The sequence below is a fragment of the Dioscorea cayenensis genome, chromosome 15 (genome assembly GCF_009730915.1).
Source record: "Dioscorea cayenensis subsp. rotundata cultivar TDr96_F1 chromosome 15, TDr96_F1_v2_PseudoChromosome.rev07_lg8_w22 25.fasta, whole genome shotgun sequence".
Lineage (NCBI taxonomy): Eukaryota > Viridiplantae > Streptophyta > Magnoliopsida > Dioscoreales > Dioscoreaceae > Dioscorea > Dioscorea cayenensis.
Genome location: NC_052485.1, coordinates 20,211,231 through 20,283,319, shown reverse-complemented (window position 1 = coordinate 20,283,319; position 72,089 = coordinate 20,211,231). Strand labels below are relative to the sequence as shown.

Sequence of the window (72,089 nt, the reverse complement as noted above, 5' to 3'; positions counted from 1 at the left end):
TATTTTTTTTTTTACTTGTTTTATTGATTATATAAGAAATGTATTGTTTATGATCCTACCACATTTATTGCAATTGACAATGAGAGGGATATGTTTGATGAGTAAATGTTGTCCGCACATTTACCATACTTGACACTAAGACATAGTTTTGATAAGTGGATGTTGTCCGTCAAATTTATTATATTTGATGATAAGATGAATAGTGATAAATGGATGTGATTTTTTTATTTTTATTTTTATTTTATTAACTATGTACAATATTTTTAAAAAATTATTACTATATATGTACTGAATTTTTTATACAAAATTGTATATGTCTATCACACTTATCCGAGAATATTATTTCTTCGCGTCTATGCCATTATTGCTGCTTATTTAATATCTAGTTTTGTTGGTGATAAATGTGGATAATTTGTGCATAAATGTCTTCATGGTTGTATATGCATATATAGTTCTAGGCCAAATTAATGTGATTGCCAGACTCCAGAGCTAGAACCAATCTCCTACATATAAATGTATTTTGTATGAGATCAATACGAAAAACTATGTTCATCCATCTAAAAGTTTTTTTTTTAACTTTTTTTATTTTCTTATGTTATTATGGCAATGTTCCAACATTTCTATTTGTGTTTATCTAAAAGTCTCTTCATTGTTTATCTCTTGATCAGTCTATCAGATTAATTCAACCTAGAAATATGCATAAACAACTATGAAATCCCAGAGTTGCATTTATACACAAATTATTAACATTTATCACCAGCTAAATTAGATAATAAATAAGCATCAATAATGGCATAGATACAAAGAATTAATATTCTTCTCTAAGTGTGATAGGCATATATGATTATGAATAAAAATTAAGTAGAATTAATGCCTTAAAAATATTGTACATTATATATAGTCAATAAAAACGTAAAAACAAATATATCAACTCATCAAAACTATCCATTTCTTTGTCAGATACATTAAATGTGAAGGAACCATAACTGGTATGTTCAATATATAGTCGATAAAAAAATAAAATAAAAAATTATTATCCGGCTCATTGTCAGATACGAGAAATAAATATGACGGGACCATAAGCTATGGTAAATAAGATGAGACCATAAGCTATGGTAAATATGATGCGATAAAATTACTATACTACTTCTAGTGCTTCATATGTTTGTTTGTTATGTTTTTATATCTATACAAGTTTTTATTTTGTTCCTATTTATTAAAAGTGGAAATTGCCAAAAACACCCTCTAAATTTGCAATATGTACAAATTGTCCCTCTAAATTTGATTATCCATAAAAAACCCCTCCTTTTGAATGCAATGAATTTGAAACCCCTAAAGCATTCAATGGAGTTAGTTTTAAATTTTTTGGACGAAATTATCCCTTGCATGGGAAGTTGTGGCAAGTGAGGCCTGGTTTGACCATAAAGCCCTTTGCTGTAATAATTTTTCCTCTTTAAGAGGAAGTAGTTTTTTTTCTTGGTTAATCCCCAAAGAACACCATTATTGACACTGTTTTCCTTTTTCTCTCTTCATCTCTTCAGCTTATCCTTTTCAAAAGTTATCGTTGCCTGGACATCTTCTATAGGATTGGATCATTGCCTCGAAGGAAAACTCTAGCTTAACTCTTCGGCATTTCATTAGTTTGCGCTCCAAGGTATTGAGGCGAGGTGGACGCCGTTGAAGATGTTGTATTGTTTACCTTTTGTTTTGATATTCTGTGGGTTTATTTCTGATTTAATTTGTAAAGTATTCTTTGCAAGAACTACCATTATGTCCGCACTCGTGGTAGTGAACTGAGTTTTTTAAATGGTTAGCGGCTACAAAACATTGTCCGACATTCAATGATAAAACTTTAAATTGATCTAACGAGTAAGGAAGGCCTACTAAACCTTCAGGTGGCCTTGAGGTGGAACGGATACGCTCGTAGAATCCAAATATCTACTAAAACCATTTCTGTTTAAACAGAAACTGGATAAATTTAAACAGAGACATAACATTTTAAACAGAAACTTAATAAATTTAAACGGAAACATTTTTGTTTAAACAAAAAAATGTATAATTTTAAAAGAAAACATGGGCATGATAAGGATAGCTGAGAAAAAACATAAGTTTTAAACGGAATTTGGGATAATTAATCAATAATTAACTTGTACAACTATGTTTCTATTTAAATATCATCGTTTCATTTAACTTTGTGTTTATTTATGGAAACGATTTTCACAAATAACAAGCAAAATGTACAATAATATGCGATAGTTTGTGGCAAACGTATGTAACGAATATAAGTTATCCTCTATGCTTAGTTGGCGATAATTTCTTTGCAAGATCTACCATTAAGTCCGCACTCGTGGTAGTGAAGTTAGTTTTTTAAATGGTTAGCGGCTACAAAACATTGTCCGACATTCAATGATAAAACTTTAAATTGATCTAACGAGTAAGGAAGGCCTACTAAACCTTCAGGTGGCCTTGAGGTGGAACGGATACGCTCGTAGAATCCGAATATCTACTAAATTCATTTCTGTTTAAACAGAAACTGGATAAATTTAAAGCAGAGACATAACATTTTAAAGCGAAACTTGATAAATTTAAACGGAAACATTTCGTTTAAAACAAAAAAACTAGTATAATTTTAAAAAGAAAACATGGACATGATAAGGATAGTGAGAAAAAAACATAAGTTTTTAAGCGGAATTTGGTATAATTAATCAATAATTAACTTGTACAACTATGTTTCTATTTAAATATCATCGTTTCATTTAAATTTGCGTTTATTTATGGAAACGATTTTCACGAATAACGAGCTAAATGTACAATAATATGCGATAGTTTGTGGCAAACGTATGTAACGAATATAAGTTGTCCTCTATGCTTAGTTGGCGATAATTTCTTTGCAAGATCTACTATTATGTCCGCACTCGTGGTAATGAAGTGAGTTTTTTAAATGGTTAACGCCTACAAAACGTTGTCCGACATGCAATGATAAAACTTTAAATTTGTCTAACGAGTAAGGAAGGCCTACTAAACCTTCAGGTGGCCTTGAGGTGGAACGGATACGCTCGTAGAATCCGAATATCTACTAAATTCATTTCTGTTTAAACAGAAACTGGATAAATTTAAACAGAGACATAATATTTTAAATAGAAACTTGATAAATTTAAACGGAAACATTTCTGTTTAAACAAAAAACTGTATAATTTTAAACGGAAACATGGACATGACATGGTGAAAAGTCTTCCAAAGTTTGTTTTAAAAAAAAATGTATAAATGTTAGACTTGATGTGATTGGACGGTTTTTTCCCACCATTTTTAAGGGCAATGATGGAATTGCACAACTCAGAATATAAATTTAAAAATTACTATCATGTCAACGTCATCTATTACATACATTAGCATCAAACAAATCATAATCAAAAGATAATTTTCAATCTCAATCAAATTAATACCAATAAATTTAACATTGAACAAATCTTAATCATACTCAAGGTAAATATATCAAATATATTATTTTTTTAATAATATATTTTTATTTGAGATAAATTTTTAATTTTTAAAAATAGATAAATATAAATTTTTTAAATTTAAATCTCCAGAACTCACTCTCCAACCCCTCTTAATGTTATAATCCCTCATAATGTTTTATCTTTATCAACAAATCTCCCCACTATACTAATAATATAAAATAATTAGTCTAAAAAGATATATATATATATATATATATTACATGTTTAAACTTTAGGGTTTTATTTAATTATTTTCTCTAGTCAGTAGTAATATTTATTTAATTATTAATAATTTGATAATTAAATAAGTATAGGGCATTTTTTAAAAATTTTATTTGGAAATTTGTATTTTATAACATTATATATATACATTCCAAGTGTCACACCCCGAACTCAGCTTGGTTGAATCGGTGCGTGGACAAACGGCCGCAAACCCACAAGGCAATAGCTTGGCAAACCTGCAAAGCCTCACCTAACATAAAGTGGAGAAAGAAATAAATTGACAGAAATACAAAATATGAGTACAACTTAAGGGTTACAACAAGGTTCAAATATAGAGTAAAAGCTGTTAGTGCAAATGTACTTTAATTGGCATGATTTGACACCAAGACAAGATAACGTGCCAACCTTTGTGACGTGGCATAATTTATGGCATGCCAAGGCATGGTGGGATGGCAAGAAGTATTGGCTTAGAAGCAAATATCTTGGGAGATCTTGGTAGAGATATTTTTGGTATGTGTTACAACTTGAACGCAAGATTTTATCATGACCATTTTTAGGAGATTTGATTAGAGACTAAATATGGATGGAGCATAATTGAAGAAATACCCATCAATAGTATGATTGAAGGCTATTGAAAGTATGATTTGAAGAACCTTAATAGGTATGATTGAAGACTGTTAAGGGTATCATTGAAGACATACCTATTGTTGGTATGATTGGCATGATTGATTGAAGATCTTTCTTAGGAAGATTTGAAAACCAAACTTGGGTGAATTGAAAATCAAGTTTGGAAAGTTTTGTGAAGACGCACAAAGACGTGCCCCTTGCGAGGGAACTGCGTGGTGAGAAACTGAGAAGGTAGGCTAGTTGCCTGTAGTCAGGATTAGAAGATCGGGCTGCACTGACTCGGACAAAGCATGACCGAGAGGTTGATGGGTCTTGAGGTTGTTCGCAACGTAACTAGAACTCAGTCAAGTCAGCAGTCAAGGTCATGTTGCAAGTTGTGATACAATAGGAGTTGCAACAGCTAATTTTGGAAGGTTCTAAAAGCCACGGAGATTCTAAAAGAGATATGAACTATATTTGGGACGTTGAGGCATCTATATAAGCTACCTTGCTATGAGATTGGGTATAACACCGGAGTGTGAGAAATTATGGGGACTAAACAATCTAGAGAAGGTAGTGATCTTTATTTGTGAGAGTGAGTGACAAAGTGTTTGTACTCAATTATTTTCACCTCTTTTAGTGGGTTATTTATCTCCGGGCTTGGCCCCCCAGACATAAGCTAGTGGGCACCGAACTGGGTTACCAATTTCATGTGTCTCCTTTTGTTTGGTTTGTGCAAGTTCTCAATGAGTATTTGAGTGTTCTCTAAATTACAAACCACACCGGCGGAACTAACAAAAGAAATACAAAATGACCCATAAGAGGTTCTTAAACAACCATACAACCGATAATAAAGCCATAAGACACAACTTAAAAGGAAAACATCTACTGGATGCTTGCTAAGGTCCCTAGGGTTGGGTTTACTGTTCTTGTTCTGAAAAGGATTTAAAACAAGTCCATGAGCTCACTAGCGCAGTAAGTAATTCCAAAGAAACTGAAAACAAAAGTTCGGATCTGAAACATACACAAAAATCAATAACACATAAATAGTGTAATTGAAGAATAAATCAAAGTCAAAAGGGCAAAACAGAATGTAACACATTCCAAAATATGTCTCCAAATTCACTAAAGATGCTAGAGGTCATTTGTTTACCCTTAGTGATCCAAGCCAAAAATACCAGATGATCGTTTAGTGTTTCTTCGATAGAACACGGTGCCAGATAATAGTTAAATTTTTCACCAAACGGACATAGTACGAAATTGTAGTCTCATTTTTCCAGAATTTCTTGTCGACAAGGTCAATGATTAACCCCCAATGACAAAGTTACGTTTAGCTCATTTGGAGACCAAAACATTCAGGCAAATCTCACAACAACAAAAAAAAACAGAATATTCACAATTATTTTCCCAAATATTAAAGTGATAAATAATAAAGTAAAATAAATAAATAAATATAAACAAATATGCTAATCTTCAAGCCTTAGCCTGATTCCCATGTTAAAGAAATAATAATAATAATAAATATAAAACAAACATATCCCATGATTGGATGGAGAAAAAGAAAAAGAAATAATAATCCATAAATCAATTTTAATAAGCGCTTAAAAAGAAGAAGGAATGGTTGGCTGAAAATGAGTATCAGTATCCAAAATTAATTGATAATGGAAAGATAAACATATATAAATATTTGTAAGGTAATAGCACCATGATTACAATGAGTTTGGCTTCATTTTACTGGTGGCCACAAATATTTTTTTGTAACTGGATGGCCACATAACTTTTCTCCGGTAGCACCCGTGGCCATAAAGGCATATTTGGAGGCTATTTCCGGTGACTTGGCTGATGTGGAGGGGTTAATTCTGGCGACTTGGCTGACGTGGAACCCCTCCACATCAGTCAAGTCACCAGAAACAACCTCCAAACATGCCTTTATGGCCACGGGTGCTACCGGAGAAAAGTTATGTGGCTATCTGGTTACAAGAAAAATATTTGTGGCCACAACGACATAAGTTACAAACATATGTTGCCACCAGTGAAATGAACCCCAACGAGTTTAGAAAATATTATCTAAAAGAACAAATAAAAAATATATGATGATACTCCCAAAAATATAATTAAGTGAATAACCTAGAATAAATTTCTAGAATTTTATAAAAATAAAATGAAAAATAAATACAAGGGTACAAGGGATTACTTACTTGAGGATCGCCTAATCCCAATTGAAATCCAAGGTTATCTCTCAAGATGGTCCTATAACCCAAGCGAAGAACCAACCAAAATATGAATACTTAAGCATGGAAGAATTCATGCATTAACTCAAGATGAGTTTAGCCCAAAAGCCTAAGAATGTACTAAAAACAAAAAAGAAGCCAATCCTTATGATTATGAGGAGTTGCATAAGAGATACATGCACAAAGGCTAAAGATGAGCTAGCCTAAATACCAACAATTCTACAAACAAAGCATGGGCCTTTTTATCAACAATTTAGAAACTCCTAGCTTCAAAAGAAGCAACAATATATATATATACACAAACCAATGTCTAACTAGAGTAGTAGCTTAACTATGCTAATACATATACATATATATTCACATGATCACAACAAGGGATACATGCCCATTTAATAAATATTCTAATATACACATGCACACATATACTACACGTGAAACCCTATACATAATTGCATGGTTCTTGCAGGCTAACTTTCATGCATATAAATATATGGTTTCATGCATATATGTATATATGTATATATGTATATGTGTGTGTGTGTGTGTGTGTGTCCACGAGGCCAAGAGATATATATAACCATGAGGCAGGAGCTTGGGTTTCATGCAAAGATACGGCCATACAATCATTCAAAAAGGGGCAACTCTTCATGCAAACATAAGCATAGATATGCACACATATATGAGTATATACATAACACATAGATAGCTAAAAAGAAAAGGCTTTGCAACTAAGCTCACCACCAACTAAACAACATGCAAACTAAATCAAAATGACAAAAAAAAAGGCTTCAAGTTCCACTAGCTTTCAAGTATTAACATGGAGTGGAAAAAGATGTTAACATGCACTTAGGATCAAAAGATCCCATGAGTATACGAGTACATGTAACTATAAGCCTCCAAACATGCAACTCATCCTGGATTTAACATACAAACATGCTCTAAATTTCACATTCAAACAAGCTTCTCACACAACTCATGCAACAAGCTCTACCACCATCAAGAGACCAAGAGGACCTATGTCACGCCCCGTTCCTAGCCGGGCACATGGCAATCGCCACGACAACAAGGAGTGGACCCTACAGCGTCCCATCTCCTAGTCATCGTAAGGCTCAAAATAAACTGCAAACTAAAGAAGGAACAGTACACATCAGAACCAGTCAGGCTCAAAAGTCAACTCATTAAAGAAGGAGACAATATCCACATCAGAACCAGTCAGGGTTTCAAATATAACGAGAAAGTACAAATACAGAAATAGTACACAAAAGTCAAGTCTAGTAGATCTATAAAGTTTACACGCACACTGCAAACTAACCTAGACAAGGACAAAAGGTAGGTTGGTATACTGTCTGCCCAGCACAACCCAGTCTAACGTCGCAGTCTGAGAAAAAAAAGAAGAGTGGTGAGTAACAGATGTTACGTAGTGAATGGTGACAACATAGATATAACAGAGTAATAAAGCATTTTAAATAGTAATTACCACAATAATAATATATAAAAAGTAGCTAGAAGTATTCAACAGATTAACTGGTTAACACAATGATTTATAAATAGTATTAGTAAGTAACATTTTCCAACACATTGAGCACAACTCAAAATATAGGTTGCCTCAAATAATTCCCGAGCTAATCGTGCCCATTACTAGCTGTGGGACCACCAAGGTGCTTTTTAAAACTAAAAAAAATGATGTATTCCTTGGTGTTGACCACTAAGATTCCCGTGTGGTGACCCCGGATTTCTCATATAAAAAAATCCTCTGTCAATGGCTCCGCGCACCTCTTGACTAGGGTAAACTCAGGGTTGACCACGCCGCCTCCCATTAGGCTTGATCGTGGGACCCCCACTGAAGTGTCGGACTAAAGTCCGTAGTCACCATCAAAACCAAATGCCACATTGTAATTTTTTCCAATTTCCAACTCAAGGAATCCACCATATGATGTTTGAATATGAAAATGCACATCAAACCATATTCCATTTACATGTAAATACATATACATATAAACATGCTTCTTTCAAAATGAATATGTATAAGTATTCTAGGTTTAACCATTTCAAATAAATTCATGCTCAAAATATACATATATCAATGGAATCTGATTTATCATCAAATTTATGTTATAAATACATAAAGAAATACTATAATACTCTTATTAAATCTACGCAATTATGAATGGAACCACTCACAGAACCAGTCGTCTCGTCTTGAGACGTGCTCACTGGTCGGCAATTTCCTTCCCCTTGGAGGATGCTTCACAACCTAGAATCAATCAGGGAATCCAAGAACCAATGAACACAAGAATGAAAAGCTAAAATGCGTGCGAATGCAATGTTACATGTCAAACATGTAACTCTAGGGTTTGAGTTCAAAACAATGTCGTTTTAGACCCAAACGACCTCACACTGGAATAAACCTAGTTCTAATGAATTCCAAGTAAGAAGGGCTTCAATTTGAACCAAAGAAATAGAAGAAAAAGGCAAAAAGTTTTGGTGCTACAATAAACTCGGGATTGCTACAGTAACCAAGAAATTGCTACAGTAAACCCGTCCCTTAAACAATGTTCCTTGACGATTTACATCACGAAATTTCTTTATAGACATTCACACAAATGAATAACAACCAAATCCATGGGGTATTTTTAGGTTTTCCAAGATTTTCAAAAACTATTAAATACGAGAAAAATATGAAAGAAAAACTTTGGATCAAAGCCTTACCAAGCTCAAGAGGATGAGAGGAAGAGAGTAGAAGCTGTGATTCACCGGAAAAGCTCGTCGAAGAATTTTTTTTAATAAATGGGATGATCGGCCGAAGAAGGAAAGCATGAAAACAAAAGAAGAAAGAAAGAAATAAAAGAAAGAGAGGCAGCCACGTTGCTTTATCCTTTCTATTTTTTTTAAAGAAATAAGAAAAATGACCAAAATGCCCTTCTAATGGAAAATAGAAAGAAAAGGGTCCAAAAGACTGAATTACCCTTGGTTTTCGGTTGGTTTTCACACACAACCTACTATGCAATCATGCAAGGATGCTACTAGTGCTAAATGACCATTTTACCCCTAATGCATGCACAAGAATCTAAAAAAGCCCGAGGTCGAAAACCAAAACAGGGTGCAACAACCCACATAGACTTCATGGAAGCATCGACGATTAGCTGCTCCTTTTAGCCTCATTTCAGAAGTCAAGAACTCCAGTAGAAGCTCGAACTCCGGTGATGGTACGCACTCCTCCTCAACCTTTCCAAGAGAGCAAGATGGATTGGGAGAATGGAAAAAGAAGAAGGGAGAAGAAAGAATGGAGAAGAAGGAAGAAGGATGACCATAGGGGGTAAATGCTTGGTCAAGTGGAAGACAAGGATGTGATGGAGCCAGAATTTCCTCCGGGAATCCATCATCCTAGTTAAACACAAGGAGACAAAGAGATGGGGTGAAGTGCAAAATGCCAGCTTAGCATCCTAAGCATGCTTTAAGAGTTAGGTGGGGTCCACATCAAGGACGAAGCAATAGGGTATTCCCCGTCCCAGTCCTTGGGCCCGACCCCAATGGGGAATCAACCCCCACCCTGACCCCCGCCTCGGCCTCCAAAAAGTATTCCCGTTCCCAGCCCCGTTGGGGATGGGAATCGAGTTCCCAATTGGGGCCAAGGCTAATTGACAAGCCTACTCCGGTGGTTTAAACACCACTTTCACAATAAGAGCCTAATTGGTTTCTTGTAAATAGTTATAAGTAGTCGTAATGTAAGTGGTTTTATATATAACTATTTGCTTGGTTTGATGTAAAAGCTCCACTTACATGCATGTGAACTCACATCTTACCCACTTTTACATCATTTCAATTTACAACAAATTTTGCTGTAAGTTGATATGCAATAAAATAAGTGGTATCCACCCACTACCATGTACATCTCATATTTAATTATTAAAAAATATTTAATATTTTTAAATAATAAAATTAAAGAATTATTAAATATTTTTATAATTAATATTTATATGACTAATTATTTTTATGATAAAAATATTTAAAAATTGAAAATATTATATTGTTTTGAAAAACTAATTATAAAACTATTTTAAAGTTATAAAATTAAATAAATATTAAATATTTTTATAATTTAATATTTATATAATTAAATATTCTTATGATAAAAATATTTTTATAATTGAAAATATTATAAAAATAATTAATAGAGTAAGTATTTTTAAATTTAATTATAAATTATTTTCAAGTAATAAAATTAAGAAATATTAAATATTTTAAATTTAATATATAATTTATTAAATTTAGTAATTATTTTTTCTTAAATTACTTTTCATTAAGTATTAAATAAATAATAATAATAATAATAATAATAATAATAATAATAATAGAGGCAGTCTCATCATTCAACTTATATGATAATTATACATTTAAACTTATATCAAACCAAACAAATAAAAAAAATATAGCATTTCGAGTTACAACAAACCAAACAGTAATAATTTAATTAAGTTGAAATATATTATTTTCACTTTCACTATAGTTTCACTTACTAACAACCAACCAACCCTTAAAAGGGAAATCAAATGCTCCCACATTTAGAGTAAACAAAATATATATATTAAAATATTGATATTCTTATTAAATAATAGAAGAAAATTTAAATAATATATTTTGTTAATAATCATAAAAAGGCATATAGAAAATCAAACGCTATACCAAGCCATTATTTCGATGTAGTAATAATATATAAACACCTATGTTATTTATAAAAAATATTTAGTTTGCTCCAATGTCACTGAACGGGAAAGTTGTATATTAAGTGCTTAAGTAAAAATAATAAACATTTAAGTATTATACCAAAAAAGTACTAATAATCTAAATTAAATGGAAAACAAAAATTATACATGCATAATTCCACATTATAATAAGTAGTGAACTTGTTCATCTTATAGTATGAACATCGTCAGAGTTGCTAGTTGAACCTTATCCAACTAAGAAAAACCAAAGGGTTGCTTCTTGTTGAAGATGAAATTGTTTAGCATGGTAGTCGTCCTTTCTTCTTTCTTGGCATCTTCTTTTGGGTTGCATTAATTATCTATGTTAGGTGGTTTGTCAATCTGCTCATTATCTAAACTAGCAATCCCACTTGTATTATTAATAGAAAATAGTTTCTTGTGTTTCAGATTTGTCAAGGACTCTATTGTACTTCCAACATTCACTATACATCTTTATATAATATAGTGAACTTTAATGGAGTTAGAATAGTCTTCTTTTCTTTAGTAGGGAAGGAAGAGTGGAGGGAAACAGGTCCTAAAACCTACATGCTTCTATTGCCCGTATAGCTAATATATCTAGTTTGTCATAATTACTTTCCTCACTGGTCTTTTTCTTTAGGGCCAACTTTTGCACCAATTTACTTGCAAGTTTCTTAAAACTCTTCTATGGAGGGCGAGGAGATTTCTTGAGGGAAGTTTCAACCTCAAACCTATTCTTTGCATGTAGTGCACTCTCCATCTATCAAATGATTCCAATCTTGAATGAAGAATTCTAGCCTCTATTATAAGAGATTTTACCAAGTTAAGTATGCATCTTAGCTTGCCATCTTCCCCACTCCTCTATCAAGACTCTCAGAAAAGTAAAATTGCCAAGTTCTCTTTTAGGAACTCCTAGATGAGGAACACTGACAAATCTTTTTTTCTTTATCAGCTCCTTCTCCCCTACTTGCCATGGCAGGTGGGGTCACCCACGTGGGGTGGAGGATTTCATGTTGTTTTTGGGGTAACTACAAATCAACCCTCTTCTCGCTCTAAATTATGGGTGAATATTGTTGGAAAACCAACTGAGGATCGGAATGAAATATCTAACCTTGAAGAGATGATGATGGTCTTGGAGAAAATAAAGACTTTGGTTTCTGTTGATTATGAATTCGAGGAGGATTTTCACCACAGAGTTGTCCTTAACTTTCAAACTTCACTCCTTGGGAAATTTTTGGGTAGGGTATTGCCACTAGATCAAATCATAGAATCACTCACCAAACTTTGGAGTTAGATCGGATCTTTTACCATATCAGATATGGCAAATGGGTTTTATTTTATCAGATGTAGCTTTGGAGAGATGTATGATAAGCTTTTTTGGAAGGGCCCATGGACAGTGGCGGGGATGGTCTTACAGTTAACCCCATGGAGACCAAACTTCCACCCAATATTGGAAAAGCCTAAGACATGGCTATCTGGGTTCAATTACATCATTTACCTTTAAAATATCATAGGGAGGAGGAGTTAGACAATATCGGTGCGCTCTTTAGCAACCTTTTGAAGATGGACGAACTCATCCTGATTTTCACCAGAACAAGACTCACTCGAATTTGTATAGAAATAGATCTCTCAAAACCCTTGAGGAGAGGTTTCTGAATAGGCGTAATGGGAGTCGATCAACACGTGGAGGTCAAGTGCATATTGGCAATTGGATGACTAGAGTGGATCTAAACAATCTAAGTGAAGTTCCCAAGGTATTTCAATACAGGGAATTTTCTTCTGAACTGTGTTTATATATAAATAATATAACACATGTCCTAAAAAAACCCAATGTCCTAATGGAAACCAAATCTCAATTTAATTTAAATTCTAATATATCCTAATCATAGATATATTTAGAATTAAAATTTAAATATCCTAATCTTAATCTTAATTAATTATTTGGTTGTCTTAAACTAGAATACAAATCCCGAGGCAATAAAAAAATGATGAAAATTACAAAATTACCATTGAGGACATATTTCAAGGCAAAATGCAAATTACAAAATTGCCCTTGAGAATTTATCTCAAGATATAAATGCAAATTACAAGATTACCCTTGAGAACACATATCTCGAACCAATCTCAAATCTTAGGATGGCCAAGTACACATCTCGAGGTGATCCTAAATTTTATACAGCCTGAGAACAAATCTCGAGGCAAATTGAGAAATGTGAATCCCGAGGCACCCAAATACATATCTTGAGGCAAATTGGGTTAATTGAATTTAAAAAAATAAAAAATTTTAAAAAAATAATGATAATAAATAAATAAATTTTTAAAAATTATTATTAAAAAAAATAAAAAAAATAATTCAAAATTTTAATTTTTAAATTATTTAAATAATAATAAATAATAAATAAATTTAAAATTGATCTTATCTTCTTCTTCTGACTCAGTCCGTGGAAGGTTGTGATTCTAGGAGGGGTTTGGATGTTGAAGATAAGAATCAGAAGATTCTTTAAAAAGGGGAGAGACCGAGAAAAAAAAAAGGAAAAAGACAAGAGAAAAAGAAAGGAGAAAGCTTGGGGGGATGGGAGGCTAGAAAAAATTAAAAACAAAAAGAAGAGAAGAGAAGATTTAAAGAAAAAAAAGAAAAAAAATCGTAGTCATGGTTGAGTGGCTGAGATAATGCCGCCAATCATGCCGGACGCTGTTGTCGCCCGCCGACACCGTCGCCGCTGCTAATGACTGTTGTCGCCGCTGTCATTGTTGCTGCTTGAGTGGCTGAGATAATGCCGCCAAGCTAGCTTAATTCTTTCGCTGAGGTTGTTGCCGTCGCCGCTATTGCCGTCGTCATCGCCAAAACCTTGTCGCTGTCGCCGTAGGAAATGGCAGTAATAACTTTTCTCCATCAAAGAAAAAAAGAAGAAAAGAAGAAAAAAGCAAAGGAAGGACCGGCCAAAGAGAAAAAAAAAAAGGAGATTTAAAAAAAAGAATAAGGAAGAAAAAAAAGGAAAAAAATTAGGGGAAAAGAATTTAAAAAATCAGAAAAGAAGAGAGAAAAAAAAACAAGAAAAAAAAGGAAGACCAGAAGAAGGGACGGGTCAGAGAAAAAAAGAAGATTTAAAAAAAAAGCAGAAAAAAGTTTTCTCCTCTCTTATACACATAGTTTACATAATATATGTATATATATAATTGCCGACTGTGTCCGTGATCGGCTCTGCCGCACTCTCAACTCCTCGGATGTTGATCTTGTTAAGTTTATTAGCTACTAAGATGGTTTGTTCCAACATGGTCGCCATTTTCCTTGAGCAAGCTCAGCCCTGTCCGTCTTCGATTGCATCGTCATTGGCTTCTCCACCATAGACGCTTTTGCTGGATGTGGAGCACTTGTTGTTCACTCCCAATGAGGATGCCATCATCATCGGGGCTCATGCTCTGTTCGACAACCGATAGGCAATGATCACGTGGGATGTTCTCTGGCCTTGAGAATTAATGAAACTCCACGCTGAAGCAGATGAATGGTAGTGAAGTTCCCAACAGTCCGTTCGAGTCGAAGCTCAGCGTTTCAGATAACAAGATGAACAAGACGGATGGATCTGAGATCTATCACCTAGTGGTGCTGCCAGAACCCGTCGTTTCTTCATCGTTGGATGATGATCCAGAGATTTCTTTCACTCCTTCTTCGCCGGGTGCAGACTAATCCGATCCCTTTGATAAATATCAGAAGTCTGAGGTCGTTAATGATAAAAACAATGTAGTATTTTTATAAAGTCTTTGCGATGATGCAAGAGGTCATGCGTAAAGAAGTGAATGATTATATGCATTGTGGCGCCGACAACGGTGCTAGTGAGATGATGATGGGCATGTCTTTACTGCCACCAAAGACAACGTCGCCGGAATAATATGAAAGCAAAGGGATGATCAAGTGTGATGAGTGAGAATGATATGTATGAAAGCAAAAGGATGCAGATAACCATTGCTTGTGAGTTATTAGCATGAAGAAAGCCGATGATTTCTATATATATTGTCACGTCCCAGCCCCACAACCGGGCCCGCGGATAGATCGGCCGCATCCAATGGGACTGGGCCCCACTGGGTGCAAGGCCTCAGTCTTGACCTGGTCAGAGTCAACCCTAACAAGCAGATATAAACAGTAAATGGGCTTGAGCTCGAGACAAAGCTGCGGCTACTAGCTCAAGTGCTAGTGAAACTCGCTTTATAGGGGGGCTCGTAAAGCCTTTATAAGCCAAATACAGTCAATAGGATACTGGAAATTGAAACACTACAAGTACAGGCTTTAGCAGCCCTACAGAATACAAATACAGCCAGAATACAAGCCTTACACTCACAAAAAAGGAAAATACAGAGATACTGATAGCGCAGACAATACGACTCCCTGACACCCCCAAATCTAAACTTGATCCTCTCCTGCGAGAACAGAATTCACAAAGTGTATGAGCCACAAGGGCCCAGTAGGATCGCAGGAATAAATACAGAATAATACAGATATAGCAGAATAATTAATAATTCAGACAGAATACAAAAATAATCAGGAAAAAAAAATACAGAAAAATACGCAGAAAAACAGATATGTACATCTCCCTGACTGATAACAGAAATCAACAGCACGAGGCTGGATCATCGACTGTGAAGTCGGAACAGAACAGAATATCAACAGCCGGAGCTGGATCTTCGACCGTAGTCAGAACGGACACGCATGTCCGGTAGCGCTACTACAGAAAACATGTGCACATGACTAGGACTTGCTCCTCCTAGTTGGGTGAGCCAGGAATGGAGATGTACAAAAACCGCAGAAATACAGGATACAAATAACAGAAATACCGAATAAATAATGCAATAATAAAATAAATAAATAAATGAAAATATTAAACAATGCAATAATTAAATAATGATTATTGCCAGAAATACGGAATTATACAGTGCGAGAGCCTACCTGGCTCCGAGCTACAGAGTTGGGTTCACCAAATCCCACGCACTAAGATTCTCTACCGAAATCTAACCCAACAAAATAAGCTAGCTTAGATTTACAAGACTAAGACTGGGTTTATACTTGCAAATAACAGGATAATTCCAAGAGGAAGAACAAGCATTAAAAATAATAATGATCATTTTAATTTCTAACTAACCACACACCTGCAGAACCCACTAACCCAACAAAAATCAAAACATGTTATCAGGTTACTATGCAAGCTATATAACATTCTCCATGAATGCTATCAAAATAACAACCATCACAAAGCTTCCACTAACCCAAGATTTAAAATGAATAAATTTAAATCTATAAGCATACACACACATTAGCTAAATAAATCAATTCAAGAAACATGCTTTGCAGGCTTATAATTCCAACACAACATGATTTAAAGAAATCAGAAATGCAAAAATATATATATATATATACACACACACCTATATATATATATATATATACACACACACACACACACCAAACCCTATATGATAGCAATTAAAAGAAAACCAACTAATCCTTGGCCTTAATATAAAGCCTGCAGTAAGGTTCACAAGAATTCAAGGTGAATTAAACTAACAGAATCAAGGGAGATTAGTAAATTCCATGACAAGAATCACCAGAAAGTAAAAAAAATCTGAAATGTATGCATGCTTTCATATATATGTATATACATATAACATCAACTAAAAACCCTATTAAAGCTTTAACCATCATAAGATTCAAGCAACCAAGATACTACATGCAGCACAATCACACATGCAAAAAAAATAAGATTCAGTTACAAGCTATAATATAACCAATAATAACCAGCCAAGAGAAACATAATAAGGATGAAAACCTTGAATCTTGGAGAAGAAATAAGTCCGGTAAAACTCCGATTCTCTAGTAGCCTAAGAGTTCAAGGTGATGCAACAAATCCCCTCTTCACAATAAACTCCTTAGCCAAGAAAACCAAGGTTTGGTTGATGCACAAGATGAAAAAGAAGGAGTTTATTGAAGAAGCACACACTCACTGCCAGCTTAACAACTCAATGATTGAGCATACAGTAACCCCGACCAGATCCGCTAATCAAGGGATTAAGAAAAGTTATGGGCTCCCAAACAAACTCAGTCAAAGTCAAGGTGGTCAACTTGGTCAGCAGCTCCATTGTAAAAGATATTACAATCTTCCCCCCTTAAATGGAGTTTAGTCCTCTAAACTCGCATCAAAAGTCGGGAAACAACTCGGGATAGCGATCCCTCAAGTCGGCTTCTCGCTCCCAGGTGGCTTCATCACTGGAGTGGTAACTCCATCTGACCTTGATCAATGGAATCACTCGGTTCCCTCGTTGTTGCTCTTTGTAGGCCAGAAATTCCGCTGGTTGCTCTTCATAAGACAGATTCTTCTGAAGCTCCACTGGTTCATGTTGAATGATGTGCGATGGATCTGACAGATACTTTCTCAGCATAGAGACATGAAAGACACTGTAGACCTGAGCTAGATCTGGTGGTAGGGCCAAGCGATAAGCGACAGCTCCAACTCGCTCCACAATCTCAAAAGGTCCAATATAACGCGGGTTAAGCTTCCCACGCTTTCCAAATCTCACAACGCCTTTCATTGGAGATATCCTCAAGAAGACTGAATCACCAACCTGGAACTCTAGGTCTGAGCGACGCTTATCTGCATAACTCTTCTGTCGGCTCTGAGCAGTCTTCAATCGTTCCCTGATCAGTTTCATATTCTCTTCTGCAATCTGCAACATCTCAGGACCCAACAGCTTCCGCTCTCCCACATCACTCCAACACACAGGAGATCGACACTTCCGCCCGTAAAGAGCCTCATACGATGCTATCTGAATACTCGCCTGGAAGCTGTTGTTGTAAGCAAACTCCGCTAAAGATAGATAACGGTCCCACGAATCAGAAAAATCGAGAACACATGCCCGAAGCATGTCCTCCAGAATCTGAATGGTCCTCTCAGACTGACCATCTGTCTGTGGATGAAATGCTGTAGTAAAAGTCAATCTGGTACCCAAAGCTGACTGTAGTCTCCTCAAGAATCTTGAGATGAATCTCGAATCACGGTCAGATGTGATTAACACAGGAATGCCATGCAATCGAACAATCTCTCCAATGTACAATTCTGCTAGCTTCTCAAGACCCAAACCAGGTTTCAAAGGTAGAAAGTGTGCTGACTTAGTTAGGCGATCCACAATCACCCACACAGACTCATGCTTCCGCCGAGTACGGGACAAACCAGTCACAAAGTCCATCGTAATGTGTTCCCACTTCCACTCTGGTATCGGTAACGACTGGAGAAAACCTGCCGGTCTCTGATGCTCTGATTTAACCTGCTGGTAAGTCAGACAGTGGGTGACGAAAGTAGCTATCTCTCGCTTCATGTTGTTCCACCAGAAATATTCCTTCAGTCCTCTGTACATCTTTGTACCTCCAGGGTGAATCGTGTAGCTTGAATAATGGGCCTCCTCCAGAATATCTCTCTTCAAAACAAGATCATCAGGAACACAAACTCGATCACCAAATCTGACGGTACCATCCTCATGCACTCGGAACTGAGATAACTCTCCTTGCTGAAGTTTAGCACAGATTTTTTGCAACTTAGGATCCTGCATCTGAGTCTCTTTAATCCTCTGAAGTAAATTCGGTCGGATATGCATGTTGGCCAGACTAACCACAGAACTTGGCGGAACAACCTCTAATTCAAACCTCCTCATCTCCTCCAGAAGTGGTTTCTGCTCAGTTAAATCTACGGCGGTTCTATAATTATACCTCCTGCTTAGCGCATCAGCCACCACATTGGCTTTACCTGGATGATAGTGAACACTGAGGTCGTAGTCCTTGATCAGCTCCAACCACCGCCTTTGCCTCATATTAAGTTCCTTCTGGGTGAAGATGTATTTTAAACTCTTATGGTCTGTGTACACTTCACAAGGTTCCCCATACAGAAAATGCCTCCAGATCTTCAATGCGAACACAACTGCTGCTAACTCCAGATCATGGGTGGGGTAATTCTCCTCATAAGGTTTCAATTGCCTTGAAGCATAGGCAATGACTCGACCATTCTGCATCAGAACACACCCCAAGCCTGTCCTATAAGCATCACTGTAGATCACATAACCACAACCACTCTCTGGTAAAGCAAGGATCGGTGCAGACACGAGTCTCCGCTTCAATTCCAGGAAACTTTGTTCATAAGCTTCAGTCCAGGTGAAATGAGCACCCTTCCGGGTTAGTCTCGTCAACGACGCTGCCAAACGAGAGAAGTCCTGAACAAACCTCCGATAGTAGCCAGCTAAGCCAAGAAAGCTCAGAATCTCTCTGACTGTACTTGGTCTTTTCCAGCCCACGACTGCTTCCACTTTCTTAGGATCCACAGAAACTCCATCCTTACTGATGACATGCCCCAAGAAAGCCACACTATCAAGCCAGAAGTCACACTTGGAAAATTTGGCATACAACTCATGTTGTCTCAGTGTCTCCAGTACAATCCTCAGATGCTTCGCATACAGTTGCTTACTGTGCGAATAGATCAAAATGTCATCAATAAAGACAACCACAAATTGATCCAAGTAGCGATGAAACACCCGATTTATCAAATCCATGAATACTGCTGGGGCGTTCGTCAGACCAAACGGCATCACCAGAAACTCATACTGACCATACCGCGTACGGAAAGCACTCTTCGGGATGTCCTCGCCCATGATTCGAACCTGATGATAGCCAGATCGCAGATCAATCTTGGAGAAGACTTGAGCTCTCTGCAACTGGTCCAAGAGATCATCAATCCATGGCAAAGGGTATTTATTCTTGACAGTCACCTTGTTCAACTCCCGGTAGTCAATGCACAACCTCAGAGATCCATCCTTCTCTTTGACAAATAACACTGGAGCTCCCCAAGGTGACATGCTTGGTCGAATAAACCCTTTCTCCAACAGTTCCTCCAGTTGCTTCTTTAGTTCCTTCAGTTCAGCGGGCGCCATCCGGTACGGTGCCTTGGATAAAGGAGCTGTGCCTGGAGCCAAGTCGATAGCAAACTCCACCTCTCTCACAGGAGGTAATCTGGGAAGATCCTCAGGAAACACATCAGAAAACTCGCTGATAACCAGTACATCTGCCACTGTGTAGCCGGTGCGAGTGGCCTCTGAGACAGAGGCCAGAAAGCCAATGCAACCACTGCTAATCAGCTTCTGAGCTTGCAGAGAAGAGATCTCTCGAGCTAGGGTGTACCCCTTACTGCCATTGAAGGTGAATTCTTCCTGGTCAGGAAAACAGAAGTGCACCTTCTTTCTGCGACAGTCCACTACAGCAAATACTGAAGAAAGCCAATCCATGCCGAAAATGACGTCATAGTCTCGCAGCTCCATCAGATGTAGATCGGTGGAAAGCTCGCGCGCCTCAATGACAATAGAACAAGCAGGTGCTAACCGGTTAACGGTTCTCACCGCTCCCACAGGAGTAGCAACACATAAAACATACGGCAAATCCACAACATACAAACAATTTTTGTGAGCAAAAGAAGATGACACAAACGAATGCGTAGCACCAGGATCAAACAAAGCACAAGCATAACAGGAATGCACTGAAATGATACCTGCCACAACGTCGTGGGATGCCTCAGCGTCCTCCTGCGTCATCGCAAAGACTCGGCCCTTTGTAACTGGCCTCCCACGGCCTGCTGGGTGAGAAGAGGAAGAAGGCTGACCTGCCATGGGGGCTTTTCCCCTTCTTCCCCTCGAGACACTCTGCTGAGAACGGTCTGGAGTGCCTACCTGCCGTGAACCACCAGATGATCACGGCGGCTCAACTGCCACAGTCTGAGTCCTCTCACCTCCCTGAATCCAAGGTGGGGTATGTGGACACTGAGCTACAAAGTGCTCATCACTGCCACATCTAAAACAAGTACGGCCTGCACGCCTGCACTCTGACTGAGAATGACGGCCTCCACACGTAGGACACCGAATCTCCTGAGGAACATTACTAGCTGAACCTCTCCTGCCAGAACCAGAGGATGGAGCCGGGGGTCTACTGTTGGCCGTGACCGATACTCCCCTCTAGAATGTCCAGAGCTACCCCCAGAAGACGGACTCTTCCGAGGAATCGGACCCCGGTTTTGCTGTCTGTCACACTGACCTAGATCCTGTGTCTCCTGCCAAGTGATCTCCAGATCCTTAGCAATGTCCACAACCTCTGCATAAGACTGCCTCAGGAACCGTACAATAACGCGCCGAATGTGGTTCTTCAAACCTTCTGCAAAACGGCGAGTCTTGCTGCTCTCATCTTCGACTAAAGTCGGAGCAAACTGTGAAAGCCGGTCGAACTCTGCCTCGTACTCTTCCACAGACATAGATCCCTGCTTCAGATTTAGGAACTGCCTCTCCATTTGAGCCCGACGGCTCAATAGGAAGTACTTCTCATTAAAGACCTCCTTGAACTGCTTCCAGGTCCTGAGGGCATCTTCACCTTTGATTCTCAGCTCGCTTTCATACCACACAGTTGCACTGCCTCGAAGCATATAGGAAGCCAGTCTGACCTTGTCTTCCTCTGGGCTCTGCATAGCCCGAAAAATCCTCTCTATCTGCCGAAGCCAAGACTCGGCCACTGTCAGATCAGTGGTCCCCTCGAACGGTGGTGCATGCCGTCCAAACTCTGCGAGAAGGTCTCGACTGCTGCTAGAAGTATGCTGATGACGCTGACTGGGCATCATCAGCATCATTTCCCTCATGATGCCGGTCAGAGTTTCAGGATCCGGTTGTTCTTCAGTGTCTGACTAATCCAGAGCCTCCTGATCCAAGTCCATGGGCTCTTGGGGTGGCCTTGCAGGCCCTCTGTGATGATGCATCCAAGTATATATATATATATATATATATTGTATATATATATTGTAAACTACTTTGTTTGCATCCAAGTATATATATATATATATATATATATATATATATATATAATAAAAAAAGTAGCCTTTACATCAACTAGGCACCAAAGTCATTCCATCTCAAGGTTTCACTTAGTTATTTCAAAGGAGCAATGGAGTTGGATTGGATGAGAAGAGTAAGAGTTATCAAGGATTTGGCTCATGCTCTATCTTACATGCACCATGACTGCATTCCATCCATAATTCACAGAGACATATCCATCAAGAACATACTCTTTGATTTTGATTTCAAGGCTTGTGTCTCAGATTTTGGCGCTGCTAGACTCTTGAAACCTGATTCCTCTAATTGGACTTCTCTTACCGGAACCCATTGTTATGTTGCACCAGAGCTTGCATTTACAGAGAAGTGTGATGTCTATAGTTTTGGAGTGATGGCACTAGAAGTGAGGGTGAGAAAACCTCCAATGGAACTCCTGTCTTCATTATCGAGCGAAGCATGCTGGTGAACGATACATTGCAGATTTAGTCATACAAGTAATCAAAGTAGTATTTGAACGTTTGAATAGTGATCCAGAAAGCAAGCCTTCAATGGAGCATGTGTCAAATGAGTCGAGCATCAGCAAACCATCTATGGAACCCAACCATCATGTTTGCACAAAGGGCAGGAGTTGTTGCTTCTTCAATTGATGTTTATAATGTGGATGAACGTCTTGCTCAGTTATCACCAAGTTCTTCTATTCGTGATGATGGTGAGAAGGTACTTAAAGGTTCAACTCTGGAATGTGCAGCTATTGGAAAGTAGACGTCTTCTCTAGCTAATAAAGCAAAGGAACTGAGCGTTGATCTTTGTCGTGCAATCCCTGCATAAAAAAAAATAACTGCATGTTTCCTGACTCGTCTCTGACGCCACTAGTGAGCAAGAATTATTAAATCCTTAAGATCAACTTACTTGATATGGATGTTGTTCTGCCTGATGAAGCATTCAAACCTTTAAAAGCAAACTCAATAAGGTGATGTACTTGGCGTGCACTAGTCAAATCTGCAGAATCAATATCTGAAGTGATTCAAGCAATAATTTTGAAGACATGGTTAAGATTGACAATCTTAAAAATGGGTGGTGGTACTGGTCATCCCTTACAGCTGCGGCGAGGATGCCTACCATTTCATCCCATGCTCTTCGGTTTCATACCAGATGATTCTATCACCTATGTGAAACCTTCCCTCCCTGTCGTGGATCCAGCTCCAACTGAGTCAGAGAAGCTTGCTACTAAGATAGGGAAGAAGAGAAAGGACATGGAAGTTTGATCATGCAAGCCAATCCTTGTGAAAGCTTAAGGTTTCAAGAAGGCTATGTAGGGAAACATAATTTGACTAGACTTTGTAGACTCTCGGATATTGTGACGTAGAGTCCCAACCAATATACATATGATATAGAAGCATGCAATATGCATGTTAATATATATATATATATATATAAATGAAAATGATAAAAAAAAAACATGCTATAGTTTGCATGCATGACGTGCATTTAAAAAAATAAATACAAAACAAAATGCATGCGGCCCCCACAGGTATGCATGATGATATATATATATATATATATATATATATATATATATATATATATATGCATGGTTGTTGTTGAATAAGATCAAGGTGGCATGAGATTAATATGGTGGGCCATATTAATCTGGTGTGTTAAAAAAAAATGAAAATGATGAAAAACATGCTATAGTCTCATGACATGCATTAAAGGGATGGGCCCGCCATTAAAAAAAATGAATAATAAAAAGCATGCATGACATAAAAAAATATAATAATAATAATAATAAAAGCATGCATACATGCTTGACAAAAATATATATATATATATAGTAAAAAAAATTCAAAAGAATAAATCCTCACGGGTATCATTTGTTTAAAAAAAAATAAAAGAGGATGGCCCACCATGAAGAGATATACATGGGAATATGCATGCAAAAAAATATATAATTTAATAATTAAAAATAAATAAATAAAATGCGAAATAATACAGTGCATCTTATGGAATTGTTGAAAGTGACCGCATGCAAATAAAAAAAATAAAATAATAATAATGTACTATATATATATATATATATATATATATGAGAAATGATATATTACAGTGGTCGAAGAAAAAAATGAGAAGCAGTAAATGTGTCTGAGGAGCATGTTATCCATACATATGGCCATGACATAAAATAAAAAGAACAAGAGAGAAAATTCATTATATGCCTGCACATGTGCATGAGATAAAGTTGAGAAAGCATGTATACACGCATGATAAAAAATAAATAAATAATAAAAAAATGAGAAGTGTGCATGCCAGATACTCACATGCCCTCTAAAATAAATAAATAAATAGAACCCATTATGATAAGTGTGGATTAAAATAAAAAAAAATCTGGAAATGATATGCCAACAAATGGATAACAGAGGAAACATGCACTGTATGCATGGAAAAAACTTATTCTGGGGCAACCAAAAATAAATAAATAAATAAAAGAATAAATGCTAATCTCGAAGTAGCAATAAGGTTGCTTATCTTGAGGTGGTGACTAAATTTGTCTCAAGGCAGCAATAAAATACATATATATTTTTTTAAGGTGGCAGCAAAGCATGCAACGCGATGATAAGGCACAAGCAGTGGTGACTTATTCATTTCAAGATGGTGATAAAAATTAATATAATATGTGTGTGTGTGTGTGTGTGTGTAAATTTTAAGGTCGCAATCAGGCATGCAATGCAATGATGACGCACATATCATGATATACATAATCAAAACTAAAGCAATGAAGTCAAGACTCAAGATATGAAAAGAGTCAATATTAAAAAAAATCATATAAATCGACAATTGAAGTCAATGGTCTCAAGGCATCAAAAGTTAAAGACCTAAAGAGCTTCACAAGTCAATATTTAAAAATTCATATAAATTGACAATTGAACTCAGAAGTCTCAAGACATTATAAGCCAAAGACCCAAAGAGTTCCACAAGTCAATGTTTGAAAAATCATATAAATTGACAATTGAGCTCAGTGGTCTCAGGACATCAAAAGTCAAAGACCCAAAGAGCTTCACAAGTCAATATTTAAAATTCTTATAAATCGACAATTGAGCTCAAAAGTCTCAAGACATTATAAGTCAATGACCGAAAGAGTTTCACAAGTCAAGAAGGAATGCTTTACAAGCATAAAAGCCGAAGCTTATGAAAAAATCAAACTCAAGTCTATGGTTTATCAACATGGAGAAGTCATAACTTGAAATTCAAATCGAACTCAAGATGCAAATCAAATCCAAAATACATGACACCCAAGACACAAGTTCGGATACAAGTCCATAAGTCAAGATATTGTCAAGATGATTTTAAATTTCTTGTATTTTCAATGGAATCCATGAATTCATATTTATTGAAATGAATGAAAATTGATTGTCACAATTTTTCTCCTTGTTCACACTTATTTTTTTAATCGGAGGTTTCTGCGACAATGTCTAGGGTAATTAACATTAGGGGATTGACCCTAATGGAAGTCATGAACCCACAATCCCTTGAAGTCACCAAAATATTAAAATTTGATTTGTGATCCATGCTTTTTAACCTTTCTAACCCTAACCAAAGGCCGGGTGAAGAAAAGGAACCCACAAACTGTATACTAGAGATAAAACAAGAGGCATATTAGAAGCTAGGGTTCTTAGATCGGTGCACATCTAGGATGGGATGGGGAACTTGATCGTTCATAGTCTTGAGCAACTCCCACCCCCCAAAACCCCAAAAGATAATCAAATGCTTGATGACCCTGACTGATGATCCAAAAGAATTAGAACACATGATTAACTATGAAGATACAATGATTCTAGAAATTATGGAAATGATATTAAAATGAAAGCTCATAACATAAGGGAGCAATTTGGAAGAGATTCAAGCTCGAAGAAAGGAAAACCCACCAGAATTGATAAATGATGTTGTTAATCAGGTGTTTTCTTTCTTTATCTTGAAATTTTATTTAAATGTATTTATCATGAATTTGATGAAAGTAATCTATTGTAATTGTAAAGAAGCGTCGCATCCTAACAAAATTGGTAGAATCAAGATTTATATGGATGACATAAGACCACATTTCTTTTGTCTAGTGGAGACTAGAGCTGATCATGTTTGAACTTTTTATCTTTGCACAAAGTTTGCCAATAAATGAGAGTGGGCAGCATTCCCGGCAATCTGTATGTCAGGAGTTATTATTGTTTTTTGAAATAAGCATATTGGTAAGATCACTCTTGTGTCTAGTTATAAATCTTCATTACATCTAATTAATTCTTCTAGCAATAATGATCATTCAGTTCATACTATTGTTTATAATTCTGATATCTTTTCTATCCAAAGAAAGCACTGGTATTATTTATCTGGTCTTAGTTCTCTCAATATTTCTTGGCTTGTAGTTGGAGATTCCAATGCTATTACTGTTGATTCTGAACACAAGGGTGGAAATTTTCTTATTATGCCTCCAAAACCTTCCATTTCAACAATTTTATTCATCAAAATGGTTTACTGGATGTAGGACCTATACTTTTTCCAATGGGAAAGCAAGGTTAGCTTGCTAATGGGCCAAGTTAGATGGATTCCTAGCCAACTCCTAGTGGATTTCCTATTGTGAACTATCATCTCCCAAGGATTATTTTTTTTTTTATCATGCTCTTCTTTATTTGAAAGCTATTTTTTATTGTTTTAAGAAGAGCATAGTCTTTAAAATTGATAATTATTGGTTTGATTATAGTGGGTGCCATAATGCTATAGATAAGGCCTGGAATGTTTCTTCTAATGCCTCCCCTAAGCATGCTTTGCTCGCTGTGTCTCTCGCACTAAGCATAATTTGATAAATTGGGGAACTTAAGGTATGAGCTCTATTAATGTTGATCTTCACAATGTTGAGCACATAATTAAGGAGTTGGAAAGTTTGGAACTTTCTTTGCCTCCTAATTCTGATGTTTGTTTATATATAAATAATATAACATATGTCCTAATAGAACCTAAATCCCAATTTAATTAAAATTCAAATATATCTTAATCATGGATATATTTAGAATTAGAAATTTAAACGTCCTAATCTTAATTGGTTTTTGAATTTCTCCTTTTAAAATAAATTATTTGGTTATCTTAGACTAGACTACAAATCACGAGGCGAAAAAAAAAAAATGCAAATTACAAAAATATTTCGACCAAGATGCAAATTACAAGATTGCCCTTGAGAACACATATCTCGAGGCAATCTCAAATCTTAGGATAGCCCAAATACACATCCTGAGGCGATCTTAAATTTCATATAGCCTGAAAATAGATCTCGAGGCAACCTGAGAAAGTGCAAATCCTGAAGTACCCAAACACATATCCCGAGGCAAATTGGGTTTTATTAATTTAATTAGATTTCTAAAATTTAATTAGAATTTTAAATTAAATCTTATCCTCTTCTGATTTAATCCACACCGCAGCCGATACCAGGCCAAACCTCCGCCTCGGCACCGATATCCATTCCTTCTTCCCGTTCTCCGCCGTTCTCTTCTCTCGCGCAGTTTCCTCCCGCAAGATCACCCTCCTAAACCCTCTCCTCCTCCACTCTCATTCTTTCCTCCAAACCCTTCCATGCTATCCTCCACCACATCAACGTCGGCATCGTCATTGATCTTGAACCCTCCCACTCCGACGACTCTGTCCCCCCATCGGCGGCGTTGTCTAATCCTAGAAGCTCGCCGTTTGTGCCATTTCCCGTCTCCAATCACGATCCCTATCTCGGCCTCCACTACCCGGCCACTGACAATCCCCTCTCCTTCATCCTCACCTCCAGTTCCCCTTAACAGCTTCACAACCTCAGCCCTTTGAGCACATTGGGTCACTTCTCTAGCATAAGACACATAAACCATGTTCTTTATCTCAATCCAGCTATAACCAGGGTCCCTTTCGGATACCTCTCTGGCTCAGGCTCCTTCCCGGCAGCATAAACTCAGAGAACTCTCCGAGCTCGAGGAAAAGTTTGAGGCAACCACTAGCACCGATGAGATCCTTACTGCGTTTGAGGCGTTGGAGCCTTTGCTCGCCCCGATGATCACAAGCTTGGCCTCGCTTGCCTCAAGGTCGGTCAGCACCTTGAATCCATCTCCTTTGATGATCCTCAAAAAACCCTTGAATTCGCGCTCCGCACGCTTAGCATACTCGATCGTGACTCCAAGCCATCCATCTCTGTCACCATGGCGCTCCACTTGGTTGGCGCCATTCACTTGAGCCACGCCAATCGAATCCTTATCGCCATTGAAAAGGAGGAATCTTGCGACTTTGATGTCCGGCCAGTGGTCCATGTCGTGCAGCTCCAGCTCGCTAACACCAAAACAGCTATAGGCCACCACGAGGAAGCTTTAGTCAATCTCCGGACATGCTTGGATCTTAAAGTTGAGATCTTGGAGCCGGACAGCTGGGAACTAGGCACTGCCCATAGGGATTTAGCTGAAGCTTATGCGTCAGTTCTGAACTTCAAGGAGGCATTGCCTCTTTGTTTGAAAGCGTTGGAGATTCATGAGAAGCAATTGGGATCGAATTCTGTTGATGTGGCTCATGACCAGCGGCTTCTAGGAGTGATATACACCGGTTTAGAAGAGCATGAGAAGGCATTATATCAGAATGAGAAATCTAAGAAGGTGTTGAAGAGTTGGGGAATGGGGCGCCACAGCTTTTGAATACTAAGATTGATCAAGCTAACATCCAGATTTCACTGGGGAAGTTCGACGAGGTGATCAAGGCTCTGAAAGGTGTTGTAGAGCAGAATGATAACAACAGCGAGGCCAGGGCATTGGTGTTTGTTTTAATGGCAAAGGCATTGTGCAACCAAGAGAAATTTGCAGATTCTAAAAGATGTTTGGAGATTTCTAGTGAAATCATTAAGAACAAGGAGCTTGTCTCCCTTGACATGATGGCTGAAACTTATGTTGAGATATCATCATTGTATGAGTCGATGAATGAGTTCAGTACTGCAATGTCATTGCTTGAGAGAGCTCTCTGCCAATAGTTGAGAGGCTTCCTCAATAGCAGCACTTGGAAGGGAATGTTTCGGCAAAGATTGGATGATTGTTACTCTTGACTGGGAAAGTTGAACTTGTTGTTCCTTATCTTGAAAGTGCAGCGGAGAGATTGAAGGAGATCCTTGGACCAAAACATTCGGTGTAGGATATATCTGTAACAATTTGGGAGCTGCTTATTTGGAAATGAATAGGCTGCAATCAGCTGCACAGATGTTCGAGTTGGCGAAGGATATCAACCACTGGTTGATAGCCTTGCCAAGCGTCTTCTTGATGAATTAAAGAAGAAAGCCAGTGGATCAATCTCTAAGGTCATTATTCACAAGGCTTTGCGACTTGAGAGTGACTCCCTCCATACCAAATCCAACTAACATTAAATTTTGATAAATAGGAGCCACAATGTGCTATGAATGTCCGTATTTTCTGAATTTAATGCTTAGCTGCTAAATAGAATTAACGAGGCATGATATCAAAACACAAGAGTGTCATGTTTTCTTCAGTTTGAAGTTGTTGAGAAACAGTAATTCTCGAATATCTATTACTAAGAATTAGTATTGTTCTAACAAATAGAGTTATTTGTTGTTCTAAGAATCCATGGAGAAAGATCGCCTCACTATTGGAACATTAAACTGCTCATCCTTGTTCTTCACCTCCCATGCTACCAACTTTGTGCAACACTGGAGAAGGATTGTTGATTTGTGCCTCCATTCTCAGGGCAATTGGAATTGGATTGAAGCCAAGTGTCAATGCAGTCAATATGAAAGACATGGAAACAGTGTGGCAGAATTTTAAGCCTCTCATCCTCTTAGAACTCATTCAAATACACTGAACATTCATGGAAAGAAGGCCTCGTGTCAGCTCTGAACTGAATTATGGGAATTGCATGGATTGCTTGCTCTATAAGGCAACTCTCGCCACCTGCCGATCATGTCTCGATGGCGCTAGCAACACTTGACAATGTAGAGATAGTAGCTCACTAGAAGGATTACAGTTGTGATTATTCCTAGCAGTGAAACTGCAAGTATGGGGAAGCTTGTTTCTGAAGAAGAATGAGACTTGTTTGTATCCATTGGAGGAGTAGAAAGAAAGAGTGAAAAGGATTAGGAAAAAAAGCTCTAAAAGTAGCACAAGTCTCAGAATGACGGTAAAACATCCGTTTAGAGATAGACAATCTCAAAGTAGCAATGAGGCATGTATTTGAGGTGGCTGATGAAACGATAGCGAAGCATATGCCCCAAGGAGGACGACAGCGTAATAAAAATATAAATAAAATAATTAATATATAAAATATGTATGCCTATATATATAAGGCCATATTTATATGTAATGGATCATTATGTATTGGCAATAAATTTATTATTTTTCATTGCCTTTTTATTTATACTTTTGCCCTTAATCGGAGGTTCCCAAGATACTGTCTGGGGTAATTAATAATAGAGGCTTGCCTCTATTAGGAATGGAAGAACCCACGAAACAAATATGATATTTGTGCTTCAATATATCATCTGGTGTCTTTTTCACGGACATGATGCCAAACGTGTATTTTCGATCCCACAATGTTTATATTAATCTTAAAGCTCTCTATAATAGACAAGCGGCTCTAATTAAGTAAAACAATATCAAATGGGCCCAACATGCAAAACTACTTTGGTTTAATAATAGTAATTTGAACACTGCCTTTTTTCATCACTCAGCTCGTATTAGAAACCATTTCAACAAAATTTCCAAAATCTTCAATGCAATTGGCTATGAACTTTTTTATTTGAGTGATACGAAAATTTTTTTATGGAGATTTACTCAAACCTCTGGAGATCTGTTTCAAAGTTTTCTATTCATGAAACTTTACTGCACTTTCCAACGACTTTGTTAAACTTGCTGAAGAGGATAGAGAAATGTTGTTTAGATTAGTGATCATTCAAGGAGTCTACCGAACTATTAAGACTATGCCAAAGGGCAAAAGCCTAAGGCTGATGGTCTTAATGTTGAATTCTACCTCAACTTTTGAAATATTGTGGGCCATCATCTCTTTAAAGCTATTCAATACTTTTTTATTCCGCCTCTATTCCACTCTTGGGGTAAAACCTTCGAAGTGTTGGTTCCCAAAGTTAACTCTCCAAAGTTTGTGACAGATTTCAAGCCCATTTCTTTATGTAATGTCTCTTATAAAATCATTTCCAAAATTATCTCAAATCATCTTAAAAATGTCATTTTTAAGTTTATTGGAGTTGAGCAAAGTGGTTTTCTATTGGAAAGGTCCTCGGTTGATAACATTATTGCCATTCAAGAGGTAGTTCATTCTATAAAGAAAGATACCCATAGCCTTCCCAAAATGATGGTTAAAGTGGATATTGAAAAAGCATAGACACAATTGAGTGGAATGCTACTCTTGCCACTTTAGATAGAATGAATTTTCCTAATAAGCTGGTTGATTGGATTAGGGCTTGTGTTTCTTCCTCTAGTTTCTCCTTTCTTATCAATGGTCAACCTTCTAAATGGATTAGAAACACTAGGGGGATTAGGCAAGGGGACCCTATTTCTCCTTATCTTTTTATTTTGGTTTCCCAGAACTTGACCTCCTTGATGAACTTTGCTTTGAAACACAATTTTATCCCTGGCTTTGATAATAGGTTTAGGAGAAATTTCAATCATTTAATCTTTGCAAATGATCTTGTTATAGTAACCAAAGCTTCTAGGGCTTCTGCAAAATCTTGCATGATGTGCTTAAACATTTACAACAGTTTAATAGGCCAATGTCCTAATATCAATAAATCCTTTGTGTACTTCCCTACCTAGCTTAACAAGAGGATTGTTGCTCCTGTTTGCAAGATCCTAGGTATGAAGGCAGGGTCCTTTCCTTTTAAAAACCTAGGAGCCCAAATCATCCTGTCTAGGATCCCTGTCAATCAATTTCAATTCTTAATTGACAAAGCCAATCGATCAGTCAGTTCTTGCAATCATTCTAAACTTTGGTATGTTGGAAAGCTTATCCTTATCAATAATGTCTTTCTTTCCATTCCAAACTATTTGTTAGCTTCTTGTGTATCCCTGATGCAATCCTTGTCAACATTCCTAAAACAGCTAGGAATTTCTTCTGGTCTAGAGGTGGAAATAGAAGTGGCATCCATTCTATTTATAGGGGCTATACTACTCTTGACAAATTTGATGGTGGGGCTGGGTATTCACAACTTAAGGAATGTGAATTAATGTTTGCAACCTCAATATTATTGATTTGGGAACTTAACCTAAATCCTAATTTATCTGTTTTTCACAAAACCCTTTGCAAAGGTGCGAGAATGATTAGATCTCAGTTTTGGGTTAAAGTTTGCAACCCCAATATTATTGATTTTTGGAATGACTCGTGGCTTTTCGATATTCCCTTGGATAGAAAGCCCACCTATATCAATATGTACCTGGATTTGGATAGTGCTACTATTTCTAATTTTGTTTTTGATAATTCCATCAATCTAAATTCTATTCATGATTTGGTTGGAGATCAAATTGACAATGTTAGACTTCTCAAAATGAGATTTGATGACTCAAAGACAAATTTGTGGGTTTGGCAAGCAAGATTGCTAGAGTGGTCTACAACTTTCTTAAGAAGAATCCAGATTCAGGTGGTAACTGATTGGGTTGGAGAGAAATTTGAAAGTTGAATGTGGCTCCAAGAGTTAAACTTTTCTTGTGGAAGCTCTTTCATGGGAAACTTCCTACATGGCTTTTTATATAGTCGTAATATTGGTCCTGATATTCTCTATAGGTTTTGTAATATGCAAGTTGAAACTGCAGAGCGTCGTATTTGGGGTTGCTATAAGAGCTCAGAAAGGTGGATCATTGTCAAGAATTTCAGTGGCATCCTCTTGGATAGAATCAATGATTTCACATAAAGCCATTGGTTACTTCAGAGTTTTATTGCTAATGTGGGAGATAAACTTCTTAAAGCAATCCTAGCTACTTGTACTTGGGCTTTGTGGAAAGCTAGATGTCATTTTAGATTTAACAAAGTGAATCCGAATTTTCATTACATTGCTAAAAAGGCAATCAACAATGCAATGGAGTATGCCAAGCCTCTTGAGAATTTAAAAAGGGAGTAGCACTTGTGTAATCACTCTCCTTATTTTTTAACCTTGCACTATGATGCTTCTTGGGTTAATGAGAATTCAAGATGTGGAGTTGGTTTTGTTTTAATAGTTGATTGGAAGCATATTATTTTTGTAGGAGGTTGGAGTAATATGTGTTGTGCAGCATTCATGCAGAAGCTCTAGGGGTAGTAATAGCCTTGGAGCATTATCAAGGAAGGAATTTAAGGCCTAATGAGTTATACACTTATTGTCTAAATATCATCAACATCATTAACAATGATGATTGAAGGATAGCTTGGAGGATTAAGGACACAGTGAGTAAGATTCAAAGTTTATTAGATAAATGTCCAGGAATTCAACTGAAGTATATTCTAGGAGAACTTAATGATTTACCAGACATTATTGCTAATTATGCTTGTCAAAATTTAGGTTTATTTTATTTCCACAAAGCCATGGATCTTCCCAGATGGATTACTCAAGTAGCCATGAATGTGGATTGAGTTTTAAAAGCTTTTCATGTTGGATATTTGCTTTCCTTTCCTCTTTTGTTTTGTTTTTTTTCCTTAGGTTTTGAGCTCTTGGACCCTTGTGTTCTCTTGTACTCTAGCTACCCATAAGGTACACTACTAAAAGCTTGATGAAACTCTCTTCCTCCATACTACATTTTTGTGAACTAATTTCAGTAGCCTTATGATGTTGCCCATGTTCCTGTCACTGTCTTTCTCAAGATATTTCTCCTCAAATCCATAGCATTCTTTTCTACCACTTGAAATCCACCATGGCTCAATTGCAATGCAGTCCCAGTATAAATCTTCGATCTCGAAGCCTATGGAACGTTCACTTATCTTGGATCTTTTTGTGCACTCGTCAAATAGTTGCATCAACACATATTGTACTCCTCTTTCCTGAATTACATATTCCACATCCATCAAAAAGAAAAATGGAGTGTTGCAGAGTAGCTACCATTGCTTTTAGGTCATCTTCTCCTTTAATTTACTAAAGGTTGACACATTTGGAACTAAGTAACATTTCCCATTATAGAAGTTTCCAAATTGACTAGCCATCTTCATTTTACCTAAAAAATAATCAAAGGAAGTTCGTATATTATAAACAATGGTAGCATATACTAACCACCAATACCTTATATTAAATAATAAATACTCATCTTAAATGGAAACATGAATACTAAATTAAAATAAGCATGATAAATGATTATTGAGTTTGGTTAGTACTTAAATCAAATATTAAATAAAAACATGTAATAAGAAACATGCAGAGGTAATAATAAACATAATTAAGTAAAATGGAACACAATGAAAGAAATTAAATTAACTACTACAACTGTATATCTCTAAGTTCTAGTAATAAATTTAGACAGCACTAATCTTATTATCAAAACACTATCCTCTACTACATAAGTAATTCTAAACCTACATATAAAATGGGGATCCTATTGAAACCTAATTATATAACTATAGGAAATTAACATGTGTTCTAATAAAATACACAAATTTGAAAGAATTTAATAACGTCTCACATTATGTATACAATATCTCAAAACAATGAACAAATAAGGGAGCAATATACGACAATGACAGAACTTGACATGTACAAATCAAAATTTCAATTACAACATTTATATAAAGATTCAAAATTGGCATGTACATATCAAAATTACAGTTACAATATTTGGGTAAAGATTTCAACATTACTATGACATAAATTGCATAGAGATTTGTACAACACATTGGTTCTAAATCTCAATTTTGTTCTCCTTCCCAAATATAAATTTCCTCTCCAAATAGATACAACATCCACAATAATATAGAAATTTAAATCACAACGAGTACTAACATTAATAATATATTGGATACCATAACAAATTTGAAGAAAAAATATTAAAAAATTTAAAAAAACCCTAAATTCCCAAATTAGGGATAGAGCAAACCATAAACCATAATGTCCAAAACAGTCAATGCATGGTGTGCAATATATCCCACTCAAACAATTTCTAAACATGAGCATTTTTCATGAGAAAATACACAAAAACAAAAACAAAACAAAACAAAAATTAATGCCAAGCCTCACCCATCCAAGGGGGCTTCATTCCTACTGAGCTCAAGCAGGAGCAAACACTTCTCCACTGGCGAATCACTTTAACAGCACACAAAACTCTTCAACAAATAGATATCCTCTCCGGCAAACCCTATGGAGAAATAGAGAACACCTAGTAAAATTTAAAAACAACTCCTCATGCTAAGGGGTGGACATGGGCAACCCATGGGCTGGCCTAAGCCTAGCCCAAAAAATACAAGGTCTAGGCTTAGAAAGTTGGCCCAAAGAACTAAGTTGGGCTCAAATGTATAGGCCCAATTGAATTTCAGGCTGGTTTGGGTCAGATGAATTTTAACCCAACCCGACCCTGCCTAGCCCGGCCAAAAAAATAAATAATATATATATATAATATATTATTTATAATATACATAATATGTTTGAAAATAGTTAAATATTATGTAGCTTTTTTAGCTTTGCTTTTGATTTTTAAATATATAAACATATAGGGATGTGTGCACTTTTTTCATCTAATTTTGTTTTTTATTTTTTTTCTATTTGAGGCTTGGCATTCAAACAAAGAAAAAAAACAATGTTTTTTTGTCATTTCTACTTTTATTATCAAGCTTCTCTGCTCCTGCTTTAATCAATTACCATGTTCATTTGTTTTTTCACTCATCCATTTCATCTCTGATAAAGGCCCAGCCATCCAAGTAATATATTTATTTTTAGGCTTTTTTTCTGATGCACACTAGTAGTTTATCTCTTTTTAATCAAGTTACCTAAATATGATTGTGCAACCATTCATTTCTCTGGAATCCTGAATTCACACTTCATGAGCTTTGTCTAGGTTCCATTATCAAGCTTCTTTCCTCCTACTTTAAGAAACCACTTTGTTAATTTGTTTTTTCACTTCATCCATTTCATCTCCGGTGAAGGCCCAACCATCCAAGTAATATATTCACTCTTATATTTCAGCTTTTAAATTTTTATTTATAAAATTAATTTTTTTACACTATATGAGTTTTATTTTATTTCTATTGATTTTTTAATTTTATTTGTAAATTATTTTTTGTTCAATAGATATGGAAAGTCAATTGAGTACATCAATAAATCTAGATGATGAAAATGTTGAGCTTGAATCAAAGCGTAGTAGATCGGATGTGTGGGAGCATTTTGACAAATTACCACCAATTGAAGCAAATTCACAAAGATCTTAATGCAAATATTGTAAGACTTGCAAAAGTACAGGAGGAACATATCATTTGAGGAGGCATTTGGCTAAATATCCGAAATGTGTTTGTCGTGACATTAGACTATATACAATTTCTCATCAAACAACAACCAGTGATACGTCATTCTAAAATTATAAATTAATGTTGAGATCATTCGTATGGAAATTGCTATTATGATTGTTGTTTATGAACAACCTTTCATGATGGTTGAGAATATTGGATTTAGGCATGTGATGGCATTTACATGTCCTGAATTTAAAATAATGAGTAGAAAAATAATCAAAAGAGATATTATGTTGCTACATAAGCAGGAAAGACAAAATTTGAAAAACATTGATTGAGTGCCCTGGTAGAATATGCTTAGCATCAGACACATGGAAATCTATCATTGAGGATCACTATATTTGTGTCACGGGGCATTTTATTGATTATGAATGGTTTTTGCACAAGAGGGTTATCCATTTTACACTCATTCCACCTCCATATGATAGCTTTTCTATTGAAGATGAAATTAATTCTTGTGTTGCTTAATGGAACATTCAACATAAACTATTCAGTATCACTTTGGATAATTTGAGTACGAACTACTGTGTTGCTTCATTGCTTAAGAGTTGTCTTAACCAATGGGGTTTTCTTCCTTGTGATGGTGAATTTTTTTCATATTTGTTGTTGTGCTCACATATAAAATTTGGTTGTGCAATCAGCATTTAATCTTATTATGTTGACCATTGGCAAGTTGCATCTTGGTGTAAAATATGTGAAACAATCCACTCATAGAAGAAAGAAATTTTATGATATTGCAAACAAGTTAAATTTGGACATTAGAAAGAAATTGTACTTTTATTGTCCAACCAGATGGAACTCTATCTATAGCATGCTTGTTGTAGCACTTCGTTACAAAGCTGCTTTCTTGTATTTAAGTGAAGGAAATAGTAATTTTATATTTAGCTTAACTGATCAAAAGTGGGGTAAGTATCACTGGTGGCCACAAATGTTTCGTAAGTATAACGCTGTGGCCACATACGTTTTTTTTGTAACGATGTGGCCACGAAACTTGTCTCCGGTCACACTCATGGCCACAATTTCATGTTTGGGGGTTATTTCCGGCGAAAGTGCTGAGGTGGCTAATTATAGAGCCATCCACGTCGGACGCCAACTCAGCACTTTCGCCGGAAACCGCCCCCAAACATGAAATTGTGGCCATGAGTGTGACCGGAAACAAGTTTTATGGCCACATCGTTACAAAAAAAACGTATGTGGCTACAACATTATACTTACGAAATATTTGTGGCCACCAGTAATACTTACCCATCAAGAGTGGAATGATGTTGCTTTCTTATGCAATTTTTTGAAGTCTTTTCATGAGGTGACTTGTGTATTTTCTCGTGTCAAATATCCTATTTATAATTTGTATATTAAAGGTGTGTGGGAAATTCATTTTATAAAGAGAAAATACATCCATCATTTTACATTAAAAAAAAAATTTTAAAACCCGTAAAATGATGGATGTATTTTCTCTTTGTACTTGAATGCAATAATTGTTTTCTAAACTAATAATAATAATAATAATAATAATAATAATAATAATAATAATAATAAATATATTTTTCTAAAATAAATATGGTTCAATAAATTTAAGTTTTTAAAAAATAATAATAACTCAAAAAAGTCTTAAAACACAAAAAGATTTAACTTTTTGTGATTTTTTCAAGAAATAAAAGGTTTCTTTTCAACATTTTGGTTTTTTAAAATACCAATCAATGGTTCCATCGCTTGGATTTGGCATTTTGAAATCCATGTTGGTGAATAAAGATTTCATGAGATGATTTTGATGATTAATAAAAAAAAGCTAAATTACAAAATAAAATTATTATAAATATTATATTTAGTTTTCTCTAATATCTTAAAATTTTAATATTTTCTTATTTCAAAATTATGTTAAAATATGTCTTTAAGAACTCAATCAGTCAATCACTGTGTTTATTTTGCTAGTTATTAGCAATGGCAGCTGTTTTTCATCCAAAATTGTGTGTTTGGTCATGAGAATAACATTAATTTGTTATAAAATTCACGATTAAAATTTCCTTCGAGAGAAAATTTTTTTTTTTTCAAAAGTTTTACTTGGGCACGTCATTATTGTTTTTATACAATTTATAATTTTAACATCACATATATTATAAATTCACAGATTCTCTTCATTAATTCCATAATTATTTTTTACTCTTTTAATCAATTAGAAACTTATTCTTGTGAAATAGCGTCATCTAACTTTCACTTAAATAATATATGAAAATTTTGCTTTTGGAATTCCTTAAAAATTATAAAAAATAATTACATTAGACATTTATTTCTTATGAGAAGATAAAACATTTTTTTTAAATATGGATTAACCATATGCATTAGTAAATACAAACAGAGTACATGTGTAATAGAAAAAATAAACGTGACCAAACAACAACAACAACGACATAGGAAGCTACAGAAAAGAATGTCAAGACTACCAAATGCAATACTAAGTACATATACCAAAATGTCGGAGGAAAATAGGGAGTTCATTAAAAGTGAAAGAGAAAACAAATACAACAAAAACTCTTTAAAGATGGAGAGAGCGGTTCCCGAGGGTAATTAAAAACAAAATTTTATTTTTCAGAAATACTAGTATATACCCCCAAAATTATGGAACCATCTCAGCTCTAACCCCAAACTTGGATACAGGGAAAAAAAAATTTCTTAACTCCATGGGAATTCCCAACAAAGAAATCCAAAATACAAAAAACTCAAAATACATTAAAAAATACTTATTCTTTTGAAAAAAAATATTAACACCAAATTGGGACACAAATTAACATAAAACAAATCACAATTATTATGTATTTATTTGTTTGTTTTTAAGGTATGGTGATAAGCACCAACTCTCCTAGGAAGAGTAGTCATGAGGAATTGAACTTGCGCCCCTCCCAAACGAGGAGACCCCTGGTATTGCTAGGCTACATGCCCTTTGATAAATCACAATCAAATTATCATTACAATATGGCATACAAATTAACATAATCAAAATATAAATTTAAAAATTACCATCAAGTTAACATCATCTATGATATACATTATCATCAATTAAATCTTAATCATGAGATAAATGGCAATCTCATTCTAATTACATTTTACGTTTTATAACATATTATATATATATATATATATATATATATAATAATTAAAATTACATTTTATTGAAGGAAGGGCGGGAGGGTATTCTCTGACCTGATGCCGATGGGAAATCAAAACTCTACCTCGGCCCTAAAAAATTATCCCCTTCCTATTAGGGCGGGGAATCGAGTTCTCCATCGAAGTCATTGAAGTCGGGGCCAATTGTCACCCTACTTCAGTATTATAAACACCACTTTCACAACAAAAGTGAAATCAAATACTCCTAAATTTAGAATAAACAAAATATATATCAAAATACTGATATTTTTATTAAATAATAAAGAAAAATTAAACAATTTTATTTTTTGACAATAAACAAAAGAAAAGGCATGAAGAGAATCAAACACAATACGGAACGGTTATATTGATGTAGTTTTAATATATAAACACCTAAGTTATTTATAAAAATATTTAGTTTTCTCCAATGTCTTAAAATTTAACTTGAATAATATATATATATATATATATATTATTTATTTATTTATTTATTTATTTAAAATAAAATTACTATACTCATCCTTGAAAATTTCTATTTTTATGAGATAGTTCCTCTTAACATTTTAATATATTTTTCAATCCTTCTTTTACCATATTGCTTTCAAGTCCTTATTGTCCCATTTTTATAAAAACTTTAAAAATACACTCCATTGTTGGAGGGAATATTTTCACCTAGTCATGTTACTTTATGCATGATACACACATTTTTCTTGTATGAAAAGTAGCTCACCTTCTTCTTACATCTTTCTTCTTTCTGTCTCACTTGTTTGAAACAACTCATTTTCCTTTCTCAGCACTAACTTATTTTCTTCTTCCATCACTCCATCTTTGATTCGACCTTGGAGAGAAGGACTCTATTAGCCATGGAAACCCTATAGAAGACTAGGGAAACAAGTGGGGTGGGGATTCCCCGAAACAAACCCACCGTGGGGCGGGGAATGGGGGGAAACTCTTCCCCGACCCACGGGGCGGGGACGGGGAACAGTGGCGGAACCAGAAGGAAAATAAAGGGGGTGCTCATATAAAAAATTATAATTTTTTTTTTAAAATTTTTTTAATTAAAATATATATAATTAGATTAGTTGAACGACATATTTATTGTAGTTTAGCCAATCCAATTGTTACACAAAAAAAAAAACATTTATAATTTTTTTTATTCAAGACAAAATAAAAATTAAGGGGCCAAACAATAATTTTTTTATAAATATTTTTCTAAATATATATATTTATATAAATATTTGTTTATATATATATATATATATATCTTATATCCTAACTAATAAAAATCACGGGTTTAACCAATAAATGTTTGTAATATTTTTTAATTTTTATTCTATATGAACTAATTTGTAATAAATGAAGACTAAACAATGATTTTTTTATTTTTTATAAACCAATTTATAAAATATCTAAATAAGAAATATTAATTTTATTCCAAACACTACTTTTTAAACTATCGGTATTAATTTGTAAAAAAAATAAATATTTTTAGAAAAATGAAAATAAAGATCCAATGAATTATTAATATATATATATATATATATATAGAGAGAGAGAGAGAGAGAGAGAGAGAGAGAGTGTGTGTGTGTGTGTGTGAGAAGAGAGAGGGGGTGCTCAACTCTCTCCTGTGTTCCTCTTTTATATATATATAATAATAATAATATTGGTTGATTGGGGCCAAGGGGGTGCTCAAGCACACCCTTGACCCCCCCTCCATCCGCCACTGACGGGGAATGTATTCCCCACCCCACAGGGATCTACACTCCACTCCCCGCGGGAATACCTGTGGGGACTCCCCAAGGGGAGAAGGATTCCCCAATTATTAAATTGAATATTAAATATATATATATATATATATTAAAAATAACTCATATGATTAATTTTATTTATTAAAAGAAATTAATATTGATATAATATTATAATGACCAAATATTTGGGTTTTAAAAATTTTATTTTTTATATTTATTAATAATGTTTTAGATTTTTAATAAAAATTAGTGTTACTCCAATGCAATACTGGGAGATAATTATATGCAAAATTGTTTTAAAAATTTTAATCAAAATTTTTTTATTTCCTATTATAGATAAATATGTTACATTAAAATTAAGTTTAAATTGATTAATTTATCAACTTTATTGAAATCTTAACTTGTGAGTAGAACATCTCTTATGAAATCCCAATTTTCGTAGTTCCCCTTCTTTAGTTTTTCGTACCATCAGTTACTTCGTTGTAAGTAAGTTTGTTGTTTTCTCATACATTAAATAATGCTTATTTTGAGGAATATTTTGTTTATTTTTTTTAATTTCATATATGATGTGCTACATGTGTAATTAGGAAAAAAATTTGGTGGGTTAGGGACTCCTCAACCCCTCGGAGATCACCGTAGGAAAGTGGGTGGGGGGATTTCTCCCTCATGGGGAATTTTGAGGTGGGGAATCCCCGCCCCGCCCCACTTGCATCCCTAATAGAAGACTCCTCGAGAAATCCAATGGAAGCTTCCATCTAAGGCTATGTGAGTTTTATGGAAAGGCAACCTTAGGAAGCCTTAGAGAGTTCTGTAGAGGAATCGTTTTGAGGTATGAATTCTTTTTTTATTTTCAATGAGTTTCTCATGGCCTAGTTGCTCATTAATTTAGTTGTGTATGGAATTTTTTTTGTTTTTTTAGTGCAAGGTATGAATGGAGACCTTTTTTTTTTATGGATATTATGTACTTTATGTACATATTAAAGGGTAATCAAATTTTATTAATACTGAATGGGAAAGCTATATTTTAAGTGCACAAGTAAAAAAGATGGACATTTAAGTATTATACCAATAGTACTAATAATCTATATTAAATGGACAACACAAACTATACATGCATGATTCCACATAATAATAAGTAGAAAACTTCTTGATTTTATAGTATGAATATTGTCAGAGTAGCTTGCTGAATCACATCTAGCTAAGAAAAATCTGGGTTGTTTCTTGTTGAAGATGAAATTGTTTAGCATGATGGTCCTCCCTTCTGCCTTCTTAGTGTTTTCCTTTTGGGTTGCATTAATTATTTATATTTAGTGGTTTGTCACTCTGCTCATTCTCTAAAGTAGCAATCACACCTGCATTATTAAAGAAAATAGTTTCTTGTACTTTAGATTTGTCAAGGACTCTATTATGCTTTCGACGTTCATATATATCTTTATCTAATATAGTGAACTTTAATAGAGTTAGGGTAGTCTTCTTCCCTTTAGTAGGGAAGAGGGAGTGGAAGGAAATGGATCCTGGAATTTGCCTACTTGTATTACCCATATAGCTAGGATAGCTAGTTTGTCATAATTACTTTCCTCACAAATCTTCTTCTCTAGAGCTGACTTTTTCCTCAATTTGCTTGCAAGTTTCTTGAAATTCTTCTATGGAGGGTGAGGAGATTTCTTAAGGACAGTTTCAACCTCAAACTAAATTTTTGGACGTGGTTCATTCTCCATCTACTCAAGTGTGTCAAATCTTGAATGAAGAATGATAATCTCTGTTCTAAGAGATTATACCATGTTAAGTATGCCATCATCCCCACTCCTCCATTCAAGACTCAAAAAAGGAACATTGCCAAGTTCTCTATTAGAAACTCTAGATATGGAACACTGGTGAATCTTTTTCTTTATTGGCCCCCTTTCTCCTTTCCTTCTCTTTCATTGTTTTTGACAAATTTTAACGGTGGCAGTGTGTTTGAGTCCGCTGCATTACCCCTCTAGCCAATCCTAGCATCTACTTTTGTCATTATGATAAAATTAACCTCAAATTAATTCACAAAACAAATAGTTTATATTTATAATAAACAAAACTTGTGGGAGATAAATAAATATCCATAGAACTAGCTTTTAACAACAAAAGATAAATTGTTGGCAACTATAATAAGCAATATTATGAATAATATATAGTTATATAGGAAAATAAATAATAAAGCTAAATAATGAATGGTTAAGATTATTTTTAACTAGGTACTTTTGATTCTAACTAGATATATTAAATAGAAAGCAAAAAAGTCGTAAATTAAACAATTTAACGAATATTTTTATAGTAATAAACAATATTAAATATAAATATAGTAAAATCTGAATTCCCAAATTGGACATACATCAAACCATAACAATTAAAAACCCTCAATCAATGGTGTGCAATATATCCCACTCAAGCAATTTCTAAACATGAGCATCTTTCCATGAAAAATACACAAAATAAATAAATAAATAAATAAGTACAAAAAATAAAAACAAAAATTGGTGCTAGGCCTCACTCGTCCAAGGGGGAACACTTCTTCACCACAAAATCTCTATAAAAATAACCCTTTGGATTTTAAAAATAACCTTCTCATGGAGCAAAGCAATGTGATGTGAAAGGCAGCTAATGGTTGAAAAACTTGAGAGGCAAGATAATAACTTCCATTATTTTAAATTTTAGAATTGTGTTGCAAGGCAAATTTTGCGGTAATTTCACATGAAAATTAATTCGTTATAGATCCATTGGACATTGGATTGAAAAGTCTATGTTTTTTTTTTTAGAAAAAAGTAAATATGGCAACATAGATTGCCCCTTTGATATATAATCTATCTGTCCACAAAGGATCACCACCCTGATCCTCCTGACTCAAAAGTTATCATAGGCCCATTAGATTGATTGAGGATATAAAATGTAAGAAAACCAATTTAGGATTTCATAAAAATAGGAGAGACTAATACTTAATTTTTCCATTAATTATCTTACATTATTATTACTTCATTTTTCTTGTTTACCAAAATCCAACTTCTTGCAAGCTTGTGTGTTCATGAAAAAATATCACAATTCCATATGAGAGCATTTCCTTAAATTATAGGGAAAAAAAGTATCAGCATGTAGTTTTTTAGATTTGCAAAATAAAAATGTGGTGGTATTAACTAAAAGGGCAAAATTGATAGACAAAATATGTGAGAAGGAATGAGTTGTATATTCATTAAACCAACCCATATAAATACAAGAATGTTGTATACAAGAGGGTGTGCACTTAAGGGTATATATGTATAAATATACAATGCATATACAAGTAATATTATTACTCTAAGACACCCCCTCAAACTCACGGTGGGTTATAAACCGAGAGTTTGTCAACTAAAAACTGAAATCGAGAGACAGTATGTGCCTTAGTGAAAAGATCAGCAAGCTGATGTGTAGAGGCAACATAAGGAAGAAGAATACTGCCAGCAAGATAATGATGACGAACAAAGTGAAGGGCGACCTCAAGATGCTTCGTGCGTTCATGGAATACATGGTTGGCAGCAATTTTAATGGCACTCTGGTTATCACAGTGTATAGGAGTGGGGGCAGAAATAGAAACACCAAAGTCCATCAAAATCTGTCTCAACCAAAGAACCTCCTTAGCAGTGGAGGACATAGCACCATACTCAGCCTCAGCAGTAGAAAGAGCAACAGTAGATTGTTTCTTGCTTTTCAAAGAGATAAGGGAATCTCCAAGGAAAATGCAGAAACCAATAGTAGAACATCGATTGGAGGCATCACCGGCCCAATCAGCATCACAATAGGCGCGCAACTCAAGAGAAGATGTGGCAGAGAAAAGTAAAGAATGAGATATAGTACCACAAAGATAACGAAGAACTCGTAAGAGGGCAGCATAATAAGTAGAGCGAGGAGCACTCACAAACTGACTAAGAACACGAACAACATATGCAATATCAGGCCGAGTAATGGTCAGATAGACAAGAGCACCAACAAGTGCACGATAGCGAGTAGGATCAGACAGAGACTCACCATTAGAAGAAGAAAGTCGGTGATGCAGCTTAATAGGAGTAGAGGCAGTGCAGAAATCCGGGATATCAGCTCGTCGAATAATATCATACATGTACTTCTGTTGAGACACCAAGTAACCTCGACGAGAATAAGCAACCTCAAGACCTAAAAAATAACGAAGAGGGCCAAGATCTTTCATCTGAAACTCGGTGTGTAATTGCTGTTTCAATGAAAGAACAGTATCAACATCATCACCAGTGATAACCATATCATCAACATAAAGAAGAAGAATAGTGATGCCACGAGTAGTCTGCCTAGTAAAGAGGGCATAATCATGAGAGTTTTCGGTAAAACCAAGAGTGAGAACCACATTGCGAAATTGCTCAAACCAGGAACGAGGAGCCTGTTTGAGTCCATAGATAGCCCGGCAAAGATGACAGACATGCTGAGAAGGATGAGAGAAACCAGGAGGAGGAGCCATGTACACATCCTGAGAGAGGTCTCCATGTAAGAAAGCATTGGTGACATCTAACTGATGAAGTGGCCAGTGACGAGCAGCAGAAATAGCGAAAAGAAGACGAACAGTAGTCAACTTGGCCACAGGAGCAAATGTCTCCTCATAATTAATGCCATACTCCTGAGTAAAACCACGAGCAACAAGACGGGCTTTGTGGCGCTCAATACTACCATCAACTCTGGCCTTGACTTGATAGACCCACCGACAGCTGATCGGAGTAACATCAGATGGTAGAGGAACAGGATCCCATGTATGCATGCGCTGAAGAGCATCAAGTTCCTCTGACATAGCCTGTTGCCACTAGGGATGTTTTACCGCCTCACGATAAGACTGCCGCTCGGAATGCTAGTGAATAGTAGCAAGAAAAGCTTGGAAATCAGGAGAGTAGGTAGATGAGAGAGAAAGGGCATACCGAGCAGGAGGACGGCGAGAACGGTCTGGGTAACTACGAGGGACAGCAAGAACATCTTCAGGAGAGGAAGGGTCGGCAGAGAGAGAAGACGAATCACCAGAATCATCAATACTCCCAGAAGAAGGGGAAAGAGGAACATAGGAAGTGTCTATGGAGACGTTGGGAAGGGGTATAGAATTGACAGTAGTGGTGGAACTCGGAAGAACTATGGAGGGGAGAGAAGAGGATGCAGTAGCAGAAGACTAAAGAAAGGAAAGATTTGGGAAGGATGAAGAGAAGTAAGGAGTATCCTCAAGAAAATTGACATGACAGGAAATACGAAGACGGTGAGAATGACGATCATAACAACGATAACCTTTATGTTCAGAGCTATATCCAAGAAAAATACACATAGCAGAACGGGGAGAAAGTTTGTTTCTCTCGACAACGGGTAAGAGAACAAAACAAGTGCAACCAAACGTGCGAAGATGACCATAGGAGGGAGGAATGGAGTACAGACGCTCATAAGGTGTGATACCAGAGAGAGTGGTGGAAGGAATGCGATTAATTAGATAGACAGATGTAAGGATGGCTTCATCCCAAAAGGATTGAGGGACAGAAGAGGTAAAAAGGAGTGCACGTGTAGTGTCTAAGATATGACGATGTTTACGCTCCGCGATACCATTCTGAGCAGGTGTATAAGGACAGGATTGCTGTGGAAGAGTGTCGTGAGTTGAAAGTAATGTGCGAAATGATGTAGAGAGATACTCGCGTGCCCCATCAGAGCGAAAAATCTTAATGCGTTTACCAAACTGAGTATATACCATTTGCGCAAATTGAGAGTAAATAGCAAAACCTCAGATCGGGAACGCATTAGATATAGCCAAGTATAACGCGAGAAATCATCAATAAAAGATATGTAATAGAAGTAACCACCAAGAGAGGAGAATGGTGCAGGATCCCAAACATCAGAATGAACCAGATCAGAAATTGATTCTCGTGAAGAGAAAGGAAGAGTAGTAGATTTAGCAAGTTTACAACCCAGACAAGGATGTGAGGGAAGGAAAGAAACAGAGCCAAGATTACATGAACTGGCTAAGAGTTTCAGGCGAGAACTAGACAAGTGACCTAGGTGACTATGCCAACGATCAAAAGAACATACATAGGCGATAATGTTAGAAGATGGAGGAGCGGGAAGATGAAGAGAGTCTAAGTGATAGAGGCCGCCAACTCTACGCCCGATCCCAATCCTCTGGCCTGTAAGATGGTCCTGCACGGTACAAGTAGAGGAAGAAAAGGTAACTGTGAGACCATGATCAGTGAGCTGACTAACAGAAAGAAGGTTGAGAGCTAGGCTAGGGACATGATGGACGTCAAGAATATCAAATGAAGTGGACTGAAGACGTCTACACTGTATGACAGGATGAAAACTCCCATCAGCAGTGCAAACACTGGAAAAGGTATGAGGCGTAATAAGTGAGACTAGGCTAGAAGTGTCAGCAGTCATATGATGAGTGGCACCAGAATCTAAAATCCAGGAAGAGGAAGACATACCAGAGGCAACAGACATAGTAGAGGAAACGCTGGAGGGCAAAGCGCGCTGCATGGAATGAATCTGTTCAGTAAGCTGAGCAACCTGAGAAAGAAGATCAACAGAAGGAGAATCTGAGGCTGAGACAAAAGCAACATGAGAGGCGGAAGCAGGAGATCGAGGAGAAGGGCGAGTCTGGGATGACTGTTGATGTTGTCGTTGCTGAAGCTTCAGACACTGATTCTTCATATGACCAAGACGCTTGCAATAATGGCAGATAACAGAGGACCGCGAAGAGGTCGATGAAGCAGGAGCTGATGGCCCAGAAAGGATGGAGGGTACTCGAGTGGAACGTAAAGAGGTCACAGCAAGAACTGTGCCAATAGGAATAAGTCGTGGAGATAATGTGTTGAGACGAGTTTCTTCAGCAATAACACTACGAATGACTAGACATGGGCACGGGCCGGTTAACCGGGCCCGCCGGGCCTGACCCGGCGGGTCCGGGTCAGTCTTTGATCGGCCCGCATAACAAGATTAACTCGCTCGGGCCGAGTTGACCCGGCTGGTCACGGGTCACCGAAACCGACCTGCACCCGCCCCGTAGTTCCTCAAACCCGCCGGGTTGGGCTCAACCCGCCAGTTCCCAGCGGTTTTTTTGATTTTATTAATTATTATATTAAAAATATTAAAAAAATTCAAAAATAATTGAAATGGAATCGAACCTCGGGCCACTTCATAAAAGTTTCCCACCTCCTAACCATCCTTTCAAAGAATGTTTTTTTCTATCATGGTTGTTAAAACAAATTAAATTATATTTTATATTAAGTTTTTTAAATAATTTTGAAAAATAAAATTCTTATGAATTAGATAAAGTCAAGACAACTTAAAAAATTTGAAAATAATTTTGAGCAAAAAAATATTTCATTAAATTCATTTATCTATCTAATTAAACTGTATGTACAATTTTTTTAATGTGATTAATATTAGTTCTTTAATTTTTTGTTAGAGTTGTCACACACTTATTTATCTATATATCTATTAAGATCTATCTAAGTTTTACTTTTGGTCTTGAATTCTAAGGAGTTATTTTTTATACTTATTTATGTTTGTCGATGAAAAAAATAATAAACCTCTTGTCTAAAGTACGGAGTGGTGAGGGTTCTAATATTCGTTGAAGAAAATAATTCAAGAGTGATGTTGCACCCCGCATTGACATGCCATAAAAACATATGCTCGTCGCCCTTTTTTTTTAAAAAAAAATAATACTAAAACACACTTTTAATTATTTATATAAATTTATATTTCGATGAAAATAATTAAGAATTTGTTAAGTCCAACACATGTTTACTTGTATTAAATGTTTGTTTATAAGCACAAAATACACATAAATGTGTTTTACAATTAATGATGTCTAACAATTATATAGGTATATATATAAATCTATAATGATGGTCAACAAATAAAACTTGGTGGAGTTGGTTTGTGCATCACTTAAAGTTAATAGAGGTCAAGGGTTCCTCTCTGTGGAGAGGCAATTTTATTATGAAATTTTTTTGAGAAAGAATAGCAACCCGGCGGGTTAACTCAGTGTGCGACCCGCCGGGTTGACTCGGCAGGTTGACCCGCCGGTTCGCCGGGTTGAGAAAACAGGACCCGTAACCGGACCCGCTACAGTGCGGGCCGGTTACGGATTGGCGGCCCGGCCCGCCGGGTCAGACGACCCGGCGGGTTTGGCCGGGCCGGGCCAAATGACGGCCCGTGCCCCCCTCTACGAATGACATAGTTAAAGGATGGAAGAGGGTCTCGATTGAGAAGTTGACTTCGAACAACCTCAAAATCAGGACTAAGACGCATCAGAAATTCAAAGGTACGCTGTGTTTGGCGAGACTGAGTGCGAGTTTTGCAACATGTGCATGTCAGACAGGTAGACCCTTCTAAAGAATCAAGTTGACGCCATAAGGATCGCAGATCACTGACATACTACCGAACGGAATGCTCACATTGTTGTACATGAGTAAGATCCTGTAAAATGGCATACTGACGAGCAGAGCTGGAATGCTCAAACATACACCCTAAGTGTTCCCACATTGCATGAGCAGTGGGAAGATGTCCAATTTCCATACGAATATCAATTTCACAAGATTGACAGATAATGGTCATCGTACGGTGATCACTAAGTGTCCACGAGGCATCGGGTGTAGCCGGTTGGGGAGAGGTAACGTCGACATGGCTAAACAAATCCATACCAAGTAAAGCAATACGAAATGTAGTAAACCACTCTTTATAGTTGGAACCATTTAATTTGATATCAAGTGGAGCTAGAAAATATGGTGAAGATGATGCCATTTTTTTTTTTAATATATAGATAGATATATAAAATAAATAATAATGGAGAGAAAGAAAGAGTCAGGAGAGAGAAAGTAAATGCTAAAATAATACAGGGACTTATGCTGGCGATTTTTTTTTGTTTTTTTTAATGTATATATTTATATAGATATATATATATATATATAACAGTAACAAGATAATAATTTAAACAAAGCACTGGTGGTAGTGGATGTTGGGTAACTGGCTTTGATTGAGGATGCTTGCCACCAAGATATGTCTACGCTTGGAAATTGTGAAGCCTTTGGATCTGGCGCCCATGTGAAGTTAGCTGTTGTGATGAATAGGTTCCGAGCACAGTGGCGACGTTGATAGCTTCCTCGTGACCGGAATGTGCTAGAGCTTGATGACGGTGTTGGACTGATCAACGGCGAGAGAAGATTAATCAGTGACAAAGGACTGATGGTCTGCTACGGGATCACGACGGCGAGCGAGCCCAAACAACGACGACCGGAAGAAAACAAGCAAATGTCGAAACCGGCAAGAAAGGATCAAGCAAACGTCAAACGAAGTAATAAACGGCGAAACATTGACGTCATAGACGGCGAAATCGGCCCAGACGACGACGACCGGAAGAAAACAAGCAAATGTCGAAACTGGCAAGAAAGGGTCAAGTAAACGTCAAACGAAGTAATAGACGGCGAAACATTGACGTCATAGACGGCGAGATCGGCTACCCGGCAAAGAACTCCGGCAAAACGAGGAGAACTAAACAAATGACTTTGTCATCAAAGACAGAACGGAGCAACCTTCTAATGGGATCGACGGGCGTCTGATACCATGATAGCTAAAATATGTGAGAAGGAATGAGTTGTATATTCATTAAACCAACCCATATAAATACAAGAATAATGTATACAAGAGGGTGTACACTTAAGGGTATATACATATAAATATACCGTGCATATACAAGTAATATTATTACTCTAACAAAAATCATCATTTCATTTAAAACTAACTTATATAAAATATAGATATATATTAATTTTATTAATTTTTTCAAAAATTCTATTAAATAAAAAAAACTTAAATTCCAAAAATCAAATAAAATCATGTTAAAAAATCATATTGAAAAATTATAATTTTTTATGACACGTGGCGGCTTTTTACATGAATGGACAATTTTGCACCTATTAAAAATGACAAAATTAATATCATTAATGGTTTTTCTCTTTTTGCAAATATGGAAAACCACAATAAAAAAAATCAAATTATTTATTTTGCAAATCTCTAAAAAAAAGTTTTTTTTTACTTTTCCCTAAGGCTGTGTTTAATTGCCTTTTTTTTTCCTTGGAAAAATTTTCCACGAGTCATTTTTTAGCTTTTTAGCCTGTTAGTTTGTCAAAATTTTTCCACAAACTCTGTCATGTGACCCTATTTTCCTTCAAATCAGTGGAAAATTTTTCCTGCCTCCACCCTGGGAAAATTTAAGGAGCTATTTGAAAAAATAACTTGCGAGACAAATCAAATTTGGGATAAGGATCAACTTCAATGTTTTTTCTTTTATTTTAATTTTTTTAAAAAAAAAAATAAATTATATAACTTGATAATATTTTAATTAAATTTATCCAAATCAGTGAACAGATCCCGAGGCGTTTTGATGGTGAGATTCAATTACATGTAGTGATGTTTATAATTATCAAATGTTTTTTTAAATATTTTTTTAACAATTTTAATAATTTTAAAAAAAATCTATGGAAAATGTAACTTTTTCTAAAGAAAATTGATGTAATCAAACAACAAATTAGGTTTTTTCCATGGAAAATAAGGGCAATCAAACAACAAAATCTGAATTTTCCATAGAAAATTTTTTATTTTCTCGTTAAAAAATAATGCCAATCAAATGACTATTTTTTCATTTTCCATAGAAAATTTTTCCATGTAAAAATATTTCATGAAAAAATTTTCTTTTCTAGCTATTTTTCATGTTGCCAATCTAAATTATATTTAGAGGTATATTTTTGAAAAATTCACCTTTATCGTTGAACCGCAGGAGCATCATACCAATTACCAAAAGCCCAAATTGAACACCATTCCATTTTCTAGGGCTCGTTGGACTTTGGAGAAGCAACAATGGCGTCTTCGATCGTGAGATCAGGCTTCCTACTGGGCGCCGCCGCCTGCTCCCGCCGAGGAACGACCGCCGGACGACGGGGCTTCGCGTCCTCCGCTCACCATGATGATGCTTGTACGATTTCTATATCTGTGGTTTTTTTAGGTTTTGTAAATTAGGGTTTGTGTTGATCCTTTGTTTTCATTGATCAGATGAGGCTGCAAAATGGGAGAAGATCACATACCTAGGTATCGCGACATGCACGATCCTTTCGATCTATAATCTCTCCAAGGGTCATCACCACTCCCCCGATCCTCCGGTATACGATTCCATTTGATTGTCTTTTTTTATTTATTTATTTTTTTTTTTTTGATGCGTTGATTCTTTAATTCACGTTTTCAATTGGAAAAGATTGATAAATTAAAATAAAATAAAATTTACCCTAATTTGCAGGCGTATCCATATCTGCGCATCCGCACCAAGGAATTCCCATGGGGTATGTTTTCTTTTTATATTTTTATTTTTCAAAGTTTTACTTGATCAATTTTCTTATTAATTATTATTATTCCTTATGCTGATGGTTGTAGAACAAAATAATGTGTCATTGTGCTATGATTTATGTGGCATTTGGTCAAAATGCTGAAATTGGGATGAGATTGTTGATGAATGTGAGAGTAGTTGTCTGATAAAGGAGTTTCATGGATTCATTGTCATTGGATTTATGTACCTTTGGTCTTCTTTGATATCAAGATTAGTTGTTTATTTCGTTGAGTTTGCCAGTTGCTAGTGGATAGATTAATGCAACCAATTTTTTTTTTTTTCCCACAAATTTAAGCCAGGTAACAAGGGAGAATGGGATTGGATAATGGAATATCATGGATTCATTGCTGTTTGTAATATGTTCTCTCATCATTTTTTTTTCATACCTTGATTAATTGTTCACTTGTTGATGGAGCATTTGATAGTGTGTGGATTCGTGATACCTACTTTTCCCATAATTTGGGGCTAGGCAACTGGGAGGCAGAATGGTTTTGCCGTTGCAAGGTGTTGTTTGGTAGACACTTAATGTTTGCTTAGATTGAGTGAGAATAGAGAAAAAAAGAAATTGGAATTGGAAAATTATTAGCTGACAATAAAAATTATAAATTAAATTAGAGGTGATTTCTTGTTAGTGCTGGGGTGTCAAGGTCTGCCTTAAGCTAATGGTTTTCCAAGTCAGGTCTTAATAAGCATCCTCATTCCTCAGGGTGGCATAGACAAGTATGGTGGGCATCTTACTGCGCCTTGCCTCTTTATTGGCTGGCTTTTACAGTAGGATATATGTCATTGTTTAGTTCTTTATACCAATTTTAGATTTAGGTACAAACATGTCTTCTGTCAATAGAGGCAAAAGCAAGTAATTTTATACCATTTGTTAAAAGTTTCCTGTGTTGGTTTATTGTTCAAGGTGGATTTTGTTCTATGCTTTTTTCTTTACTGGAATCAGAAATGATCTACTTTTAGCTTTTTTGAGTACACAGAATATTTGGTCCTGTACTGAGGAGGACAAAAGAGTAGTCATTGTTTGTTTATATTTGATTTATTTCCTGTCCAGTTGATTTACCTGCAGCAACTTTCTGATCCAAGATATTGCCTTTTACTTTTCCTTCAGCATGTTATCAGATCAATATTACTTATACAATCCAGTCTGGCTTAAACAATTGATAGTACATACTTCTTTTCTTTTTTGGGTTTGAATTGTTCAAAAAGCAATTCTTGACTTAGTGAAAAGTTTACATGAACATGTTAATGTGTTGTTTGGATTAATGATATTTTATGGCTAATACTAATATACCATATCTAACCAACGAGGTAAACAATGCATATATGTAACACACCAAAACAAGCCTTTTGTCAAGATCAATGTTATTTATCACCCATTCTCATATGTAACCGCCTTCACTTCGCCGAACTATCATGCAAGACTGATTTGACCTCCTTTTAATTAGATACCCATTAGCAATTCTTCAATAGCATGCTTCTCTGATTTTTGTCATCCTAACAATTCTTCAACAATATGTATTTCTGTCGCAGGTCCCGATGGCCTTTTCGAGATAAAGCATCACTCTGAGGATCATCACTAGAGTATTATTTGTGGATTTCTGGCTCAATGTTTTTGTGTTACCTGTGACCTGTCTGAGCAAATAAAAACTCAGATGTTTATGTTCGAGAGATATTTCTGTTCCCTGTTTTCCATTGTAAAGACTTAATAATGTTCTTGAACCTTGCATTTCCAATTAAAAATATGCTTGATGTGATGTAGACATTCAAAATGCACTTATCCTTTTTGCATTTTTGCATATTCTCTACTACAATGTACCCTTTGGTTAGATGTTCAATTATTGGACTTGATACATGCTCTCAGAGATTATTGATGTTATGTGTTTACAATGAAAAGTTTATTTACATATTTACCTTCAGAAAATTGAATAACTGTCAAGTTTTGCAAGCTCTATAAACAAGGGTAAAACTGTCTCTCAACAGCTTTTAACAATTGCTAAGTTTGTGGAGCATATGCTTGTAAATACATATGATCATGATTCATGACATAGGTTTTACACTCCACGGCAATTAGAATTTTAAAAGCACACAATAATTGGAGGACATGAATTGTAAATCAAACAGTACTGAAAAAAAATTTTCTTTAAATAGAACAATTTGATTTTACCAAATCAAAGGTATCTAAATATTTTAACTTTGTAGATAATAATAATAACCAATAGAAACTTTCATCAATGGTGTGTGTGTATGATCTATAAAGCAAATCAAACACAATTCCCTGAAATTCCCAAACATGAATATTTCTTCACCACCAAAATCAAGAAAGAAAAAAGATCAAAAAACAAAGAGAACATCACAAGCAATATACAGGAACTAAACTGTGTTACCATATTTCTTTGATACCTTCATTGAAATATAAAACCTCACTAATGTATCATGGTCATCTTGCTATATATTCCAACAGATACATTCCTTAGGAAGCAAACATACCAAAAGTTCTTTCAAATGGCATCACTGCAACCTACATTCTACAATTTGGTTAGAACCCCCCATCCACCCTTCAAAACCTTGTAATCATTCCACAGCTTCATCATCTCCATTCCTCAAGTTTTGACCAACACTCTCAGCTAAGGTCGATAGATCTATCGGAGCATCTTTCTCTTCCTCTGTTATAACATGATCCGTAGAATTATTAGACACCACACCCTCAGTTGAACTATCACCAATGTCATTCGTAATTGAAGTCGACGTGCCATCAGGCTTCTCGGTTTGTTCAGTTGTAACATTCCCTACGTTTGTGCTGTCGTTCTTCATAGGTTCTGTCTTGTCTGTCGTATTTGGTTCTATCTTGTCCGTCGTATTTGGTTCTATTTTGTCTATCGTATTCGGTTCTAACATGACTGTTGTATTCTGTGGAGAAGCATCATCAGTCACTGCATCACCCTGCTCAGATTTATTCCGAGTTACAGCTTGTTCGTCACTTATTTGTGGCTCTGTGTGATTGCTAGACTCAGTTGATGTTGTCAAATTGTTCTTGATCTCAGTTTCATTATTTGCCGATCCAGCTATCATTAAAGTAGAATGGTTTGTGTCCTCTGATTCTTTCTTCTCAACAACAGTTACATTCAGAGACTGATTCTCAGCGGTCGTGTTTCCATTCTCTGACATACCAACTCCTGCAATATTATCATTTGACGTGCTTGTATTATGTGCCATATCAACACCTGAAACACTAACTTTCGAATTATCGACTTCTCCTGAATTGGCTGTGTTGTTATTGTCCATGACATTCTTTGTTTCATCAGCTAAATTTAGCTTCTCTTCCTCTTTCATACCAGCTTTATCGATGCTTTCATCATCACCAGTATCTGAATCAGTAGTCTGTGTTTCTCGATGAACAGAACCAGCAACATCATCTTTCCTGTAATTTTCTTCTCGTGCCTCCTGAAAATCCCTCACATTATCTGATTCATCTGCTTCTTCATCTTTAACATCCTTCTCTTCTTCCTCAACCTCCTCATCACCTCTGTAGTGGTCCTTCTCATCAATTGCATCATCTCCAATTCCTCTCTCATCTTCATCCAAAGCTTCTTCCTGTTTCGGCTCTTGCTCATCTTCTTCCTCAGTTTCCTCTTTCTCTTCTTCAACTTGAGTATCGTTCACGGACTCTATTTGTTCAGCACGAGGGAGATCCTTCCGACCAAAGTTGAATCTCCCGTCCTCATTTCCAGCTATCTTGTTTGAAGTTTTGAAGTCGCTATCTTCCATCTCTCTTTTCTTATCATGGGAGTGTTTAATCTGATAAAGCAACCATATGCAAATAGCAGTCAAGAGAAAGATTTGAAGAGCATGCTTCACTCTGAAACCTCTAGCTCTCTGATTCCTGCTCGGCGTCTGTCGCAACATTGCAACTATGCTCTACAATGCCAACAACCTCTTACTCCTGAAAACCGGTTGAACATAAAAAGAGTCTCAGAATATATGGATCGGTTTCCTTTTCAGTTCCATACGAAATTTAAAGTTATTCGAGCAAAGATTTTGCAAGAACAACATGCATATTTAGCATCAAAATTCACTAAACTCTAATTTCAAAACAACACGAAGAGAGTTCTTTCGTTTCTCTTTTATTGCATGAACAACAAGATTCTGACAACCTCTTACTCCCAAAAACCGGTCAAAGAGACAAAAGGAGTATCAAAATACATGAACTAGCACAGAGATTTTGTTTCTTTTTCAATTCCCTTCCAAATTTGAAGCTATTTTGAACAGGAGTTAGCAAAGAACAACGTGCATACTTCACATTGAAATTCACTAAAGACTAATTTCAATATGACAATGAAAAAGGTCCTTTCTTTTTTCCTTAACTAACTGCATGATCAACAAGATAAAGACCAATTACCAGTAAAAGTGAAACTACTGACAGATGCAACATCAATGAAAGTCAAATGAAATACATCAAACAAACTTAATCAAAAGAGAGAGAAAAAACTAACTACAATGCAATCACATGAGAGTTCTTCTTCTTTCTTACTTTTACGTCATGAACTACAAGATAAAACCAAATAACAGTAAAAGTGAAACCACTGAAACAAGTACTGTAAAAACCTAAGTTATCAATTCAAAAGATTAACAAAATTTGAAATTCATAAAACAAGCTGAATCAAAAGAAGCAGGAATTCAATTCTTCGTGAAAAAAATGAAAATCTAAAACCTAAAAACATCAGGTAAAAAAAAAAAAGTCACTGCTTTCAAACAGCATTCATTCACAGAGAAAATCAAAGATGGCTTTCATTTTTCTCTTCTATGCTTGATTGAATGAAATAACAAGAAAGATAAACACATGAACACTGAAAAACTTTCCTCTTCTTTTCCTACCCTATTTCACTCAATCCAAACACACCAAATAGCCCAAAATCAGAAGCAATCCCAGTAAAACTCCATCAAGATCCAAACTTTTCATGCCCTAACGCAATCTCCTGCCTCAAAATCAAAACTTAAAACAAATAATCACAATAGAAAACCAAAAACAAGAAAAAAAAACTCCTAAAAAAGAAACACCACTGAAATGCTACAGATCACATAAGAACACATCAAACAGGATGAAAACTATACCTCTGAGCTTCGATTTGAGACCTGGTTCGCGCTGGAGAAGCGAGAGATTGAGAGGATTAGGGATGAAGTTCAAAGATATAGATAGCTCACACTGTTCTTCTCCTCGCTGCGGTGGGTTTTCTTTTAATAGACGAAGAAGGGATAGCGGTGACTCACCGGTCGGTGCTGTCACACTCGCGGTGATCAAGTGTTTACCTGCTACTCTATAGATTGACGCCACGTGTCAAACGTACGGTTGGATTCTAAAGTGGTTAACTCTTCTAAAGATCTGATTAAGTACTTGATTAAGCTTTTAAAACATTTGTTTATATTTTGATTACGTTTGACCGGTGCTTCAGTTTGTGGTCAAATTATTAATAAAGAAATGGCTTTCTTTTTTTTTTTTTTGCATATATACCTTGTGATTAGTAGATTTGTGAAAATTTTCATGCAAACCAGATAAAACGTTGTAATTATGTTTACTGTGAAAAATTTGCAAAATTTTCATATTGGATTTATTATCCATATTTTAAAAAAAATAAAATAATACTTTTGAATATGCATATGGATAAATAATGCCGTAAAATATATTTAGAATTAAATTGAAATCCAATAGCTCTCTCCTTGTGAACAGTGGTGATGTATAGTAACTTGATCAGACATAATCAAATCCTGATTATAACAGGAACTCAATCAATCATAGCCATCCATTCCAATTTCTACTGGCACTCTTAGAGAAGTTATTAAAAAAAAAATCATTCTCCATGTAACTAATGCAAGTACATGATTTAGTATTTTCATGCTACTGTTTATGCACCGATTTATCCCTCTATCTTTCTATCTCTATCTTTCATCAACTACAGATGTATATATATATATATGTGTGTGTGTATGTATACCACCAATTGATGCTTGAGTCACTTAAGTAAAAGATTTCGAGTTTAAATTTTTATACATTAAAAAAAAATATGTTGAGTTCATTTTATAGAGCTTTCACTACTGCATTCAAACTAGTTTAGACCCGTGGCCCCTTAAAAAAAATAAAAGTCAAAGGTTGCCATATATGTATATATGTATATATAATTATAAAGTTTAGAGGGTTATATTTTAAAAAATAACAGGATAAAAAAATATTAATAGTATATTATGACCGGCTTTTTTTTATTAATTTTGAAGCTTCTTGATCCTTGGATTAGAAGCTTAATGAAGGATTAATATATTGCCAAGTTGCTTGTTTCAGTTGTTTGAAATGAAAAGAAGGGTCATTGAAGTTATAAACTAAATTACAAAATAGTTACGGGGAGATGCACTAATCTAAAAATATAAATAATTTTACAACTTAGGATTAAGTGATGATTTTTTTAAGTTTTTGTTGTTTCTAAGTGTTTGTAAGTGTATTGCATTTTAGGCTTTTAATGGAAGTATATTCTTTTATATACCAACTAATGCACTGACTAGCTTTGCATCATCATTATCTTTATTTTTTTCGTCTTTCTAATACATATTTATATATATTTTTAATCTTTCTAATGCATATTTATATATATATATATATATATATATATATATATATATATATTAAAAAACATTACACTATGTTAGATTGTCTTTATTTCCAGAAAAATAATTATAAATAAAAAATTATTTGATTAATTAATATATTTTAAAATTTAAAATAGAGTTAATCTTGTGATGGAAAAGTTAAATAAAACTGAGACAAGTGTGCAATTAATTATGATAACAAAGTTGTTTTTTATTGTAAAAATTACAAATAAAAAATTGAGGATCTGCTAAAACCATCGCTTAAGGCCCCCTTGGGTTCTAAGGAGAAGGCATCCTTAGAGACTCAACACCCACACATCCTTAAGGTCTCATCCCTTCCCTGGTATCCACCATCCAAGTTTAATGCAATAAAGAAGTCCTTCTTTGTTTATATATCTCTCTCTATCCATCCTTCTCTCTTATCAAATGTTACTTTAAAAACTCTCTTGAGCAAAACTTCCGCCCTAACCGTTACTTCACCCCGGATGAACCCCGGAGTAAGTTGAACGGCATCCCCAACGTTCACATCTCCTTCCCCTAGGAGGAGCCCGCGCCCCTCGTGTGATCTAGTCTTTACTCAATGACCATTAAATCCTTTGATTTTATCATAACTCAAAAAAAAGTCCCTCTTTATAGAATATGGACTTGCCAGTCCAACTTACCACTAACGGAGTTAAATTGAGTTGTAAATTACTCATTTGCCATTGGTGGTTTGGATGTTTTACAGAAGAGAAGAATTTTGGTTGTGAAATTACCCATTTACCCATGTTGGTTGTTCAAGTTTCAAGAGGGAAGTTACTTTTCCATCACATCCTTCACATCTCAAGAACATTAACACTAAGTTAATCTTAAAACCATCTTCTCTATCATCTTCTCAATCTCCTTAGTTCTAGGTTTTACCGGAGGATACAACGTTAGCGCCAGAGACATCACCAGCCTTGTGGTGAAAAAGTTTGTAAGGTTCTTCTTCGCAAACCCAAAAGAACGCGAGAGAATCTACCACACATTGACTGTATGGGGCGAAACCCTATTATTTCATAGTAGGCATTGTAGTTTTGATCTTTATCTTTTGTTCGATTTGGGCATATGAGCAAAATTGTAGTGTTTTAGGGATTAGTCAAGCTTGGAGTTACATGTTCACCCCCAAAGACAATATCTTGAAATTCTATGGCAATGAAAGCACTTGATGTGTTGGTTATTGATTTTGTTCTGTGTTTTCTTCATCTGAATACGGTTTTCTTCACTTTGAGCAATTTATATTGGACAACGAAGATTTACTTTTGAAACCTGAATGACAACCTAGCATGAAGCACACATGATGTTTATGTCCTATGTTACATATTTATTTTCTTGCTTTAGAGTTCACAATTTCATTCTAAATTGTAAGGACATTGTTCTCTTGTTTACCATCATATGCACCTATTTAATACCACGGTTGCCTTCTTATGTAAACCGAATTTTTTATTATTATTATGTAGGAATCAACGACATGCCCAACCAAATTGCGAACCTCTTGAATGGGAGGTGTTACCTAACACCACTCGTGGACACCATACAAAAGCTAAAGAAGAATATGACAAGGAAACATTGGGAGTTAATCCGACGTACACCATTTGCACATTTGCTGGAAATGGAGGCTGTAGTCCAAGAGCGCATTATGTTAGATTTGCTGATGCAAGTGTATAATGAGCAGACTAATACATTCAGGCTAGGTGACAGTCACATCAAATTTAAGCCACAGGATATGGCAATCATGCTTGGTCTAAAGTGTAGCGGGTTAGCTATTGACTTCAGAATGAAGAAGGAACAATGCGAATTTGAGGAGGAGTTCCTGCCTAAAGGGGTAGACCGAACCAGAGTCTGCCTTGTGAGGATGTTATTTACATTGGTGATCAGGATAGATGGAAACAAAGAGGAAAGCTTCGTGAAGTTGTTGTTATTGTATATCCTGGGATTCAAGCTCTTCCCCACCACGTCATGCTCGGCACCAGGATGGCTAGCATAGTATGTCAATGACCTACCCAGATTGCATCAATATGCTTGGGCCCATGCGGCACATAAGTGGCTGATGGATGATGTGCCGGATGTTGCAGCACGAGTTAGAGACAGGTGTTCTGGGAGGTCTTCATCAACAGGGTACCTGCGAGGATGCGTCATTGCATTGAATATTTGGTTTTATCATGTTACAGGGATAGGATAGAAAACACAGTTTGGAAGATTTCCACACATCATGTGCTATGGCAAGAATAGCTTTAAGAAACAATCTAGCTCGGGGAACCTGCTGGAGGCACTCACTGGGAAAGAGGTGAGTGGTTTCTTTTTACTCTTTTTCGTTCATGTCAGTTCCCTTCCTAATGTCAATTGTTTAGGTTAACAACATAGAAGTTCACATTATACTCTTTAATGTCAAATATTTATGATTTTGTTTATAAAATGACGTTCCCAATTACAAAAATTGATTGTAGTGTGCTATTGAACTTTGAAGGATAAATTTTCTGAATCCTATATAGAAAGCCATATTCAATATCGAAAATAGCTGATCGTATTAAAAAATCTTAGTTTATGTTTATCCCCTGACCATGTAGTTTATGTATATCTTTAACCATATAACTGAGTGGTTATTATTAAGACATAGTTCCAGCCATTAGTCCCAGAGGGCGAGTTTGAATTTAAAGTTATTGGTTTTGGAAAAATTGACTATGAGGTCTTGTAAGACAGTCTGGTGAAGTCATCTACCAACCCCCAAACTTCAAAATTTGTCAAAAAAAGACACATAAAAGGCTACGATAAAGTAAGGGAGATTTCATTATTGGTTTTGGAAAAATTGACTATAAGGTCTTGTAAGACAGTCTGGTGAAGTCATCTACCACCCCCAAACTTCAAAATTTGTCAAAAAAAACACATAAAAGGCCACGATAAAGTAAGGGAGATTTCATCATCCAATAGACACAACCGAGAGGTTATACCAGTTAGCATCAGACATAGTGGTCGTAAAGTCCCCCTCCCCCTCATCGGGTCTGGACGAGAATAAGTTTGCTCGTTTATGGGATGAGATTAGGTCACTGTAAGCAAGAATCATCGTCTTAGAGGGAACATCTCAAACGCATAAGGACGAGGATGATGAGGACATGATGAAGCCAAACCCAAAGAATGATGTCATACCTTTCCAGAAGGAAGCATCCCCCGTGCTACAGAAGCATGGAAAAAAACTCCTACTAAAGCGAGCCCAACAAATGAGAACTAGTACGAGAGGCCTCTCACCCGCGCTGCAAGGGTAGCAGCAGCTTCTCATTCGGAAACTCCTGCCACGCTAAAGAAGTCAGCAGCACCTATAAAAGGAAAGTAGGAAACCGCATTACCTTCATCGCAATTAACTGCAGTAGGTGAGGAAACAATGGATGGCATTGGCAAATTGGTTGACTCTGTACAAGTTAGTGAAGCACAAGTTGAAGTTAACACCGGGGAACCTAATGTAGCAGACATTGGGTCAGATAACATACAAGCATCGAACCACGATATCATCCAGCAAGAAGCAACAGCTGCCCACATTGATTCCGACAGAGACATACCTCAACCACCAACGAACTTTGTACCACCAAAGAAAAGGCCTGCAGGATTTCAAAGGCTGACCAAATTGCAACAGATGGCTCTTTCTGTCTTCTTTAACACCCGAATGGATGAGTAAGTCAATTTGAAAAACTTGTTAACTCGTCATATTGATTGGTACTTATTTTTCGTTTCAATGTGCATGAATTGTTTACAGTTTAGAAAACAACTTAACGGTGTACAAACTGGGGTTTAAGTATGGATAACACATTATTAGTTATAAATTTAACTTTCCTGTGTAAGAACCTGCATTCAAATTGTTCTTTTCTTTTGTCGTTCAATACTGGAAGTATGTGTTTGCAATTAGCATTTCCTTGTCCATATTGGTACATCTATGTTATGTTATTTTGTTTTTGTGCTAAATCTTTTGTTTGAATCAGAACATATGTCTGGGCTAATGAATTGGGGCACACATGTCGTGCCCATCTGTACACCTTGTTAGATGACAAGCACATGGTACTGGAGGATATTATCGGCACCTTCGTCTTGATGAAGCTTGATTCCTTGAAGATAAATCCAGGACAATTTAAGCAAAGGGCAACCATGACTAGACCAATGGCCCTTACTCTCTCTAAAAGGGAACACTCAAGCAAGATCCTGCACAAGATGTTAGCCTTCGCTTTGCATGACTATTCTTCAATTGAGCTGGTACTTATGCCAATAGTTTCGTACAAGCACTACCACCTCCTCATTCTCAAGAAAGACAAGCAAGAATACATGCACTACACATCAACTAGAAGTGTTGTGCATAATCAGGCAGCAAGGGACATGGTAAAATCCACAAACTCTTGTACTTCTTTACATGCCCTTTCATGATATGTGACTCATTGCCATTGTGTTCACGCTTTCATCGGGCCTTATTCAACAAATATATTCAAGCGGCACTCAGCCTTAGAGACACCGTCTCGTATCCACTCACACATGTGAAACAATGTCTGCAACATAGGCTTGGCAATCTTAATTGTAGTATATATACGATGCGATTTATGGAACAGATATTGAATGGTGAGGACCTTTGTATACCACCAGGTGATATTGTGTTCTTGCGATTAGAGTATGCAGTGAGTAACAATTCCGGCACCATCGTGGATGCAACAGGCGAGGACAACACACGTGACTCAAACCTTGCACAAGCAAATAAGAATCCACTCGAGATAATTGAGTCAGCCGAACTACCTGAGACAACAACAACTACTGAAACATTTGTGGAGGAACAATAACAACGGGCGAATAATGAGACAAACGAGTGATATGCATTCTACGTTGAGAAGTTCTTGTTCAGTTATGTGTGTTGTAGTTTATATAACTCTTAGTGAACTAGAAATTGGGAACTTGTGTTTACTAACGGATGTTTCAGTTTATAATTTGTTATAACTGATTACTTTACTATGCTTGTGGTTACATTTGTGGACTTCACTTTACGATATCAAACTGTACTTTGTCATAGGCGAAAGCGTTACAATATTATAAACTACGTATATTTTTTTAATAGATTTTTCAAGTAATGGACTATATGGACCCAAAATGACATTGGAAATGCATTTACTGATAACAAAGGAAATATGTTGACATATATTGGTTGTGAATACACCAAGCAAAAGACATAGTTATGCAATATATATATATATATAAGCCCAAAATTCAATCCGCGATAACCTCGTTACAAGTAGCCATATTATGGCCTACATGTTGGCATCGCTGCATCGTAATTCTCGTACCCATATGCTTGTGACTCAATCCTTCGACGTCTCGGCCTCTTTGGCCTTTTCTTGGTAATGGGTGGCTGAAAGTGGAGCACGCGGTTGTCATCCCTTGGTTTATCATGATCTGAAATAAAAAAAATCTGATTGCCATAAGCCTCTTGAAATAAGTTCACAATGTGGTATTTTTTAATGAAGCGGTGCACATTTGTATCGGTCAGCATGATTGTAGCACACGCATGCTTACATAGGAGACCATAAACCTGCGACCTGCGATAAGAACATTCCCTATCGCGCAGACTAACATAATTGCTTTGGTTATCGATCACTTCAAAATGTTCCCCATCCGAACGACCAAAGACCAAAGCCCTAAGCCCTGCTCTCCTCAACTACATCCTCAATCTTCTTGTGGATCATGGGGCAAAGGTAAGTATCCCACGTCTGGCAGTGTTCACGTCGATCGCACATCGTGTTCATCATCTTGAACCTGTACCACATGAAGGAACAATAGTTGTAACCGTGTATAATAGATACTAACCGTGTCTAGCATATAGTAAATAGAAACAATAAATATTAAACCAAATCACCGGATATTAGTCCGAAACACTAGATTTTAAAGTGTTAAACGCATAATTAATTTGTAATTTCCAATGATGCATCAATACATAATTTCTTAAAGTAGAAACCAAATATAGGAAGCTATTGCGCCATAACCTCCCGAAATGGAATATCCTGTGGGAGCGGGCATACCTGATAGAATCCACCATGTTACATATTGGCAAGTGACTTGCTTCCCTGATGCAGGAGTTGAATGACTCGGCAACATTTGAGTACATCTCTCCCCATCGTCTACCAATGAACAAGTAGTTGGACCAATGTGATACATCAGACTTGTGGAGCAGCCAACTATGTGCCTATGCTGCCATTTGTTGTAATTCATTTGTGGCAGCGTCGAATTCTATCGATGTACATGTGTATACGACTTTGGCTATCAACCTCCAGCACTTATCTTTTAATGCTTTCCCTAACTGGCTATTTGATTTAAGGAAGTTAGCCTGAGGATGGTGTAAGCAATAACCATGTGGGGCAGATGTAAACACCTTGGCAACAATATTCACAAGGCCCTTGGACCGATTTGAAATGAATGTAATAATATCATGGTGTTCGTCATCGCCATAGAGTGCATCACCCAATTTTGATATGAACCATGTCCAATTATCATTTGTCTCATTGTTCACGATGGCAAATGCTAGGTGAAAGAACCCCTCATAACCATCTTTCCCGGTCGCTCCTAATAGAATACCACCGTATCTCCCCAATAAATGAGTACTGTCAAGAAATAACATGGACCTACATCCCTCCCTAAAACCATCCAGGAAAGCATGGAAGAAAAAAATCCCTGTCTGAACCGCTCACCATCTCTCTCAATTAGAACAATGCTACCAGGATTGGTTTCAGTTACCTTACATGCGTACTGATAAGTGTCTAAATGTATGTATTTTTGTATATATATTTGTTGCCTCTAGCATGTATTTTTATAAGAATTGATGCCCGTTTTGTGCTTAATCGTGTCTTATTTGCTTTGCAGGGCACAGAAACTCCACGGAGGACACCAAGATATAATTTGGGCGAAAAATAGAAGAAAATCATGTCACGACTGTAGCGTATTCACTGTAGCAACTGTAGCTGGGAGTACTGTAGCAGTGGTACTGTAGTATTGACACTGTAGCTGCCACTGTAGCACCTGGAGAGTTTTCAAGCCAGGAATTGAATCATGGCATACGGCCTCAATGCTGCCCGGGATCTACACTGTAGCCATAAAAACTAAGAGCATTTATGGAGTTTTCCTACCCCAAACAATGTCAATGAGGGGCTCAATAAGGTCCTCATTGAGCCGTGGATACCACCCGGGATTGAGGTCAATTTAAGGGGGATTGTAGAGGTATATAAGGGGATCTTAGAGGACTTTTTTAGGGAGACTTCTTCTTGGCCTCTTGGGCCGCCACCACCACACATCCTTGAGGCCTTCCGGCCATCTTCCGGCGACGATCCTTGTGGGAAACGAGCACACATCATCACCAAGAGGGAGAGGAGCATAGGAGAAGGAGTTGGAGTGAAGTTTTAAGCCACCATTGCATCACCATTCAAGGCTTCATCAATCCAAGGAGACCAAGACCGTAGAGGGAGTTTTCTTGCGTCTTTATTGTCTTTCTTTTCCTTGTATGTTGTATAAGTATCCCTTGTTATGAGGGATTAACTTATTTTGGTGTTTGGATTTGGATGAACCCTAGGGTGTATTCTTGTGTATGAACTTGGAATGTTGTTCTTCATTGAATTTGATGGTTATTTGAGATTCAATCTTTCATGCTTTCATGCCTAGAATTACATATATAGAGAGATCCGTAATTCTACTATGAGTTGTATGCGTAGATGTGACCTACTCATGTGTACTAGATCTAGGAGAGATTGAAAGGGGATACTTGTGCCTACACGCCGAGAGATCGGGTGTTGGCAGCCTTCCATTGCTAGGTTTAAGCCGAAGGATAGTAGGTTTACTCCTATTAGAGAACTCCAAGAACTTAATGCGATCATAGGTGTGTTAATCCGGAAGAGATTCCGATTGACATTCGTATGGGATCAGGGGTTAGTCACCGAGAGATTGGGGCTAATCTACTCACGAGGTCTCTAGGTCTCAATTATCATCAATGCATCTTTAACTCATCCTAGTTCGGGACTTAATGACAACCCTAGGTGATTCCTTGTCCAAATACTCCCTTCTCATGCTTGATACTCCCTTGTTTGTTTACATCCGTGTGCTAGTTACCTGGTCATAGATTAGTTAGTTTATTTTATTTTATTTCATTTGTTCTTCATACTAAGAATTGTAGGCTAGATAATAGATGAAGAGTGAGTAATAATACTTCCTTGGCCCCATGGAATACTACAACCCTTGTGTCACTCACAGGATATTACTTGGCGATCACGTACCCTTGCGAGCAATCAATCGCGTACCACAACAACATATCATAGCTAGCTTTATCACATCCGTGTAGAATCCCTCGAGCTAATTCTTTACCCCTCCAAGCTTGTTTGTATGGTAGCCGAACGCCATGGTCGTGTAGCATATCTCGTTGTATATTCACTGCTTTGTATAGAGGCCGATCGCGGAGTTTTTGAATTACTTTTCTGCTAACCCATTTTTTGGAAGCTTTCGGGTGTGATGTTGAACCAATACCACCACCACATGAATGTACATCGTGTGATGTTTTGATTCTGAAAGTGGCAAGGTTACCTTCCCGCGAGGCATAGATACGCCATTGACATCCCTCAGCGGCACAAACCACAGTGACTCTCTCTTTATCATTTTTTATGAACCTATAGTTGAAATTGCACCTAATGGCAAAGTCGGATAAAGCATCCTTGAAGTGCCTCGCATCCTCATAAAGGTGACCGATTGTAGTTATATCAGAGTCATTGGGTCGTCGAGCATTCGATACTAGTGTACACCCCCCATGTGAACTTGATGACAACATCGGGCATAGACTCGACAAAGTGCTTTGAGATAATGGTTGCCTTTGTAAGATGTTGTGAGTGATTGATTAATAAAATTTATAAATATGAACAACGACATATAAACATGTAAAACAATTTATAAACAGGAATATTTAGGAGTAAACATGAATACACATGTTAATGCTCAACACATGGTAGTAAACCGGTAATAAAAATAATAAACAAATACCATGGAAAATAGTCTAATGCAAAATATAGCAAACAGTAAAACAAAAAAATACACTAATGGAAATTACCGTAGCATTGATGGGCTTCCTCTACCTGCAGGCTTTTCCGTGACTTCATTTTATTCTCAATAAGCATATCAACTACACTTTTTTTTAAATATATGGTGGACTTCACACATTCTTGTGAAGTTAGTTTTAGAGTTGATACAAGAAGTTATTCTAACCACATCCGGGATTAAATACTTCACTCTAACCAGAGGAGCTTCAAGAGACCAACGTGCACCTATTTCGGCCAAGACAGATTCTCATCAGGTCAACATAGTAAAATAAACAATGAATCCATCATTAGTATACCTTACGATCCCACAAAATGAATCCATTAAAGACCTGCAAAAGAGAAAATCAAATAACCTTGAAACATTTAATCAGTTGGAATCTAACATGAAGATAGCGCATATATATGTTCACCTTCACTGCTACTGCTCTTACCAAACAACTTTCACTATGCTTCACAATAAGGAAACAACCAAAACAGATGAGTAGTTCACAAATACCACAAAGATATAAGACCATGAAAATAACACCTAACAGTACCTCCATCAAGCTGTTGCAATAGGAAGAATGAAGAAGAAGCTTCTCAACGAAGAAGACGAAGAAGCTTCTCCATGAAGAAGAAGAAATCCAGCTTCATATCCATTACCCAAGAATAACAACAAGAAATAAGAAGACAAGATAAACAAGAAGAATGAAGAAAAGAAACTTCTCAAGCAAAGGAGAGATGGTACGATAACCATCATGCCTTCTTAGTACAACCTTGCCTCTAAAAAGACCTGGACTCATGCTTCTCGCCTCAAAGGACAAAGGGCAATTGGTGGCATTTCACAAAATTCTCACGGTGCAAGCTAACAGGAGGGATCAAGAAGACCACCTTTCAAAAAGGAAGGACTGAATGACCTTTGTGCATTTTAGAAGGACTTATTGGGTATTTTAAAAAGTTCCAGTGACTAAAAAGTAATTTACTCTAATAAATTTTGTTTTCATTTCTATGGTTTGTTTGGGCAAAAATGAGGAAGTGGAGAAAATGAAATTTATTTTTAATTTTAAAGATATTTTTATTTTACAATAGATTCAGAAAAAGAATATATATTTGTTTTTTATAAATATGCATTAGATGTTGTTCGGTTGAGCATGAGATTTAATTAAATAATAATAGTTTAAAATTTATTAATATTAATTAAACCTTATTTGGAAGATTATATTTTTAATTCTAAAATAATTAATTTTATTAATATTAATTAAGCTAAAATTTAGTAAGCTCAAATAAAAGTTATCTTAAACATATTCAACTCTATGCTTTCATGCTATAAATTTCTTTCATTTTCATTATATTATCATATCACTATTAATGATGTTAAATAATTTAAAAAAAAAATTCTAATTATTAAGTATTTTAATTTGTCAATTTTATCAAGTCATAATATTCTAACTTCCTTTCTTTTTCTTAAAATTTCTATTTGATCCGTGTGTCTAAAAATAATAAATAATAAATAATTTTACTATATTGGTCAAAATTAGAATAATAGCCTTGGAGAGACATGTGTTACTTTAGATAAAGGGACACAACTTTTTAATTTAGTTGGTCATACTTCATGAAAAGTAGCCTTTTCTTTAATTAAAAATGAAATACTTTTTCATGTAAATATGATGACATCTAAAACAAGATGAAAAATGTTTTAATAAGAAGATAGTAGAGGTCCCATATGGCTGGATGTCATTTCCCTCCTCTCTAGAATTGCATGGAAGGAGGATTTATTAACTTGGTTTGGTTTTGAAATATCTTCTGGTTATGTATGTGATAAGAATCTAATTGACCCATGTAATACCTAACCGAGTTAACAAATCTCTTAAGAATCGTTAAGCCACCGTAACTGATGCATTCTCTTATAGAGCCACGTTTGTAGTCTTTATAAAAAAAATAAAATAATAATAATAATAATAATAATAATAATAAAATAGATAGTAGAGGTTTCCAATTTATATGCCTTATTGTTGAAGAAATTATATATTAAATAATCAAATGACATTTTTTTATAGCATATAATATTATCTCCCTTTTTTCCATTAATTGATATATTTATGGCTTGAATATATTTTAAAAAAGAAAATTTCATAAATCATCATGAATTATGAGTAGATTTACTTATAAAATATCTTTTAGAACATTTCAAACCAAACACAATAACAATCAAGTAATTCTCAATTATAAGTTGATTGTGACTTCAACTAAATCTAAAAAAATTATAATAAATTTTATTGCACTAAGGAAAAAAAGGAAAGTGTAATTTTTTATATCTCAAAAACAAAATGTCTGTGTCTAAAAATTATATATAAAAACTTTTAAATGAATATCTAATTATTAATTTTTTATATAATTTAGGGAAAATTATTTGTTGGTCCTTATAATTTTTCAAATATCCCCTGCAGTCACTTTGATATTTCAATTTCCCCTGCAATCCCTCCTTTTTTAGTTTACTTATTTTTCAATCCCTGCATCAGTTTATTTAGTTTAAAAGTCCAATTTTTTCATGCCTACGAAATATACCTCCCGTTATTAAGTATATTTTCTATTTAATATTGTGTGTTTACTTGTAACTACATAAATTTTTATTTAAAATAAAATTCTTTTGTTTAATATTTGCTTTTGATGTTTAACATCTTAATTTATTGTTACTATTTTGTGTTTCTGTTTAAAATCGCTGAGGATCATTTTTGACAAACATATCGAAAAATAAGCTATAATGACAGAAAAAAGGACTTTTTTGGAATATAAAATAGTCCAAGGATTTTTTGATCAAGTGAGAAAGTTGGAGGGATGATATAAACAATAATAATAATAATAATAATAATAATAATAATAATAATTATTATTATTATTATTATTATTATTATTATTATTATTATTATTATTATTATTATTATTATTATCACTTTGTTATATACTATTTCTTTTTTAAGAATAACTCAAAAAATAAGATAAAAATGTTTGTGTATGTTGGATGATTTAATTTTGTTATAATGGGATTACAATTTTAATTAATGAGTATATACTTCATTCTTTGCTAAGTGCTATAACTAAAACATGCCTTCAATCATTAAATTATAGAGAAAATGTTCATATCACCCCTCCAACTTTCTCATTTGATAAAAAATCTCTGGACTATTTTATATTCCCCAAAAGTCTTTTTTTCTGACACCATCTGAAAACTTATTTTTCAGTATTTTCATCAGAAATACCCTTCAACAATTTTAATCAGAAATACAAAATAATGAACAAAAACCCAAGATATTAAACATTAAAAACAAACATTAAATAAAAAAGTTACATTTTAAATGAAAATTTATGTAGTTGCATGTAAACACACAATATTAAATAAAAAATATATTTAATAAACGGAAAGTATATTAT

The 72,089-nt window shown here is 35.7% G+C and overlaps 3 protein-coding genes, 1 long non-coding RNA gene and 1 pseudogene across 5 annotated transcripts; 3 read left to right on the top strand and 2 right to left on the bottom strand.

The window, feature by feature from the left end:
• Positions 1 to 15,669: 15,669 nt before the first annotated feature.
• On the bottom strand, positions 15,670 to 17,166 carry LOC120278180. Its single transcript, XR_005541569.1, has 3 exons — positions 17,097 to 17,166; positions 16,220 to 16,281; positions 15,670 to 15,693 (listed from the first exon to the last, which is right to left on the bottom strand). It is a non-coding gene; the product is annotated as an uncharacterized LOC120278180 (long non-coding RNA).
• A 5,116-nt stretch (positions 17,167 to 22,282) lies between these two features.
• LOC120277770 (MDIS1-interacting receptor like kinase 2-like) lies at positions 22,283 to 22,932 on the top strand. The gene is made up of 2 exons (XM_039284610.1): positions 22,283 to 22,579; positions 22,705 to 22,932. The coding sequence occupies exons 1-2, from the start codon at positions 22,283 to 22,285 to the stop codon at positions 22,930 to 22,932; spliced, it is 525 nt and encodes a 174-aa protein (XP_039140544.1).
• A 308-nt stretch (positions 22,933 to 23,240) lies between these two features.
• Positions 23,241 to 30,316, top strand: LOC120277768 (annotated as a pseudogene).
• A 22,056-nt stretch (positions 30,317 to 52,372) lies between these two features.
• LOC120276716 (cytochrome c oxidase subunit 6a, mitochondrial) lies at positions 52,373 to 54,782 on the top strand. The gene is made up of 4 exons (XM_039283394.1): positions 52,373 to 52,539; positions 52,617 to 52,723; positions 52,858 to 52,900; positions 54,478 to 54,782. The coding sequence occupies exons 1-4, from the start codon at positions 52,425 to 52,427 to the stop codon at positions 54,525 to 54,527; spliced, it is 315 nt and encodes a 104-aa protein (XP_039139328.1). The 5' UTR covers positions 52,373 to 52,424; the 3' UTR covers positions 54,528 to 54,782.
• A 527-nt stretch (positions 54,783 to 55,309) lies between these two features.
• Positions 55,310 to 58,173, bottom strand: LOC120278042 (cilia- and flagella-associated protein 251-like). 2 transcript variants are annotated; one of them, XM_039284939.1, is made up of 3 exons: positions 58,057 to 58,173; positions 57,820 to 57,920; positions 55,310 to 56,887 (listed from the first exon to the last, which is right to left on the bottom strand). In XM_039284939.1, the coding sequence occupies exon 3, from the start codon at positions 56,848 to 56,850 to the stop codon at positions 55,519 to 55,521; it is 1,332 nt and encodes a 443-aa protein (XP_039140873.1). In that variant the 5' UTR covers positions 56,851 to 56,887; positions 57,820 to 57,920; positions 58,057 to 58,173; the 3' UTR covers positions 55,310 to 55,518. The 2 variants fall into 2 exon arrangements, with proteins under 2 accessions (XP_039140873.1, XP_039140872.1); XM_039284938.1 differs by lacking the exon at positions 57,820 to 57,920 and having other exon boundaries at positions 58,057 to 58,172.
• Between the last annotated feature and the right edge of the window lie 13,916 nt (positions 58,174 to 72,089).

Bases quoted from the DNA above. Each gene is read 5' to 3' on its own strand.
- LOC120277770 (XM_039284610.1), top strand. From the start codon at position 22,283: ATGGAGTTGGATTGGATGAGAAGAGTAAGAGTTATCAAGGATTTGGCT. The intron at 22,580-22,704 runs GTGAGAAAACCT...ATAGTGATCCAG, and splicing joins TGATGGCACTAGAAGTGAGG to AAAGCAAGCCTTCAATGGAG.
- LOC120276716 (XM_039283394.1), top strand. From the start codon at position 52,425: ATGGCGTCTTCGATCGTGAGATCAGGCTTCCTACTGGGCGCCGCCGCC. The intron at 52,724-52,857 runs GTATACGATTCC...CCTAATTTGCAG, and splicing joins ACCACTCCCCCGATCCTCCG to GCGTATCCATATCTGCGCAT. The intron at 52,901-54,477 runs GTATGTTTTCTT...TTTCTGTCGCAG, and splicing joins CACCAAGGAATTCCCATGGG to GTCCCGATGGCCTTTTCGAG.
- LOC120278042 (XM_039284939.1), bottom strand. From the start codon at position 56,850: ATGTTGCGACAGACGCCGAGCAGGAATCAGAGAGCTAGAGGTTTCAGA.